This window comes from Schistocerca gregaria, chromosome 8 (assembly GCF_023897955.1).
Source record: "Schistocerca gregaria isolate iqSchGreg1 chromosome 8, iqSchGreg1.2, whole genome shotgun sequence".
In the NCBI taxonomy this organism is placed as follows: domain Eukaryota; kingdom Metazoa; phylum Arthropoda; class Insecta; order Orthoptera; family Acrididae; genus Schistocerca; species Schistocerca gregaria.
In genome coordinates, this window is record NC_064927.1 from 167,645,763 (window position 1) to 167,717,851 (window position 72,089).

The 72,089-nt window shown below is 43.1% G+C and overlaps 1 protein-coding gene across 1 annotated transcript; it reads left to right on the forward strand.

Moving 5' to 3' along the window:
• Positions 1-26,476: 26,476 nt before the first annotated feature.
• Positions 26,477-46,856, forward strand: LOC126284269 (uncharacterized). The gene is made up of 2 exons (XM_049983084.1): positions 26,477-27,337; positions 46,732-46,856. The coding sequence occupies exons 1-2, from the start codon at positions 26,507-26,509 to the stop codon at positions 46,759-46,761; spliced, it is 861 nt and encodes a 286-aa protein (XP_049839041.1). The 5' UTR covers positions 26,477-26,506; the 3' UTR covers positions 46,762-46,856.
• Positions 46,857-72,089: the final 25,233 nt, after the last annotated feature.

Genomic DNA, 72,089 nt, shown 5'->3' on the forward strand with positions numbered 1-72,089 from the left:
AAATTCGTGATCCCATACCAAATACACCATTCAAAGCTCTCATAGTACAACAATGGTTCCGAAAAAATATGAACTGTTCGCAAAGTACAGACAAAATACAATTTCATAAGTGTGAAGTTATCCAACGGTGTAAATACGTAAACATCTGTCACTGATGTAGTATAATAAATGTTTCTCTCAGTTAAATGATCAGATAGCTGTGTAATTTATGTGTTAGAGAAATATGGTACCAATGTGTAAAGTTGTATAAGCAAATATCATATTAGCTATGGCTCCTTGTGCTTACCAAACACTTAGTACACAAAGTAAGCGTGTACCCCATGAGGGTTAATGTAATTATATCCTCAGGTGTTGCAGATTACAGCAATGGAATGAAATGTATCACTGAAAACCTTTGTATCACTGTACTTCAAATATCTTTAAAAATAATTTTATTAAGTACAAAATTAATCACTCAAATACGTGTACTGTAGCACTAAACTGTGCGTCGTGTTGTAAGATAATCTCTGTGGAAGTGTCATAGTTATCGTCCTCCGAAAGCTAAGTTCTGCAGAAGTCAATGTACTTACCTCATGATAAACAAAAGTGAAATGCTATGCGTATAGGTATCGTAGTTATTACGTACCTTATCAAGAAATTACTATAATGTAACGTATTGTTGTGCTACGGAAAAGGCTGTCTCATTGTAGCTATACCACAAAAGTTACTAGTAAAACATGTTTTACTTTCCAGAATAATTCAGAAAAACTGTGCAGATATAGAACAGATACACCGCAAAAGCAACATTGTAAATTGTCACTCATTAGTAGCGTCGTGATATAATCGTGTAGCTGTTACATATACTAACCACTGTATCATCTGGTATCTCACAGAAAGTACTTTAAATCCAGAATGTATTTTCAAGTAATCCAAAATGTTGCATTAAAATCTCATTAGCAGTACTGGTAAATGTTCTAAGTATGTGAGCCTTATGGTCGTTACGTAATTGTGCCACTAACAAGCAAGAATGCACACACACAATAACACTGTGTCGTCTGTTCACTATAACAATGCATTCGTAATTTCTGTTTAAATAAGTTCTCTTGGTTCTTGATTGGATATTTAACTTCAAACATTGTTGCATGTTAATAATTTCTCAAGTCTGACAAAGCATACTAGAAATGTGAAGTGAAATGTTTTATGGCAAAGACAAAGTTAAAAAGCAGATTATCTTTCAATAAACGGTTTTACATGTGAAATATGGTGTAAACCTTTACTCTTCCTAGTACGCAGAGTTTCAACTTCAACAATTATCATGTGGTATACGACGGATTCTGTAAGGTCCATTGTAAACTAGAAAGAATTTGTGACTCAAGTGTTTGTTCTTATGTAACAATGCATGAACTTTAATGAGAACTTTCTGTCCAATATATAATTTCTTTGCATTTGCTTTACCGTGTAATTTTCTCCTTTTGTCTGCAGCAGAATTTATATTTTTAATAGCCAAATCAATTACGTCTTTGAGTCGAAGTTTACGTATATTCGGAAAAGGTACAAGCTCTCTGATTCTGTTCGGTGGTTCTTTATTCTTCCGTACAAGAATAGGTGGTAAAGCAGTGGAGTCATGAGGCATTTCATTCAGCACGTTTTGAAATAAGTGTAAATATCTGTCCCAATGCTCATGCTTTCTGTGACAATAAAGTTTAAGACGGGTTACAATGTGGTGAGTACAATGAAATAAAAACAGATTTGATTTTATGGTTACGAAGCATGCGTGACCAAACAGCAGATCTGAATTGCGGTCCGTTATCTGAAATGACTTTACTAACGTGTCCAACTTCACGTAAGAAATTTTTAACAAAGGCGTTGGATACAGACCGTCCAGTGGCTTTACGTAACAGAGTGAAAGAAACAAATTTGAAGTAAGTTCAACAGCGACTAGAACGTACGAAAATCCATTCGATGTTCTGACAAGGGGTCCGAAGAGACCAACAGCAGCAAATTCTTTTAATTTAGAAGGAATGATAGGAAACAACGGAGCACGATATGAGACAGTAGATGGTTTCGCCTTTTGACAGAGTTTACAAATAGACAAGACTCTTCGAATTTTCTTTTCCATATTGTTAAAATAATAAGTCGTTCGAAGAATATAACATTTTCGTGGACTAAAATGTGCGTAGCTGAAATGAATGTACCAAATGAGCTTATTAACAAAATCGTCTGGTATGCAAAGTACCTATAGTTTGTCATCAACAGCGCAGCGTTTGAAGAGTATGTTGTTTCTAACCAGATAATAATGCCGAATCTGAGTGTGCGGCTTTTCATGCCATTTACTTTTGATGTCTTTCCAAATCGGATCTTTATATTGTTCGTGAGCAATGTCTTTTAAAGATGTGGTGATGAAGTTTTCAAAGGCGACTTTCTGAATGTAAGGAATACTGAAATTTTTCTCGAGGTTGCCTTCTGTGTTACTTTTCTCAAGCCCAGCTGGTGCGAGTGACAGTGCGTCCGCAACAATGTTCTCCTTGCCGCGAATGTAGACTATTGTGAAGCGGAATTCTTGCAGAAACAATGCCCAACGTTTTAACCTGTCATGATTTAATTTTGAAGACATAAGAAATTGTAATGCACGATGATCACTGTATACTTTCACGTGCTTACCAGAAAGAAAGAAACGGAATTTGTTAAATGCCCAAACGATAGCTAAAGCTTCTAATTCAGTAACGGAATAATTTTTTTCAGATTTTTTTAGCACTCGGCTAGCAAAAGCAATGGTTTTCTGAACAGTAGTGTCATTTTCTATGGCTTCTTGAAATAAATGGGCACGAAGGCCGAGTTTAGAGGAATCCGTGCAAAGGCAAAAGTCTTGTGAGAGATCGGGATGAGCTAGTATTGGCGCGTAAAGTAGCGATTCTTTCAAAGAACTGAATTCCAACTGTGCTTGTTCGTCCCAGTTCCAAATAGAATTTTTGCCAGTGAGAGAACAAAGTTTTGGTGTAACTAGAATTTGCATATTCAAAAAACGACGGTAAAAATTTACTAGACCTAGAAAACTGCGGACTTGTCTTATTGTGGATGGAACTGGAATGGCTCTGATTGATCCTAAATTTTCAGGCTCCGGCTGAATGCCTTCAGAAGAAATAATATGTCCCAAAAACTTCACTTTTGTCCTACCGAATTCAGACTTTTCCAAGTGAACTGTAATTCCAGATTGTGCAAAAATATGTAACACGCCATTGAGGATGCGATTATGTTGTTCCCATGAGGCTTCTACTATCAGAATATCGTCCACATATAAGGTGATGTGACGTTTTAAGAAATCAGGTAATATGGAATTTAGCCCGCGAATGAATGCTGCCGAAGAAATGTTAAAGCCAAAAGGAAGTTTCCGAAACTGATAACAAACGCCGAAACAAAGAAAAGCTGTGTATTTTCTACATTCTGGATGAAGTTCGATCTGATAAAAGCTGGATCTGAGATCAATAGAAGGCAACACTTTTACACCATTAAAAGTTTGAAGAAGTTCTTCCAACGTTTGCAGCCTGTCTGTTTCAGGAATGATGATAGTATTGATTTGTCTCGAATCTAAGACAAGCCTGATCAATCCATTTTTATTCTCAACAACATGTAATGGATTGTTGTATGAGCTTACTGCAGGCTCAATAACGCCCTCGTTAAGCATAGATTGTATTTCTGTTCTAACACGGTCCCTATAATGAGCCGGAATTACGTATGGTCTAACACAAAATTTAGTATGCTCACGAACACGAAATTGGTATTTAAATTCCTTGATTGTTCCTGTTTTGTGAGTAAAAACTGTGGAATGTGCTTGTAAAATCTCAAAAAGGTCTTGCCTATCAGTGTCATTACAATTCGCAATTGTTCGAATTTTATTCTGAATTAACTCATTAGTATCAAATATGTCGTCGATATCATCCCTGTCAGTACTTGCAGAGTGATTGTTAGTGTCTAGTTCTGTAGAAAATTCCGAGCTGTTGTCTAACAGAAGGTAAAGCCGATTAATTTCCTCGTCTTGGTTTGAGAGCCAATCTTCAAATTTCAAAGCTATTGACTTACCTTCTTCCTCTAAACTTATTTCAGCATCGTGAAAGTTTAAGATTGCTTTGTATACATTCAAAAAGTCTACTCCCAATATAATTGCCGCCGACAATAATGGAGCAATGAGAAAGTTCATGTGGCTTTGACAAAAGAATTCTAAGTTGGTTTGTTGGTGTACATCTACACTTTTTCCAACGATTGCACCTTGTAATTTAATCTTACGTAACGGAAGTGTGGGGCAATCGTTCGATTTGTCGCATTTGCTAAAGGCTGTTTCACTAATTACTGAAATGCGACTGCCAGAGTCTAGTACTGCAGTAAATTTTACGTCATTTACAGTAATGTGAATCACAGGATATGCAATGTTGTTATGTTTTACGTCGTGTTCCTGGAGTAAGATGCCCCTACTGTCTTCCATTGTTACGTAATTACTAGCTACGGCAGCTGTGTTGTCAGTTTTGTGCCTGCCAGCGGTATGAGTCATTGCCTATAGTGTCTTTGCTGGCACGCGTCGTTATTGGGATCTAGAGACCTAACTTCTACAAATTCACCTTGTCGAGAGGGCCCTGCTCTGTTTGAATCCCGCCAGTTCTGATGCAATTCAGGTCTGTCGTTACGATCATATCGTCTGTCGTCATGTCGGTAGGTTCCATATTTTCTTTCTTGTCGGTCACGTGGTGGAGAATTTCTCCCTGAATCGTAACTGCGCGCTGGACCCTTGCGTCTGAAGGTATTCTGTCTCCCTTGATAATAATTATTTTGGTTTCAATATTGTCTGTTTCTCTGATTGTCTCTGTGATGATCATTACCGCCGAGAGGCGACCTTTCCCTGTAATTATTACTACTCTGCCAACGGTTGACATACGGTTGGTGTCTGTTTTGGTCACGATTTACGTTGTAAGAATAGCCTTGTCGTGTATTATTTCTGTCATCGCGGAATTGTGACAGATGTGACCTGTAATTGTTGTGCTCCTGTTTTCGCATTCCGCGATTGTCAATGTAAGAGTCTCTGAAAAGCTTCAATGTCGTCTTTGCAACATCCTGCCAAAATAATATGCCGTAAATGTTCAGGTAATTTGATTAAGCAAATGCGGATGAGTTCTGAGGGGCTGTATGGGTTTGACAGGTAGTGATTCTTGTGGAACATGTCTTCAAAATATTTCACAAGACTGAAAAATTCAGCTTGTTCGAAATGTTTCATCATTATGATGCCATGTTTTACTCGCTCTTGTGTGGCTTGAGACCAGTATGCTGAGAGGAAGGCATGATAAAATTCTCCTTCACTGTGACAATCGTGAATGACCGATCGCATTCTTACAGCTGGTTCATTCTCCAAGTACCCACACATAAATTCTAATCTGTGTTCTAATGACCAGTTGGGAGGAAAAGAATGAGAGAATTGATGAAGCCACTCTTCTGGATGAATGTCGTTGCCAGAGTTCTTAAATGTTTTGAATTTACGTGTATTCATGAACAGCGTATAGTCAAAATCATCATGTCGGCGAGTCGCATGTCGGTCATTGTTACGTCGTTTATGCGGTTCCATTTCAAAATTCGGTGTACCTTGCCAATTTCTTTCATAATTTCCGAAATGCCCTGTGTTATTATTTTGTGGCTTTTCTGTATTTCTAAGTCCCTCTTCCCGTGTTGGAGCGCGAGTGTCCTCTGAAATACACTCCTGGAAATTGAAATAAGAACACCGTGAATTCATTGTCCCAGGAAGTGGAAACTTTATTGACACATTCCTGGGGTCAGATACATCACATGATCACACTGACAGAACCACAGGCACATAGACACAGGCAACAGAGCATGCACAATGTCGGCACTAGTACAGTGTACATCCACCTTTCGCAACAATGCAGGCTGCTATTCTCCCATGGAGACGATCGTAGAGATGCTGGATGTAGTCCTGTGGAACGGCTTGCCATGCCATTTCCACCTGGCGCCTCAGTTGGACCAGCGTTCGTGCTGGACGTGCAGACCGCGTGAGACGACGCTTCTTCCAGTCCCAAACATGCTCAATGGGGGACAGATCCGGAGATCTTGCTGGTCAGGGTAGTTGACTTACACCTTCTAGAGCACGTTGGGTGGCACGGGATACATGCGGACGTGCATTGTCCTGTTGGAACAGCAAGTTCCCTTGCCGGTCTGGGAATGGTAGAACGATGGGTTCGATGACGGTTTGGATGTACCGTGCACTATTCAGTGTCCCCTGGACCATCACCCCACACCATGATGCCGGGTGTGGGCCCTGTGTGCCTCTGTCGTATGCAGTCCTGATTGTGGCGCTCACCTGCACGGCGCCAAACACGCATACGACCATCATTGGCACCAAGGCAGAAGCGACTCTCATCGCTGAAGACGACACGTCTCCATTCGTCCCTCCATTAACGCCTGTCGCGACACCACTGGAGGCGGGCTGCACGATGTTGGGGCGTGAGCGGAAGACGGCGTAACGGTGTGCGGGACCGTAGCCCAGCTTCATGCAGACGGTTGCGAACGGTCCTCGCCGATACCCCAGGGGCAACAGTGTCCCTAATTTGCTGGGAAGTGGCGGTGCGGTCACCTACGGCACTGCGTAGGATCATACGGTCTTGGCGTGCATCCGTGCGTCGCTGCGGTCCGGTCCCAAGTCGACGGGCACGTGCACCTTCCGCCGACCACTGGCGACAACATCGATGTACTGTGGAGACCTCACGCCTCACGTGTTGAGCAATTCGGCGGTACGTCCACCCGGCCTCCCGCATGCCCACTATAAACCCTCGCTCAAAGTTCGTCAACTGCACATACGGTTCACGTCCACGCTGTCGCGGCATGCTACCAGTGTTAAAGACTGCGATGGAGCTCCGTATACCACGGCGAACTGGCTGACACTGACGGCGGCGGTGCACAAATGCTGCGCAGCTAGCGCCATTCGACGGCCAACACCGCGGTTCCTGGTGTGTCCGCTGTGCCGTGCGTGTGATCATTGCTTGTACAGCCCTCTCGCAGTGTCCGGAGCAAGTATGGTGGGTCTGACACACCGGTGTCAATGTGTTCTTTCTTCCATTTCCAGGAGTGTATGTAATTTTTGTATTACCTGCGTCAACTGATCTTGTACTTCCCGGATTTCTCTTTTGTACTGTGTATTGATTTGATTTTGATTTTGTTTGAATTTTCTAATTTGTTCATACTCTTCTGTGTCAGTGAAGGATACGGGTCTTGTGTCAGTCAGATCATCATCTACATTTGTAGATAAGTTAGTGAAAAAATCCGAAAGTTCGGCTACTTTGTCCGATGGTGTACTTATTTCCTCAGTGTGTTTTTCTGAACCAAATTTCAGAGTGCCCATTTGTGTTGAAATCGAATCTACTGTGTCCTTTAAGTTTTCCTGAGTTCTTGCAAGTTGCGTAACCGAATCGGTGGATGCAACTGAGTCAATTTTAGCTCGCAAGGTGAGGTGATTTTCACGAACAATAGTTTGCAGTTCTTTTATGGCTGCTTCGTGATTCTGTAATGCATTTTCATGCCGCGAAAAAATAGGTTAAAAATGCTCACAAATTGCAATAGTTAATTGCAAGCGGAGCTGCGAAATACTTGGTGCAAATCTACATGCATGCCATAACTGTTTTACTGTACAACAATGAAAGACAACAACTACAAAGGAGATTCTCTCTACAATTACGCGCTAGCAATAAACAAAATCTACATTAATTACACAAACTACAAGAAAAAATCAGAAGATTCCAGTGAGGTATCCTCGGCTAAGGGTCGACATATGAAACGTCCCCTTTGAACAATTTATGCATGACTGTGCTTATACTGACACACAATTTTTTTTTTTCCTTTTTTAGCGCAACGCAATCTGACTTTCAGTAATCCCTACAAGAGGATGGCCCTGACTAAATTAACCTATACGTTTCACAAATCACTTACGTCACAAAAATCTTCGTTACTCGAACTACTGCAATACAGCTAACACCACTACTGCCAGCTAAATAAAAGATTCAAACTACGGCACTAACTACTGATAGGCATAGTTCGCAAATGAAAGATTTTGATAGAGAACAAACAATGTATTTACCTTACTAGTGTTCAAAAGTCATAATATATATAGCACTTCATGCCATCCAGTCTTAAAAATTTCAAAATTCCGCCATCTCTCTCCCCACATCCACCACTGCTGGCGGCTCACCTCCAACTGTGCAACGCTATGCGCCGCTAACAGCCAACTGCCCAACGCTACAATGGCGAGTATTACAACAATGCCAACCAGCCACAGACTGCACACAGCACAGCCAGTGATTTTCATACAGAGGTGGTGTTACAAATAAAAAAACCTAAACAGCCTACTTACATATCCTTCCGGTAAACCCACAGCAAGAAATCATACGTATTCACATCTGTTGATCTTGGTGGCCATGAATTTTGGAAAATCTTGAATTCTGAATCACGTTCTTCATCCCTTACGCAGAAAGAGCACCTTCAAATGGTTCAAATGGTTCTGAGCACTATGTGACTTAACATCTGAGGTCATCAGTCCCCTAGAACTAATTAAACCTAACTAACCTTAGGACATACATGCCCGAGCAGGATTCGAACCCGCGACCGTAGTGGTTGCGTGGTTCCAGAATGAAGCGCCTAGAACCGCTCGGTCACAGCGGCTGACAACCAAAAGGACTTCTCCGTATTCCTTTAATGCGTCTATACTCGTTAGAAGTAGTAGCACATTGGTGTTGTTTTGGTAACACAGCTTTACGAGTAAAGTCCTGTTCACCTTGTCGAGATCCATGTTGACCGTCTGCAACTGTAGTGCGTATTGAGTGTGTGTTTCGACCCTACGTTGCTGAAACAGAAGCGGCACCTAACGGCAAGTCATCGCGCTGTCACCTCTGACAAAGTAAATCCTGCAGCGCACAATCTGAACGTCATTCCTATAAACTTGCGTACCCATTCGGTGAAACGTTTTCCGTCAGCAGCGAAAGTTTTATCGTAACTATGCTGCAGAAATTCGGAGGTGTTACGGTCAGTTCCATCACTAAATGTTTTAGAACAAAGAATTTCTTTGCGTTTCCCATGTTTTTCATTAGACAGTCCATAAGCTACTGGTTGTTATTACACTAACGATGCATACATTTAGTGCATACTCTGAAAACTGCTATGAAGCTCATGTGCGACATATGCGGGTTTCTTCAGTTTCATTTTGCGTATCGAGCGCGGGAGATACGCACTGCCTAAATGGCGATGTCCTCGCTGTAACTAATCTCAGTGATACGTGGTACATACAGGAATTAGGGAAAACGTGGAAGGGAGGAGCCACCAATATACACTACTGGCCATTAAAACTGCTACACCACGAAGATCACGTGCTACAGACGTGAAATTTAACAGACAGGAAGAAGATGCTCTGATATGCAAATGATTAGCTTTTCAGAACATTCACACAAGGTTGGCGCCGGTGGCGACACCTACAACGTGCTGACATGAGGAAAGTTTCCAGCCGATTTCTCATGCACAAACAGCAGTTGGACGGCGTTGCCTGGTGAAACGATGTTGTGATGCCTCGTGTAAGGAGGAGAAATGCGTACCATCACGATTCCGATTTTGATAAAGATCGGATTGTAGCCTATCGCGATTGCGGTTTATTGTATCGCGACATTGCTGCTCACGTTGGTCGATATCCAATGACTGTTGGCAGAATATAGACTCGTTGGGTTCAGGAGGGTAATACGGAACGCCGTGCTTGGTCCCAACGGCCTCGTATCTCTAGCAGTCTACATGACAGGCATCTTATCCGCATGGCTGTAACGGATCGTGCAGCCACGTCTCGATCCCTCAGTCAACAGATGGGGACGTTTGCAAGACAACCACCATCTGCAGGAACAGTTCGACGACGTTTGCAGCATCATGGACTATCAGCTCGGAGACCATGGCTGCCGTTACCCTTAACGCTGCATCACAGACAGGAGCGCCTGCGATGGTGTACTCAACGACGAACCTGGGTGCACGAATGGGAAAACGTTATTTTCTCGAATGAATCCAAGTTCTGTTTACAGCATCATGATGGTCGCATCCGTGTTTGCGACATCGTGGTGAATGCACATTGAAAGCTATACTGGCGTATCACCTGGCGGGATGGTATGGAGTGCCATTGGTTACACGTCTCGCTCACCTTTTGTTGGCATTGATGGCACTTTGAACAGTAGACGTTACACTTCAGATGTGTTACGACCCGTGGCTCTACCCTTCATTCGATCCATGCGAAACCGTACATTTCAGCAGGATAATGCACGACCGCATGTTGCAGCTCCTGTACGGGCCTTTCTGGAAACAGAAAATGTTCGACTGCTGCCCTGGCCAGCACATTCTCCAGATCTCTCACCAAATGAAAACGTCTGGTCAATGGTGGCCGAGCAACTGGCTCGTCGCAATACGCCAGTTACTACTCTTGATTAACTGTGGTATCGTGTTGAAGCTGCATGGGCAGCTGTACCTGTACACTCCACCCAAGCTCTGTTTTAATCAATGCCCAGACGTATCAAGGCCGTTATTACGGCCAGAAGTGGTTATTCTGGGTACTGATTGTTCAGGATCTATGCACCCAAATTGCGTGAAAATGTAATCACATGTGAGTTCTAGCATTATATATTTGTCGAATGAATACCCGTTTATCATTTGCATTTCTTCTTGGTGTAGCAGTTTTAATGGCCAGTAGTGTAACTTTCTTTTCACACAACCTGTTTATTTAACAATATATAACTATAAATTTCGTTTTTTTTTACAAAATGAACAAATTTGTCAAATGAATAAGCTTTTGCTAGAGAAATCAAAACAGCAAACAGTATTACGAAAATTCCAAGTTGACCGGACATGCGTTCCGCCCGTTATAGGGTGAAACAGCGGTGTATACTACCGAGCTGGACGCTGTTTCTCTTATTAAATGCCATTCTGCAACACATGAAAAGTATATAAGCTTCACTGATGACAAGAGTCCTATGTTGAACTAATGGAGTTGCTGACAGCGGCCCGGCCCTTGCGGAAAAAATAAATCCTTAAATTCCCACAATAATTCTTCCATATGTTCTCTTTCTCCTCCTTTCAAATGCTTAGTTTTTTCACGCAATACAGGTATATCGGCAGTTAGTGGTTGATCGCTTCGCGTACCTCTCGAACATCAGTCTTCGTCATCTGGCACATCCAAATTTGTTAGCAAAGCTCTTTCCCTCAAATTCGCTTCTACAGCGCTAAAATTATTCTCGTTCACGGGAACTACTCGCCCGTCGTTACCCTCCTGTACGGGTACAATAACACATACTGTACCCACAGGTAGATCTGACTCCACACTTACCCAGAGCGACTTCCCAGTGCAACTAGACACACAATCATGAGAATTAAGCCTTAATGCTAATGTTTGTGGTTAAATTGGTTTGTTTATTAAGTTGCGACAGCTCTGCATTGACAACAGTTTCCCCTATCGGAAATAACATTCCACCAAGTTCCACAGTTTGCTGTCCAGGGTCAATTTTGGCATGATGATGATGCAAGTAATATGCTCCTAGCCAGAATGAGATTTTCACTCTGCAGCGGAGTGTGCGCTGATATGAAACTTCCTGGCAGATTAAAACTGTGTGCCCGACCGAGACTCGAACTCGGGACCTTTGCCTTTCGCGGGCAAGTGCTCTACCATCTGAGCTACCGAAGCATCCCACAGGCTGTGGATAAGCCATGTCTCAGCAATATCCTTTCTTTCGGGAGTGCTAGTTCTGCAAGGTTCGCAGGAGAGCTTGTGTAAAGTTTGGAAAGTAGGAGACGAGATACTGGCAGAAGTAAAGCTGTGAGTACCGGGCGTGAGTCGTGCTTCCGTAGCTAAGATGGTAGAGCACTTGCCCGCGAAAGGCAAAGGTCCCGAGTCCGAGTCTCGGTCGGGCACACACTTTTAATCTGCCGGGAAGTTTCAATATACTCCTAGGATCATGTCGTAGCCCTCGCTTACCCATGGTACTACCTCCATGCATGCATGAAATCGGACACTCTCTGTTCGAAAGTTAACTGTTACGAGCTCCAAAGGCGTGACCTCCTTATCCCCCACTCCACGCAACCCATAACGTGGTGGTTCTCAAAAATGGTTCTAATGGGTCTGAGCACTATGGTACTTAACTTCTTTGGTCATCATTTCCCTAGAACTTAGAACTACTTACTACTTAAACCTAACTAACCTAAGGACATACACACATCCATGTCCGAGGCAGGATCCTCCCCACTGCCGATTTCCACCCCTTTCCTTTATTCCTTGGTGACTGGGTACATTGCCTCTGCACCTGTCCAATACGATCACACTTAGATCATTTCACACCCACTGTAAACACTGTTTGCCTCTTGCATACCCCTGTTGCCACGTATATTTCCTCACATTGAATTGCCGCTGAACGACCAAATACAAATCTTTCGGAGTCCCTTCACGCACCTTCCGTGGCATATGCGCTGGTAACCCTCTCAAAAATACATCAAGTGCCCTTTGCTTGGCCTCCTGCAACAGAACACTATTCACTTCATCGCTCTGACCCAACTCGTACGTATACTCTTTAATTTCCTTTATCCTGTCCGCGAAGTTCTCCATCCTCTCCCCCTGTCTCTTTGACGTTGTACTTAACCTCTCGCTAAAATAACGAGCGCTATTCTGATTTTTGTATATTTGTAAAAGACCTTTCTTTAACTACTTAAACTGCCCTGCCTTCCTTAAGGCCTCAGAATACCGTACATATGTTTTCGCTTCACCTGTTAATCTAATCTTGGCTATATCTAACAACTGCTCATCAAACCAACCATTCATCACCGCTGAAGTCTCAAAGTCTTCCAGAAACGAACGCACATTCTCAGATGCCTTGCCAGCAACCGGAATAAACAAACTCGTGGCAGCTGGATCTCTCTCCTGCACCCTAGGCTACGACTGATGAGATGCGGTTTCCCGTTTACTTCAAGATATTAATTCATTTCTCAACTGCGTATTGTTTACTGTCAATTGTGCCACTTTTCTAACAAAATCCGCACCACTTCCGGTTCTCACACACCTCGCGTCCCTGACTCTGCCATTGTGTTTCTTACGTCCCCAGTTAGTCCGAAACAAAACATTTAAGTACAAGAATAACCCAACTCCCTACACCTCAGTATCATCATACTCGGTAACATCATACTGAAGTCAGTACAAAAGTTATTAAATGCCACGAAAAAAAAAGTAAATGTTACTGCCGCAAATACACTAACACTTATTCTAACACAAAAAATGCCTAAGCAAAACATGAAAAATAGCCTGCCACGAGCCATACTCAAAAACACAAACAGGCAAGAAAACGTCCAATACTCAAAAGAAAAATGCAAGCGGTAGGCTCGAACGTCGTACTGGATAGATGACGTCCGCTATTCTGACACCGAATGTAGTGGCAACTTCTGCCACCGAATGTAACAGGATGACCAAATGTAGCGGGAAGAGGTAGTAGGCACCGTATTAAGACTCTTCCAAGCTATCCAAGTGCCGTGTTCCCCTCGGTCTGTGTCACTGGGTCCCGTAATACTGAGGACACCACTTCACTGCCTGCGAAACGGCTTGGCGCGGAATGGCTGCCTCAGCCACCCGTGCACGCACTGTGTGTGTTGGCCTTGTATGCCAGTGGAGTTGCAGTATCATCAGGACGCCGGCAGTTGACTCAGTGGTCTGCATCCGTGCCGACTCAGCGCTGCTTAGTGGGAGCCGCAGACGGCCAGCTGCATGCTTCTCACCGGTGTGGCTGACATCGCGGCGACAACAAGTGCCCATGATCCGCAGTCCGAACCTGCAGCTCTCGCCTCGGGATGCCTCCAGCGTGTGTTGGAAGCCAGGACGACTGCCCACGGTAGCGAGCCATGGAATGGCCCACCGCTGTGTGGGTACGGACACCGCGTCGGCCTCAGGGGTCGAACTAGCGACCTGCCTTGGACTGGAACACTGGCGCCCCATCTGCTGCTATGTGTAGCTGGTGGTGTGACATGTCCTGCCGCACTTTAATGAATCTCGTTGGAAACCCACACGCAGCTGTGCGCCTCCGTTTTGCCAAATGAGCCACTTCGTGTCATGTACTCATAACACTCTAGGTTGCGCAGTGTGTCCCTTCTGCCTGTGATTTGTGACATGCGAAACCGCTACGTATACTCTTTCAGCAATTTGATGGCCCTGTGGCCTCTATTCTACTTTGCAACTGTTGGTATGGGTAACTCACTGCAATCCGGCTTGCACCTGGCTGTAGCTCGTGCAAAGAATTGCAAAAAAACTAACTTTCCCTGTCCTAAACGGTGGTGCCGCTACAAGACGGTCAAAACATCCCTCACAGGTCGAAGGGCAGTTCCCTCTAGAACTGTGGATGAGCTGTTTTAGAAACTAAATTTCGGAGTCTCTCTCTCTCTCTCTCTCTCTCTCTCTCTCTCTCTCTCTCTCTCTCTCTCTCTCTCTCTTGCTCTTTTCCAACCTCAAGATAGCGTTGTGAAGAGTTTAGAGAGAGATTAACTGTAAAATGACTGGCATGAAATCTAGAAATACATACAATCATTTTACAGAGTGACAGGAAACTAAGTAAATATTGATCAATATTTTGAACCACTGTGTTGGGAATATGTTAGCTAAGGCCTGCAAAAAACCTTTCTACCTTCTAATTTTCTGTTGAATATATTTTTATTATTATAATATATATTGTGTTATGTAATCTTCCTGTTTTTATTACTAATGAAGGAAGATTGTCAAACAAGTACCTTATTATATTATGTTATGAGTATATTTAACTTAATATACTTAAAAATTGTATATCACCTTGAAATGGATAGCAAGCCCAAAAACTGTTTTAGGATGTCTGCTTTTTCAGTAACTTTTAATTTAGATGGATAGCCTGTGATGGAGTGTGGCTTAACTAAGTTTGCATGTTGTTCTCTCTGTTCTAGCCACAGCCAGAAAACACACCTCAAAACTAAAGGCCAGCACCCCCACCGAGGAAGAAGACTTGTTATGGCAACGAAGCAGGAATACAAACGAAAACAATCGGAAAAATATTTTATAGTAATACAACAAATAAGGAAGTTTAATCTTCAACATTTCTGCTATATTACTTTATTGCAACTATAACGATGCTTCTCTAAAGTTCCTACTGCAGAGCACATTTCCACAACGGTATATTGATTGGGTATGACTGCACTTCCCAGATACATACCGATTAGTCTTTTGTATGATTTAAATAACAGTACTGCACAGTACTTGCAAACGAAAATGTGAAGTACACAATTCCGACTGTCAGCATCCATCAGACAAAAAATGTTCATTATAACTGTCGATTGCCTTTAGTATTCTAATGCTGAGCGAACGAAAAAATGGCTCAATGTAGATAGATTAGATTAGATTACATTAGTACTTGTTCCATAGATCAGGAATATGACACTTCCTAATGACGTGGAACGTGTCAGGTTAATAAAAGTTGTCTATACAAGATATTACATTACACAAAATATACATGACACTTAATATTTACATGTCACTTAATAATTTTTTTGGGTAAGTGAGCAAAGACTTTTGTGCCAGCATAATTTACCCTCTTCTGAACTAAAGTTAGATTTAACCTTGAGTAGTGAAGATCAACCTTTCTCCTAGTGTTGTAGCCATACACACTGCTATTAATTTTGAATTTGTTTGGATTGTTAATAACAAATTTCATATGTGAATATATATATTGTGAGGCTACTGGTTATACGCTTTTGTACAATAAACACTCTTCTACGCAATGATGAGTTACCCCAGAATATGATGCCATACGAAAGCAGAGAATAAAAATAGGCGTGGTAAGCTAATTTACTGAGATTTATATTGCCAAAATTTGCAATGACCCTAACAGTTTCCATTCGCTTTCGTGGTAATGCCGTCATCCTGTATTCTTGGTTGTCCTTTCTTCCTTGTAACAATATTCCAAATTGTTTTGATTTTTTTATCAAAGGTATTAATCTCAGACATGATGCACATTCTTCTGGACTTTTAATAACCTTTCTTAAGGTAGCACAGTAGTGTTTATAATATTTGGCTGTTTCTGGGTCATAACTCTTTCTTGTTGTTAGATACAGTTCCCTTGTTCCCTTTTGTGGTTACAAGATATTTTTATTCCTTTAGTAAGCCAAGGATTTTTGCATGGTTTCTTATAATTAGATTTAACTACGGTATTGGGGAAACAGTTTTCAAATTCTCTTACAAGTGTATCACGAAATAAGTTGTATTTTATATTAGCATCGGGTTCTTTGTACACCTCATCCCAGTTTAACTGCTGAAGATTTTCCCTGAAATTTCTAATTGTTGAGTAATTAATTGAATGCACAACTTTGGAGGGTAGTTTTGAATTACTGAATGGAGCTATGTCATATACTGTAACTAGCTGAACACCATGATCAGAAAGACCCTTCTCAACAGGACAAAAATTTATGTTTTTAAACTTATCTTGGTCTAGAAAAGTGTTATCTATCAATGTGCTACTGTCCTTTACTACCCGAGTAGGAAAAACAATGACAGATGTCTAATTGAAAGAACCGAGCAAGACTTCCAGGTCATTATTCCTATTACACTCTTTCACTGAATCAACATTGAAGTCCCTACAAATAATAATTTGCTTTCCCCTGTCTGACAGATAGCACAACAAGGCATCCAAGTTTTCCAGGAATAAATGAAAGTTTCCTGAAGGGGACCTACATACATGCTTCTATATGTCGCTCTAGACAAAACATTTTTGTATCCAAGCTTTTTACACAGTGATAAATTTTGACATACATGGGTACTCCTCCTCTCACCTTATTCTCTCTACTCATATGTGCAGCTAGTTCATAACCACTGATACTTACCTTTTTGGTGTCAGACAGGCGTAGTATATCTATTACATTATCAGATTCAATGTCATCTAAACAAAGCAGGAGATCATCTACTTTATTCTTCAATCCCGGAATATTTTGGTGAAAAATGGCAACATTATTTTTTACTTTACTTTTGTGAGAATCTACTTTTTTCTTTAATCCACCAACATTTTGGCTAAATATGGTAACATTATTATTTACTTTACTGTTGTGAGAATCTTGTGAGTTTTGGACCTGTTTAGCACCTGCCTGGCTGAACTTCTCATTAGACACTGATATTAGTCTAAAAAAGAGGTATATCCATGAGTACTAGTGTTTCCACCCCTCCCCCCGCTATGGATTTCGCTAACAACCCTGCCAGTTTACCCTTCCCCTTCCTATAGAGGTGTAGGTCATGCCTTGTGAAATCCCCCCTATCAATAGCCTTGAAATGAACCAATCCAATGTCTGACAGTGACCGTGCTACGCAACTGATCCAAATCCATATTTACTCTCCTGACAGAGAGGTTCAATTGGGACTGATCATGCTGCACGAAGCAGGCACCAGACCAACATTGGTGAGGGTCGTTGCAGAGGCTATTTTCAAGTGAACCATGAGTGTATGTCACGTTATTCTGTTTGCTGTTAATTTTGTACACAGTAAATTATTATTTATCATAATCTAACGACAAATACACTTTACGGAATCTACTATTATACCAACCACGATTATGCTTCTGAGGAACACCCTACATTATAAGATATTTTTCAACAAAGCAACGAGAGTTTGTTGTCCTCGTTAATGATTACCTATTCAATGCGTTTCGAAAAAGGAATGCCAGTGATTTTTAAATGTTATGACCATCAGTTCTCAGAGAGGCATCGTAATTATTACACAAGAAAACACAAAGTTAAGCTGCAACTAGCTGGCGGTTACCAACTTACTGTCCCCACTCTTGTCAGGAATCTATTCGGACAGATTTATAAACTAATTCCTTAAATCTGAACGTTTAACGTAATATGCAAAGAACTGGTATTGGTACGAGTACAATGTGTTGCCAGTATTGAGAATAAACTACCAGTCATGTCCATGCTTTATTAGATACATTAAAGGAGCGCTAGAGATATTATTAAGATGCCATCAATTTCCTGGAAATTAGGCATAAATGCGGACAGATATCCATTTGTTTGATATATGGTAAGGGACATAGCTACAGACACCGTCAAAACAAATACGTTAAAAACAAACACCAGGTTACCGCTAATTTCATTGTGAACAAGGGGGCTACTCCCAACCAAACTTCAGGCGCGCGTACCTATAACCATGACTGCTGATATGGCAACAATTCTGCTTAGAAAACATACATTTCCTCAATCAAATACACTACAAGAAGACATTGTAGAATATTCCTACCCAGTGACAGTCCTACCCTAAAGCTAAGTCCAACGTAGGCACGGCCGTGGAGGCTTCCTACGTATCCACCTTCGAACAGATGAACTGTGACAAACTGAAAAGGTAGTGGCAAGAGCGGCTGGATTTCGTTGGAACCCTAGCAGGAATACCCTCTTGATGTTTGTATTTGTTCTGAAGGGTTATAACCGTTAACCATCTGTGCTTCTAGGGCATGGAGTTGAGCAAAACTTTCTCTTTATTTGGCACTTTCAGAGGATAGATACACGGATGGGTCCCTGTCACCTCCGGGATCACGACGATGTAGTCGGAGGGCTAACTGTTAACTTGCCTTGGTGGAACGTGTCAGACGTCGACTGCTGCGTCGGCTGGGCAACCAGCTGTCGAGGGACTTGGCACTGATGCCATGGTCTAGGATCGTGTTCCGACTTGTTCATATGTCTGACGTCGTGCCTTAGGTCGTCTCTCCCGATAAAAACCACAGCGGCGTGGTGATTTTCTCGATTAGGTATTTCCCATGGATATCTCTCGTACTCGTCCACCATGGTCTCTTAAACTCCATTTGTAGCGTTTGGAGTTCTCGGATACTGGTACTATACTTCGTGCCCGTGTCACACTACCGTACACTATGCTGTGTTGAATTGTCTCTTTCTAAAGACTAAGTTTTTTTGACAGTTGGAGGTCTCTTCTGAAGAACAATGCCATCTACACCCGAATCATTGTATCGTTATCTTGATGTGGGTTGTAAAAGTAAGTCATATTTATAACCAGACAGCAAGGTTATTTTGTCTGCACCTTCCAAGGTGTCCGACACTGGATATTGTCAATACTGTGTTCAGCAGTGGGCGTTTCTTGTCAGAGAAAAATGCTTCTGTTTTTGTAGGATTAATCATAAATTTGTACTGCAGTACCTACGTAGTTGGTACAAAAAAAAAAAAAAATGGCTCTGAGCACTATGGGACTCAACTGCTGTGGTCATCAGTCCCCTAGAACTTAGAACTACTTAAACCTAACTAACCTAAGGACATCACACACATCCATGCCCCAGGCAGGATTCGAACCTGCGACCGTAGCAGTCGCACGGTTCCGGACTGCGCGCCTAGAACCGCGAGACCACCGCGGCCGGCAGTTGGTACAGCATACGACATATTAAGTGAAGTTTGTTGCGTCCCTTATCATCGGTATCGTAGTTGTAGAGGGATGTAGCAATTTTATAGTTTTGAACATGGCTGTTATTCAGCAAGTGTCTACTGTTTCCAGCATAGAATTAAGTATAACAGAGCCACCTGTTAGGCTTTACAAAAACTACTATTACGTAAAGGACAGAAGGAATTTAGCGGATGATCAGCAAAAGTGGAATTGTGTACATCAGTACCTCTTTTTTCCAAAAACTGTTCCTTGTACCTGACACTAAAAGAACTTCCAGTTTTTCCTATATAATAAACGTGACACGTATCACAAGTGATTTTATACATTCCTGAATTGTGTATCAGAGAATAGTGGACTCGAGGAGGCAGAGATTTTCAAGCATATTTCTAGAAACGATGGGCTCATCGTCAATGAACAGTTACAACAACGTAACAAATTTTTTTTTAATGATTTCAGTCCACTGCTCGCGGAATTTTGATTCCTCTATGTTTACTATATCTTTTCTGCTTCTGGTTTCGAAGCATTATTTTCTTCAAATATCGTAGATATATGCTGCTGAAGTTACCTTCATTCAGATATTTTCTGGAATGTACAATTGTTTCTAAAACATTTTCTGATTCTGTCCTTTACGTTACAGTAATTCCTGTAAAGCCTAACAGATGGCTCTGTTATACTTAATCTGCTTGACTACTGTGTATTTTCAAAAAGACTTTAAGGTCTCTTTATATATTGTTTTTAAAATTAACTGTCTTTTTTTTTCAAGTATTTCTGCTATAATGTTTCGAATGGGCACGTGTTACTGCCTGCGCCTGATAGGCGTCTTTGCTCGTATTGTTTTCGTAGCAGCAATGTAAGTCACTGGCCCGATCAGTCTGATGTTGCTCTCAGCTGAGAACACGTGGCAAAGGCTACAACGTAATATTTTGCTTTTGACAGGAGCATAGCTATTGATTTTCAGCAATGTAATTTCATGTAAGTAACCTTTGTGCGCTATGAAAACTGTCATCTTGATTAATGTGTTTTTGGTCATACCTCATTTCCTACGTGTTATTTAACAGGATTTAGCAACATTTATTCTGATGAAGACATCCCTAGTAGGTGCCGAAACCTACGCTAATGTACCTACAGTTCATGTGCAACCGGTTGGTTGTTTAATCCCAAGCTGAAGTCTATTAGGAAGTTATTTTACGGCGGTAAATCGTTAATATTAGGTTGATGCGTAAGTTCATGTTCTTTTTATTTTGTATGTTGGTATCCCGGTTGCTATGGGTCTTCGTTTTTTTTTTTGACCGCCTGCGGCAGATACTATACTGCTGTTGTATACAGGGAAGTATTTACGATAGAAAATCGTAGGAAAATCCTGGAAGATATGCGGAAGAGTGGCGATTAACTCTAAACATAAACAAATGCAACGTATTGCGAATTCATAGACAGAAATTACCTTAACTGTATGACTAAGCCATTGCAGAACAGTTGTAAGGTGTCAGGCAAATCCAACACCTTCCATGAAAACCCTGACATGATAAGCAAATCCAGTAGTATGTCACATAGCTCCGAATAAATCGTGACATTAAGTTAACCAAAGTAATACGAGTAACGAGTGAGCAAATGGAATACCACAGACTAACACAAGAATGCCTAAATGCATGTCGTACCTTTCCACCGTGAGGCAGACGCAGTTCCGAGGGGAGAAACGAGGACAGAAGCCGAGAGCAGAACCATGTTAACCTAGAAGGCCCTGCGATAACGGAGGGAGTGGACACCCACGTCGCTAGCCTACCGCTAAGTCTACCACCCGCACGTTTTAGCGTGAGGCTTTTTCGCGTCTCTGTTACGTCAAGGACCACCCCCCAGCCCATGTTAAAAGCTAGAGCCCTCCAGGAAAACAGTATAGATCTTACGATAACACAAAAAGGGCCACTACCACCCGCAAGTTTTAGCGTGAGACTTTTTCGTGTCTCAGGTACGTCAAGGACCACCCCCCAGCCCATGTTAAAAGATAGAGCCCTCCAGAAGAACAGTATAGATCTTACGATAACGCTAAAAGGGCCACTACCACCAGCAAGTTTTAGCGTGAGACTTTTTAGCGTCTCTGTTACGTTGCAAACTTTAAAAACATTGCCCCACCACGAAAAGTATAACGTTTCTCATTGGATAGACAGAATTTTTGTAGGCGGAGCTTAAGGTTAACATTGAGACCCTGATTGGTCAGATGAAACCACAGCCAGATAGTTTTTTTTAAACCAACTTTGGTAAATTGTAGTAAGGAGAAGTTAGGAGGGTGAGTTCCGAGATGGCGAGGTGAGCGGAGCCGCTGCCCTGACGCTGCCTAAACACCGACAAGGTAATGAACGCACGCGATGCCGCATTTTTGAGCGCATAAGGCTTCACTCAGAACTGCAGAAGACTCATCTGTTACACCCCTTTTTGCGTAATACTAGTGTCGATCGTTAATTAAAACTCATGGTGTTCACATTTGCCACTTGAAGTAAAGATCTGAAACGCGATGATTTTTCTATTTTATAGTTATTGAGAAGCCACATCAGCCACTGTAATTTACGACAGGTTAGATTAGTAATTAAAGGTAACTGAGGGTCACTGTAGACCATTTTTATAAATTTTCTCTTTTGTGAAACTTAATTTAAACATAGATTATAGATGGCATATGGCATAGGTCATCCTTCGATCCATTGTAGGACTTGGAAAACCACTCAGGGAATATTCGTTCACATTTTTGTTGAACGCAGTTGGTTTTTACCATCCTGTATTGAAACATTTCCTTTTATCTATATTGCAATTTATAAACGATGTTTTGTGCGTAGAATAAAATTATCAATGGTAGACTTAACTGCTTTTTCTTCGTTATTTTACCAGCTAACTAAAAATAGGAAAGCCTTGAACCCTTTACACTATATTTAGTTAGTATTAAGATTCTTTTACAAGGAGTGCAGTGGAGCTGACGCTGAGATCATTTAGTATTTGGTTATATCATCGCTAGTCTCACTGAACTCTTCTGAATTCTACATGTCATGTGTGGTCTGGCGTCTCCTTACCAGCAACAGGTCCCAGGTTCAAACTAGTTAATTCCCTAAAAAACACGCTCAGAGCGTCGTTGCGCGAAAGTGGTAGGGAGACACGATATAGAACAAACGGACACCACCATGAATGTTTAGACAGTCACGGGAAGCAGTCATCATCATCATCATCATTTAAGACTGATTATGCCTTTCAGCGTTCAGTGTAGAGCATAGTCCCCCTTATAAAATTCCTCCATGATCCCCTATTCAGTGCTAACATTGGTGCCTCTTCTGATGTTAAACCTATTACTTCGAAATCATTCTTAACCGAATCCAGGTACCTTCTCCTTGGTCTGCCCCGACTCCTCCTACCCTCTACTGCTGAACCCATGAGTCTCTTGGGTAACCTTGCTTCTCCCATGCGTGTAACATGACCCCACCATCTAAGCCTGTTCGCCCTGACTGCTAGATGTATAGAGTTCATTCCCAGTTTTTCTTTGATTTCCTCATTGTGGACACCCTCCTGCCATTTTTCCCATCTACTAGTACCTGCAATCATCCTAGCTACTTTCATATCCGTAACCTCAACCTTGTTGATAAGGTAACCTGAATTCACCCAGCTTTCGCTCCCATAGAACAAAGTTGGTCGAAAGATTGAACGATGCACAGATAACTTAGTCTTGGTACTGACTTTCTTCTTGCAGAAGAGACTAGATCGTAGCTGAGCGCTCACTGCATTAGCTTTGCTACACCTCGCTTCCAGTTCTTTCACTATGTTGCCATCCTGTGAGAATATGCACACTAAGTACTTAAAACCGTCCACCTGTTCTAACTTTGTTCCTCCTATTTGGCACTCAGTCCGTTTATATCTCTTTCCCACTGACATTAATTTCGTTTTGGAGATGCTAATCTTCATACCATAGTACTTACATTTCTGATCTATCTCTGAAATATTACTTTGCAAACTTTCAATCGAATCTGCCATCACAACTAAGTCATCTGCATATGCGAGACTGCTTATTTTGTGATCACATATCTTAATCTCACCCAGCCAGTCTATTGTTTTCAACATATGATCCATAAATAATATGTACAACAGTGGAGACAGGTTGCAGCCTTGTCTTACCCCTGAAACTACTCTGAACCATGAACTCAATTTACCGTCAACTCTAACTGCTGCCTGACTATCCATGGAAAGACCTTTAATTGCTTGCAAAAGTTTGCCTCCTATTCCATAATCTCGTATAACAGACAATAACTTCCTCCTAGGAACCCGGTCATATGCCTTTTCTAGATCTATAAAGTATAGATACAATTCCCTGTTCCACTCATTATTTGCCGTAAGCTAAAGATCTGGTTCTGACAACCTCTAAGAGGCCTAAACCCACACTGATTTTCATCCAATTGGTCCTCAACTAATATTCGCACTTTCCTTTCAACAATACCTGAGCAGATTTTACCCACAAAGCGGATTAAAGAGATACCTCTGTAGTTGTTACAATCTTTTCTCTTTCCATGTTTAAGGATTGGTGTGATTACTGCTCTTGTCCAGTCTGATGGAACCTGTCCCGACTCCCAGGCCATTTCAATTATCCTGTGTAACCATTTAAGACCTGACATTCCACTGTATTTGATGAGTTCCGACTTAATTTCATCCACCCCAGCTGCTTTATTGCACTGCAATCTATTGACCATTTTCTCCACTTCCTCAAATGTGATCGTATTTCCACCATCATTCCTATCCCATTCTGCCTCGAAATCTGAAACATTACTGATCGTATTTTCACCTATATTGAGCAACTCTTCAAAATATTCCCTCCATCTGCCCAAGGCATCCACAGGATTCACCAGCAGTTTTCCTGTCCTATCCAAAATACTTGTCATTTCCTTCTTACCTCCCTTTCGAAGATTGCTAATTATACTCCAGAATGGTTTTCCAGCAGCTTGACCCATAGTCTCCAACCTGTTTCCAAAGTCTTCCTAAAATTTCTTCTGGGATGCTGTAATTATCTGTTTGGCTTTGTTTCTTTCTTCAACATAACTTTCTCTGTCTACCTGAGTTCTAGTATGTAGCCATTTACGTTACAGAAGCATAGAATGTAAAATTATCGCTACATTCATCAATAAATATGACTGTAATGCGAAATATTAAGCAACCATAAAGCAGTTTTTACTAGACTCTCGTGGTTGTCAGTACAATTTCGTTAGAAAACTGATAAATGTGATACATAAGATCTTTTTACCAACTATTCAAAAATTACGTGCTCCTACAATAACAGAACAAATATTTACAAGTTATTTTAAAGAAATTACATACAGTCATATTTACACCAATGATGGGCAATAATTAAATATAACTGAGAACAAAAGCATATGAAGGTTAAGTAGCAAAATTCTGTAAAGTAATTATAATTTTCCTAGTCTTAAGTGCGTTATATATGAGAGCTTTGCAACAACTGCTCGAAAGTAACGTGCTTCTTATATAGCATGAACACCTCGAACTAATTTATGAGCATAATATGATGTCATAGGAGCAATGAAATACATGACATGATCTGTCAGCAAAAAATCATCCGTAAAGTAAGTTACAATGCGCCTAGTATATCTATATATATGACTTGTTCTTATATCAAAATCACAAGTGTCACTAATGTATCCAATGTTGAAACTTCCGTTTTAGATACTAGAAAATGGCGTAAGACCGAAATTGTGCAATCGCACAGGAAGTAAACAAAATGGCATCTGAAGGCTTGAAGAAATCATTCAAAAAATTCATCGCAGCTGCGGATCCTATTACATTGAAAATTATAAAATTCTTGGACAGTGTTTAGACAAAGCGTGTATAATGCGGAGACGTGATACCACTAACGCTATTTGTCTGGTGATTTCACTATAGTTTCGTAATTCCATCGTTCTCAATAATTAAGGTCGTTACGAGCAAATCAGGAGTGCATGGGTTTTATGAGACAGCACAAATATGTGAATCTCAGCTGATTGATGAATCTTAGTTATGTGCTTGCAGATACATCTAACTTAGGAACCGGTATTGTGTAAACGGGACACATCAGCTGAAAAAGAAAAGAATCTTAATTACCGTTTTATTACAGAAAGGTTGATTATAACCGCAGGACAGAAGTGTGTTGCTCTTTTACGTAGAATGCCAACATAAAACTAGCCGTAAATTCCAGACTTACACTCATCAGACGACTACTACAGAAATTTGTTTTACGAAGTTGTCAAGTTCGATCGTATCTTATGTAAGCATTCTGAAGTTGGATAAATACAAGAAATAGAAAATATCAAAATCTTAGTCATAGCAAGACCCCCCCAGAGAGATTACCAGCAACAGAAAATCAAGGAGATAATGTGTGTTGCGGAAGAATTCGTGTCAAAATTCCAATATACATTTCAAGGAGAATGAAGTCAAAATCAGAAATTCTAGCTGACAGCATAGCACGACGTCAGGTTGTGAGGTAGCAATGGAGGTAAGTGAACACTCTACAAAACGTGTGATAACAGAGTTATCCATAGCGTAGCCTGAAGTTGCGGACAACATTTATTCAACACTTAATACATGTAACTTTGAAGACAGGTGAAACGTGCTTTGTGATTGGCTTAGTTATTGTAGCTCCCAGTGAACTGTGCGACATCAGCCAAAGCTGGCCTTCGGACGTTTAGTGGGGATCCTTGGATAGTGATACCATTGACTTCACCCTGAAACAGTGTTATGCTATATTTTCAGCGAGCAGCTACGCGCGCTCACATGTCAGACACAAACAGTAAGGCCAAGAAGGTCACTGGCGACAGTTGGCACTGGGAACCGGAGACGACATCCAGACGGGTCACAGCAGCTGCAGCAGCTGTGGTGACGTCAGCCACGAGACTTGCTTACAAGACATTGCGGCAGCGGCCAAACTCAGAAACAAAAACTAGCACAGTGACGTTTCGCCACGAATTAGGGATGATATATTTATGTCACAGTACCAGGCCCCCCGTCTGAGAAGCCGGCAGTGCCAGAAAGCAGTGCGCCATGAAGAGCTCGGCCGTGGCTTGCAGCCTTCTGCTGCTGACAATGGCCGCCGTCTCCAGCGGCCGCAACGCTGGAGATTACTTCCAGGAGCAACAGTTCCAGTATTCTCCTTCTAGACCCGAAGACGCCCTCGTCTTTTTCATAGCCAATATCCCTCCCTTCATTTGTGAGCCCGACAAGGATCACGAATGCGCCTCGATAGGCCCCTTAGAGGCCGGGTTTTGTCTCAGTCTGCCACGAGGGTACTCTCCCTACAAATGCTCGTTCGAAGGAAACGCAACGACAGACAGTAATTTAAAGCTAGTCGAAAAGAGCGCGCCGCTTCTTTTCGATTTCAATGCGAGACATCGCGTAAAGTTTAGGGCGTACAGAATGTGCTGCACTACTGATTCACCACTACCAGACGAATATTTCCGTGTGAGAATACAGCGCCCTCATGAGGACCATCCAATGAAATGTCTTCTCCAGCACGACACTGGAATGCTCTACCTCAGATTTCCAGGATACCCGACCATCTATTGCCAAGTTGCAACTGAAGAAAACAGTTACCAATTTGATAGGCGTTATCATTTTAACCTGCCGGGTATCGCTGATGACCCACTCAAATGCGCGTTCCGCGTGTATTCGGAGTTGCCTCTAGCGGTCACGCAAACAGAGGAACGGATGTGCCGGTCTCTGATTAGCGGACTTCCCACTCGCGAGGATGGCACTCGCCTGCGTGTCGTATGCTCCCGCCATGACACGTCCCATGGGACGGCACACTTTCAGCTCCTGTTGCAGAGTGACGTCACTTACGACTGCAGTTTCCCCGACGCTGCTTCTGGCTATCCGGTAAGTTTTATGCTTTTATTTTCGTTCTCTCTGAGTTCTCACGTCAAACAGCACCTTCATTGGTGACACACTGTGGAAGCACACCGCCATTTTGAAGAAACCGTTTCTGCATCATCCTCTAAACTCTTATCCAGTTTGTGAATCGAATCGGGATGTCATGCTTTCCGTAACCAGTCGCCATACCCATTTGGCTCCTGAAACACTCCTCCTTTGTTGACATCAATACTCATTGGGCATTCTAGGGTTCTTTACTAACTTCTGAAATATTGTGGGAAAAATTGTCCCATCGCGGAGCACCCTCACTGCAGAGGAACGTTGGCAGTAAGGACACGGTAATACTATAGATGCTTATTGGTAACGAGTACTTTCAACTGTTGTTGTTGTTGTGGTCTTCAGTCCAGAGACTGTTTCGATGCAGCCCACCATGCTACTCTATCCTGTGCAAGCTTCTCCATCTCCCAGTATCTACTGCACCCTACATCCTTCTGAATCTGCTGAGTGTATTCACCTCATGGTGTCCCTCTACGATTTTTACCCTCCACGCTGCCCTCCAATGCTAAACTGGTGACCACGTGATGCCTCAGAACGTGACCTACCAATCGATCCCTTCTTATAGTCAAGTTATGCCACAAATTTCTCTTCTCCCCAATACTATTCAGTACCTCCTCATCAGTTACGTGATCTACCTCTCTAATCTTCAGCCTTATTCTGTAGCTCCACATTTCGAAATATTCTGTTCTTTTCTTGCCTAAACTATTTATCGTCCATGTTTCACTTCCATACATCAGTAATTTTGGTCCCCAAATGGCAAAATTCATACACTACTTTAAGTGTCTCATTTCCTAATCTAATTCTCTCAGCGTCACCCGATTTAAGTCGACTACACTTCACCATCTTCGTTTTGCTTTTGTTGATGTTCATCTTATTCCCCCTTACAAGACACTGTCCATACCGTTCAACTGCTGTTCCAAGACCTTTGCTGTCTTTGACAGAATTACAATTTCATCGGCAAACCTAAAGGTTTTTATTTCTTCTCACTAGATTTTAATTTCTACTCCGAATTTTTCTTTTGTTTGTTTTACTGCTTGATTAATATGCAGATTGAAAAACATCGGTGATAAGCTACAACCCTGTCTCATTCCCTTCCCAACCACTGCTTCTCTTTCATGCCCTCGACATTTGGTTTCTGTACAAATTGTAAATAGCCTTTGAATTTGAAAGAGTATTCCAGTCAACATTGTCAAAAGCTTTCTAAGTCTAGAAATACTAGGAACGTAGGGTTGCCTTCCCTTGAGTTATCTTTTAAGGTAAGTCTTAGGGAAAGTGTTGCCTCACGTGTTCCAACATTTCTACGGAATTCAAACTGATCTTCCCCTAAGTCGGCTTCTGCCAACTTTTCCATTCGTATGTATAGAATCAGTGTTAGTATTTTTCAGCCGTGACTTATTAAACTGATAGTCCTGTAATTTTCATACCTGTCAACACCAGATTTCTTTGGGATTAGCAATTATATCGATCTTTAAGTCTGAGGGTATTTCACCTGTCTCATACATCTTGCTCACCAGACGGTAGAGGTTTGCCAGGGCTGGCTCTCTCTAGGCTATCAATAATTCCAATGGAATGTTGTCTACTTCCGGGGCCTTGTTTCGGCTTACATCTTTCAGTGCTCTGTCAAACTCTTCATGCAGTATCATATCTCCCATTTCATCTTCATCTACGTTCTCTTCCCTTTCCATAAATTGTCCTCAAGTACATCGCCGTTGTATAGACCTTCTATATACTCCTTCCACCTTTCTGCTTTCCCTTCTTTGCTTAGAACTGGGTATCCATCTGAGCTCCTGATATTCATGCAAGTGGTTCTCTTTTCTGCAAAGGTATATTTAATTTTCCCGTAGGAAGGATCTAGTTAACCCCTAGTGATATATGCCTGTACATACTTACATTTGTCCTCTAGTCATCCCTGCTTAGCCATTTTGCACTTCCTATCGATCTCATTTTTGAGACGTTTGTACTCCTTTCTGCCTGCTTCATTTACAGCATTTTTATATTTTCGCCTTTCATTAATTAAATTCAATACCTCTTCTGTTACCCATGGATTTCTACTAGTTCTCATTTTTTTACCTATTTGATCCTCTGCTGCCATCACTATTTCATCTCTCATAGCTACCCATTCTTCTTCCACTATATTTCTTTCCCTCGTTCTTGTCAATCGTATCCTAATGCTCTCTCTGAAACGCTGTACAACCTCTGGTTCTTTCAGTTTATCGTGGTCCCATCTCCTTAAATTCCCACCTTTTCGCAATTTCTTCAGTTTTAATCAACAGTTCATAACCAATCGATTGTGATCAGAGTCCACACCTGCCCCTGGAAATGTCTTACAATTTAAAATCTCGTTCCTAAATATCTGTCTTACCACTATGTAACCTGTCTGAAACCTTCCAGTGTCTCCAGGCCTCTTCCACGTATACGACCTTCTTTCATAATTCTTGAACCAGGTGTTAGCTATGATTAAGTTATGGTGTGTGCAAAATTCTACCAGGCTGCTTCCTCTTTCATCCCTTACCCCCAGTCCATATTCACCTACTACTTTTCCTTCCCTTCCTTCCCTACTACTATCGAATTCCAGTCCCCCATCACTATTTTCGTCTCCCTTCACTATCTGAATAATTTCGTTTGCTCATCATACATTTCATCAACCTGTTTTTCATCGGCGGAGCTAGTTGGTATTCAAACTTGTACTATAATGGTAGGCTTGGGCTTCGTGTCTATCTTAGCTGCAATAATGCGTACACTATGCTGTTCGTAGTAGCTTTCCCGCGCTTCTATTCTTTTAATTCATTGTTAAACCTACTCCTGCATTACCCCTATTTGATTTTGTATTTATAACTCTGTATTCACCTGATCAGAAGTTTCGTTCCTCCTGCCACCGAACTTCACTAATTCCCACTATATCTAACTTTAACCTATCCATTTCCCTTTTTAAATTTTCTAACCTACTTGCCCGATTAAGGGATCTGACATTCCATGCTCCGATTGTAGAATTCCGGTTTCCTTTCTCCTGATAATGACGTCCTCCTGAGCAGTCCCCCCGCCCCTTCGGAGATCCGAATGGGGGACTATTTTATTTCCAGAATATTTTACCCAAGATGACGAAATCATCATTTAACCTTAATTTAAGCTAAACGCCGTCGGAAAAAATTACGGCTGTAGTTTCCTCCCGCCTTCAGCCATTCACAGTAGCAACACAGGAAGGCCGTTTTGGTTAGTGTTACAAGGCCAGATTAGTCAATAATCCAGACTATTGCCCCTGCCACAACTGAAAAGGCTGCTGCCCCTCTTCTGGAAGCACACGTTTTCTGGCCTCTCAACAGATACCCCTCCGTCGTGGTTGCATCCACGATCGGCTATGTGTATCGCTCAGGCACGCCCCACGCCTCCCCACCAACCAGAAGGTCTATGATTCATGGGGGGTACTTTCAACTAATGTACATTATTATTCGCTCACATCCAGTTGATACTTTTACTCATATTAGTACCTAGTAATGATTTATTACATTCTTGGTACTTACCACAAACTTTCATCCACATAATTCATAACAGCAGTGCAGTAGAGGCAACAAAAGATGAGCTACACAAGCAAACAGAACACAGATTCGGACAAAGTCAACATAATTATTTGGCTGGAATAACATGCTTGCTTTACCCAAGATTCAAAACTATAGATTTCCAGGATCCCAAAGTTGTGCTATGACAATATCTACTATAAGGCGTTTATCATCAAGTAATCTTGCTGCTACAGTTGGCACCAGCAGATGCGATGCAGATAGTGAATTTTTTCTTCAAGTGGCACATATATTTAGCAGTTATTATTAGACTCTAGTACACATTAGTCAAAAGGAGAATGGTGAAACAGTCACCTAAATGTGTGGTACAATTTTTTAGAGCGTTGGGAGGAGTGACAGTTTTATTACACTTAGTCGTGGAAGCTAGCGAACTGGTGTCTGATAACTGAAGCCACATCCCTTCCAGCATTTCTTTTCAAAGACAGGTAACGCGTTATCAAAGTCTCGTAATAGATTATCAGCGAAATGACTGAATAAAAGATTGTTTTTGAATGACTGCACCGAGGAAGAATGTGAACTTTCGTTGAGATATATTTTACTTACTTTGGGAGCTGTTTTTTGTTGTACACTTCAGTCCAACGACTGGTTTGATGGAGCTGTCTATGCTAGTCTATCATGTGCGAGCCTCCTCATCAGTGAAAGCTACTGCAATCTACATCCTTTTTAACCTAATTACTATATTCATGCCTAGGTCCCAAACCTCCCCCCCCTCTCCCCCCCACCCACCTTTCCCCCCACACTTCTCACAATTACTCTGACAGTTCTTTGATGCCTCAGGATGTGTCATTTCAACCGATCCATTCTTTTACTCAAGTTCTGCCATAAATTTCTTTTCTTCCCGTTTCGATTCAATGACTCCTCATTAGTTCAAAAATGGCTCGGAGGACTATGGGACTTAACTTCTGAGGTCATCAGTCTTCTAGAACTAAGAACTACTTAAACCTAACTAACCTAAGGACATCACACATATCCATGCCCGAGGCAGGATTCGTACCTCCGATAGTAGCGGTCGCGCGTCTCCGGACTGAAGCGCCTAGAACCGCTCGGCCATCCCGGCTGGCCCTCATTAGTTATTCGAACCTTTAATCTCTTTTTGCCTGAACTGCTTAGTGTCCACATTCCACGTATGTACAAAGCTACAAACTATATAAATATCCCAGAAGAACTTAAAAATCCATAGATGTCAGTGAGTTCCTCTTTTTCAAAATTCTTGACTTGGTACGGCAAACCTGCACTTCTTCTCTACTTCGGACATAGTTGTTACGTTGCCCACATACGAAGGTCATTCAATGAATAATGCAACATTTTTTCTGGAAAGCAGGTTGATTTTGTGCAGGATTATTTCCCACTCTTTTGGCTGCAAAACCCTATTTTTCAACATACTATCCCTTCAGTGCGACAGCCTTATACCACCTTACAGGGAGGGCTGTAGGCGTGCATGGTACCACTCTATTGTACTTCGGAGCCAACGTCTTGCTGCATGAATAACCTCCCCCCATCATCCACCTACTGCGAGCTACAGAGTGCAAAATTCATTGGGCCAAACAGATGGAAGGTACTTAGGCGGCGGGGAACCCAATGGCCACACCTTTCAGTACCGCAACTTATGAACTGGCTGTGTATGCACTAGCAACAAATACAGACACTTGTGCAGGAAAGTGTTTAATTGTGATGCGTCGATCACCTCGAATGAGAGAGTCCACAAATTACAAGATTGTTGGTATGCGGGAGATCAGACAATTTGCGCCTCCTTGTTGCGATGATAGACTACTCGCCGAATGACTCACCGTGCTTTTGTTCTCTGTGTCCGTAGACACTCTGCAAAAGCCTATGAGTAGCTGAGATGCTCTGGTTCTCCTCTAAAAGAAACTCATGACAGCTCTCTGCTTAGAACGCTTCTCCGTTATAGACAGTAATCTGATGGTTACCTGTAGCGCCACCTCCGACCGGAACCTCATGAAACTATAGGGGCTGGAGACGGAATATTCCACGATGTCCCACCACAAACTATGCAGTTTTTCAACCGGGACTGGCCGAGAAAAAATTTGTTGGATTACTTCTTACATGCCCCTCGTCACTAAACTCACATACCACTTTTAATGCCATATCTCCTAATCTAATTCCCTCAGCATCACCTGACTTTCTTCGGCTATACTACATGACCTTTGTTTTACTTTTGTTAATGTTCATGCTACAATCTTCTTTCAAGACACTCCATTCAAACCGAGCGAGGTGGCGCAGTGATTAGCACACTGGACTCGCATTCGGGAGGACGACGGTTCAATCCCGTCTCCGGCCATCCTGATTTAGATTTTCCGTGATTTCCCTAAATCGTTTCAGTCAAATGCTGGGATGGTTCCTTTGAAAGGGCACGGCCGATTTCCTTCCCAATCCTTCCCTACCTCGCGCTTGCGCTCCGTCTCTAATGACCTCGTTGTCGACGGGACGTTAAACACTAACCACCACCACCACTCCGTTCAACTGTTCATCCAAGTCCTATGCCGTCTTGACTAAACTATTTGCCATTGCTCAACCTCGAAGTTTTCATTCCTACTCCCTAAACTTTAATTCCCTTATCAATCTTTTTCATACACTGAAGAGCCAAAGAAACTGGTACATCTGCCTAATATCGTGTAGCGCCCCGACGAGCACGCGGAGGTGTCGCAACAGGAAGTGGCATGGACTCGCCTAATGTCTGAAGTAGTGCTGGGTGGAACTGACGCCATCAATCCTGCAGGGCTGTCCATAAATCCGTAAGAGTACGAGGGGTTGAGGATATCTTTTGAACAGCACGTTCCATGACATCTCAGATATGCTCAATAATGTTCACGTCTAGGGAGGTTAGTGGCGAGAGAAAGAGTTTAAACTCAGAAGAGTGTTCCTGGAGCCACTCTTTAGCAATTCTGGACGAGTGGGGTCCCGCATTGTCCTACTGTAATTGCCCGAGTCCGTTGGAATGCACAATGGACATGAATCGATGCAGGTGATTAGACAGGATGTCTAATTGCGCACGCCCCGCAGCGTTACAGAGGCACCAACAGCTTGAACAGTTCCTGCTGATATGCAGGGTCCATGGGTTCATGAGGTTGTCTCCATACACGTCCATCCCCTCGCTGCAACTTGAAACGAGACCCATCCGATCAGGCAACCTGTTTCCAGTCATCAACAGTTGACGGCACCTAGCGAGGCGTAAAGCTTTGTGTCTTGCAGTCATCTATGGTACACAAATCAGCCTTCAGGTCTAAAAGCCCATTTCAATGATGTTTCGTTGAATGATTCGCATGCTGATAGTTGTTGATGGCCCAGCATTAAAATTTGCATCAATCTGTGGAAAGGTTGCACTTCTGTCATGGCGAACGATTCACTTCAGTCGTCTTTGGTCCCGTTGTTGCAGGATCTTTTTCCGGCCGCATCGATGTCGGAGATTTGGTGGTTTACCGGATGGAAATGGTCGTACGGGAAAATCCCCACTTCACCGCTACCTCGGAGATGCTGTGTCCCATCGCTCGTGCGCCGACTATAACGCCATGTTAAATATAACTCTTGATAACCTGCCATTGTAGCAGGGGTAACCGATCTAACAACTGGCTCAGAGCACTATGGGACTCAACTTCTGAGGTCATCAGTCCCCTAGAACATAACTACTTAAACCTAACTAACCTAAGGACATCACGCATATCCATGCCCGAGGCAGGATTCGAACCTGCGACCGTAGCGGTCGCGCGGTTCGAGACTGTAGCGCCTAGAACCGCTCGGCCACCACGGCCGGCCTAACAACTGGGCCAGACACTTGTCTTATATAGGCGTTGCCGACTTCAGTGCCGTACTCTGCCTGTTTACATACCTCTGTATTTGAATGTACATGCCTAGACCAGTTTCTTTGGCGTTTCAGTGTATATACATAACATGCGGACGCTGCAGACATATTCCGTGCGTCGTGCACCATCTTGTGCCTCGAAACAGAGGTAGGTCTTCTACCGTGGAACACGTGACATTTCATAATGAATGGAGTTTCTTTAGCGTTTCTACAATGTTCCCTCTATTGAGAATGGAAATATGTGTGAATTTTCAGTAGCTTATATTTCCAAGTGTTTTAACTTTTAAATGGGTTTTGATAATATTTGTTTTTGGACTCACTTTCTGATTAATAGTGTGTAGCAGAGTAATAATGCAATTCATAGACTGTTAAATACAACAATAACTTATAGACTGTTAAATACAACAATAACTTATAGACTGTTAAATACAACAATAACTTATAGACTATTAAATACAATAGTGACAAGATTTTCTCGATTATAACACTTTCAGATTTAAATAGGGTTTTTATTTGTAGGTACATGGCCATGTTATATTTGGAACAGTGCTTCACATTTGGGAAAACCTTAATTTTTCCGAGTAAGTTTGGTAATTTATGAAATAGACTGCATCCCACATGAAGCGAACACCATCAAAAATGGAATACGAAAATATACTTAAGTTCTATTACAGCCCTGACTAGAAGTAAAATTCAAGAAGTGTTCCATGGCACAACACTCTTCTGCACTCAGTCAAGTAAACTTCCCACACCACGCACCAATACTCTAAATAGGACTGACAAGTGTTATACGAGTAGTCTGTTCAGGAGATACGTTGACTCTTTTGAGCGTTCTGCCGGTACAACGCCATCTTTGGTTCACCTTCCCCATAAGTTATACTAAACGAATTTGTCAATGTAATTTCTTCGTTAGTGTAACACTAGAAATTGAATTGAACTGACAAACTTTGAGACTTATCGTGTAAACTACATTTAATAGATTTTTCTAGTACTCGCTTGGATTAACTCAGACTTTTCGTCATGACTCAACTGCCAGTATTTGCATCATGCGGTTACCTTAACCAAATCATTATGTAATTAGTGTTGATATTATAATAAGGTAAAGACAGCCCTATCTGAAAATAATCTAAGAGGGTTGCTCAGATTGTCTCCTAAATATACTCCTGGAAATGGAAAAAAGAACACATTGACACCGGTGTGTCAGACCCACCATACTTGCTCCGGACACTGCGAGAGGGCTGTACAAGCAATGATCACAAGCACGGCACAGCAGACACACCAGGAACCGCGGTGTTGGCCGTCGAATGGCGCTATCTTCGCAGCATTTGTGCACCGCCGCCGTCAGTGTCAGCCAGTTTGCCGTGGCATACTTAGCTCCATCGCAGTCTTTAACACTGGTAGCATGCCGCGACAGCGTGGACGTGAACCGTATGTGCAGTTGACGGACTCTGAGCGAGGGCGTACATCCAAACCGTCATCGAACCCATCGTTCTACCATTCCTAGACCGGCAAGGGAACTTGCTGTTCCAACAGGACAATGCACGTCCGCATGTATCCCGTGCCACCCAACGTGCTCTAGAAGGTGTAAGTCAACTACCCTGGCCCTGGCCAGCAAGATCTCCGGATCTGTCCCCCATTGAGCATGTTTGGGACTGGATGAAGCGTCGTCTCACGCGGTCTGCACGTCCAGCACGAACGCTGGTCCAACTGAGGCGCCAGGTGGAAATGGCATGGCAAGCAGTTCCACAGGACTACATCCAGCATCTCTACGATCGTCTCCATGGGAGAATAGCAGCCTGCATTGCTGCGAAAGGTGGATATACACTGTACTAGTGCCGACATTGTGCATGCTCTGTTGCCTGTGTCTATGTGCCTGTAGTTCTGTCAGTGTGATCATGTGATGTATCTAGAATGAGATTTTCACTCTGCAGCGGAGTGTGCGCTGATATGAAACTTCCTGGCAGATTAAAACTGTGTGCCCGACCGAGACTCGAACTCGGGACCTTTGCCTTTCGCGGGCAAGTGCTCTACCATCTGTACTGGCAGAAGTAAAGCTGTGAGTACTGGGCGTGAGTTGTGCTTCGGTAGCTCAGATGGTAGAGCACTTTCCCGCGAAAGGCTAAGGTCCCGAGTTCGAGTCTCGGTCGGGCACACAGTTTTAAGCTGCCAGGAAGTTTCATGTGATGTATCTGACCCCAGGAATGTGTCAATAAAGTTTCCCCTTCCTGGAACAATGAATTCACGGTGTTCTTATTTCAGTATCCAGGAGTGTAGTTTGTACAAATTAAAAACAACGAACGATGTCTCGTTCGGATCTCTTTCCAAGGGAATGTCGCTTGCCGTTTTGAGGTGTAAACAACAGCAACATTTGCGTATGTACGGAGCTTGGTGAAAAGTGGGATCGCCCGTTTTGCTGTTCGTCCCTAGGCACAAAAGAGTGATGTGCTATGAATTCGTACGAGAATCAAATCTATCAACACGTCTGTGCTCACGGTAGCGATGGTACGCAGGTGTTACCGGGTACCTCGAGGTCCTCAACAGGGCGTCGTACGTTAAGGTAGGCCCGTTTGTTACAACTAACGCTCTGTGGTTTCGCCCATCGGTTTGTACATCGTGAACGCTGGCAGTTGTTCTGAGTCACGACAGTGACCACGAAATAAGAATTTCGTGCATCTCACCATTTACTGCAGAGGCCACATTGAGACACACTTAAAACGGCGTAAAAATACTCTTATGGAAACTGTGCACGAGAAGCGAAAAATCCTGGATTGCTTCTATACCTGGTCCTAATTTTCATGAATCGTCTTCGACTTATAGGAATGCATTCACAGCAGTAAGCGACCAGATCCACGCAATTCTCATTTCGTACCAACACATATTTCAGTATTTGTTCACAGTGCTTAGGAAAACAAAGTAAAGCTGAATAGGGTTCAGAGAAGAGATATGAAACACGTTTTCCTCAGAAATGAATCTACTGTGTTCGCCATTCATGGCTTGTGGACTACGGCTATTTTGAAAAAGTGTTTTTTGGAAGTGATTATGTGACTGTGTAATTTCGGACAGATATGAATATTATAACAGAAAGATATCAAAAAAGATTACTATATTACCATTTTTTCCAGACCGTCTTATAAAACTACAACAAAAAGAATATAACTTACTACAAGAGCTTAAATTACGAAACCTTAGGTTAAAGTGACAGTGCTATGAAGCTAAAATGCAGTCTGGAGTAAAGTCATTGTGCATAATCTGATTTTAGAATAAGTACTATCCTTCAGCTCTTTGAGTTTTCAAAATACCAATTTTTTACTAAGATAGATATAACGCCACGTTGAGAGCATGCCATCATTGTGGAAGTTTTACTACGATTAATTTCATTCGTCGCAAATTCCCTTCATTATAATCACCGATTTCGTCGTTGGCCATTATCAGATGAAGAAAATAAGCTTCCCAAGTACCACAAGAAGGCACTCGCGTTACTGTTCAATGAAAAAAGAAATAAAAGAAATAAAAGAAATAGAGTGATTTTAGTTCTACTATTTATTTTAATAAGAGAAAATCAGTATGCATTACTTGTCATTATTTTATTTTCCTTTCATTCTTATTACATTTATAGTCGTAAAATTTCAATGAATACAGGACAGTTTTTGATGAAAACTTACGTGATTTTTTACATTTGTTATTTCGTGGTGTATAATTCATTATATCAGACATGATGAAGCGTGCGACCTATCTTGTTTGTGCGTGATTACACAGGGTGTTTCACAGTTCTTGTTGCAGGCTCCAAGGGGTTATAGAGCGATTTAGTAGACAAAGTTTTGAAACAGAGCCCATGACGGGAAATTCACTTTTTGGATGTAAAGCATGTTTGAACATCGTATCGCCTCCAAATCTGCCGCTTCACGGGGTGCCCACTGCGAGACAACGAGCTCTGACCACAGGAGTCTGTGCCATTGTGCAGTGTTCCGAGTAATCGTAGTCGGGTTCTCTTCTACGTGACGGAGGACTTCCTCATCAAAGACGGGAGAGTGATGAGTCCGCGGATCACAACAGTCTGCCGTTCTAGTTGCGGAGTCACCGGTTTCTAGTAGTCACTGCTTTACTCGGACAGAAATAATATGTGACGTCTTAAATGCAACAGGTACTGACGACGGCACTCTCTTATTAGTTATTGGTCTTACAGAGATGAGGAAGATCAGAAAGTAATCAGATCTTCAAACTGATTTTATATCCAAACGCAATATTTGCTTGTGAAAAATTTATCTGCAAAGTTCTGTCTACACCCCGAGGAAGCCTGTAATAGGCTTTGCGAAATATCCTATATAAAGGTGGTAGCACCACCCACAGTACTTTCAGATCGTGTTGTGTGCGTGATGTACAGAAAAACTTACAACAGGATACATTTTCTGTTGAGTGGCGGGATAAATTGGTAGTTCTGCACATTATGCCTGCATTACTCATGGAAGCTATACAAATGTGAATTGTAGTCCATTACATTTGTTGTGATGCGGTCATTAAACGCAGTTCTTTTATGTTTTCTATAACAGATCTGAGGATGTTTAACTTGGAAACCGGTAACAGTAGAGCGCGGAGTCAAAAAGAATCATTCGCATAGGCACATCTATATTTCTGAAACTACACTCATGGTCATAAATTAAGGATAATGCTGATACATGGTGAAACAACGCGCTGATGGGCGGTTTGCGGGTTTAAATCACCTCGCGGTACGAACATCCGGTGCATTTGACCTGTGGTCGTCGCATGATGGCGCCGGCAGCAGTCCACATACGCAGAGGTGTGTTGGTGCATGTCAGAGTACAGTGCAGCGAGTAACTGTGCAGACGTTTTCAGACGTGCTGATGGTGACTGTGTGTTGGAAATGCCTCGGATTTCATGGCGTTATGAGGGGTAGAATACTAGGGCAACTGGAGGCTGGTGAAACACAGCAGGTCGTAGCACGGGCCCCCTGTGTGCCACAAAGTGTGATCGCAAGATTATGGCAACGATTGCAGCAGACAGGAAACGTGTTCAGGCGCTACAGTACGGGACGTCCACAGTGTACAACACCACAAGAGGACCGATACCTCACAATCAGTACCTGCAGACCGCCACAACGTAGTGCAGGTAGCCTTGCTCGGGACCTTCCCGCTGCCACTGGAACAGTTGTCTCCATACACACAGTCTACAGACGACTGAACAGACATGGTTTATTCACCTGGAGACCTGCAAGGTGCATTCCACTGACGCCTGGTCACAAGAGCCCATAAAGCCTGGTGTCAAGAACACAGTACATGGTCATTGGAACAGTGGTCCCAGGTTATGTTCACGGACGAGTCCAGGTACAGTCTGAACAGTGATTCTCGCCGGGTTTTCATCTGGCGTGAACCAGGAACCAGATACCAACCCCTTAATATCCTTGAAAGGGACCAATATGGAGGTCCTGGTTTGATGGTGTGGGGTGGGATTAGAATTAGTACACGTGCACCCCTGCATGTCTTTGACAGAGGAACTGAAACAGTTTAGGTATATCGGGACGTCATTTTTCACCAGTAAGTCCGCCTTTTCAAGGGTTCAGTGGCTCCCACCTTCCATCTGATGGATGATAACGAACGGCCGCACCGACCTGCCATCGTGGAGGAGTACCTTGAAACAGAAGATATCAGGCGAATGGAGTGGCCTGCCTGTTCTCCAGACCTAACCCCATCGAGCACGTCTCGGATGCTCTCGGTCGACGTATCGCTGCACGTCTTCAAATCCCTAGGACACTTCAGGAGCTCCGACATGCACTGGTGCAAGCATGGGAGGCTATACCCCAGCAGGTGCTGGACCACCTGATCCAGAGTACGCCAACCCGTTGTGCGGCCTGTGTACATGTGCATGGTGATCATATCCCATAATGATGTCAGGATACATGCGCAGGAAACAGTGGTGTTTTGTAGCACATGTGTTTCGGGATGCTTTTCTCAATTTGTCACCAATACCGTGGACTTACAGATATTTCTATTCTATTAGCGCCAGTTGTGTTGTGCCCCGTTGTGTGGCACCACATCCTGCAATTATCCTTTATTTTTGAGCATGAGTGTAATAAACATATACAATGAGCGGGAAACTCAGAAAGTTTTTTTTTCATACCTTTCCATAGGTGTTGCATATGCCCCCCCCCCCCCCCTCCTCACCCTTGAGATGCATAGCATATGTCAATGCGGTATTCAAATTGTTTCCACACTGCAGCGAACATGTCTTGGGTTACAACTTCCACAGCTGCTGTCGTGCGATGTCTCAGTTCATTCATTGTTGTTGGTAACGGAGGAGTTAAACAGAGTATTTTATAAACCTCATCAAGAAATAATCACATACAGTGAGTTTTGGCGACTTTGGAGGCCAGTAATATTATCCTCAATATTGCCAAGAACGAAATTACAGAACTCCACAGGTTGTTGTTGTCAACAATTTTTTTCTAGGTTTGTGTCCGCATCGTATAAAACTATCGATGTTTCGGTCACTGTTGCAAGTGACCTTGCCGGCCTTTGTGGCTGAGCGACACAATTTTTACTAGAACTGAAGTGGGCACACACTGTTACTACCTAGCGGGAACACGTAAAATCCGAGAGTTTGCTCTTTCCAACAGTATGTTGTTGACGCACATCTCAAATAACAATTTTTCTTAAATCCGACGTTTCTTTTTGATACACCCTGTAATGAAGTGCATACACTATCAGTGACTGAAACCAATCGTAGAAAAACATTATTAACACAACTACAGAAAATACTAAAACTAAGTCTAGAGTGAAATATTTTTGAAGCTAAGAACACTTACTATAAACAACAAACGTTTAAAACAGGTTTCATCCTTCAGTTATTTAGGCATCTGACACAGTAAAGAAAATCTAGATGCAAAACAGGTTTTAACTGCAGTAATATGTCTGCACCATTCACGACGTGTTAAAACACTGGAGTAGACAGGTTGCAAGACTAAAATCACACAAACCTGTTGAACATGCGGCACTTCTTGACGATAGCGAGGCTCTCTCCTCGCTGACAGGACGTGCTCTTTGCCTGCGTTTGAGCTTACATAGTAGTACACGCGAGTAACTTAGGTTGTGTACCAATGGACGACAGCACTATACAGTTCGAATGTGTTGATTTCACACACTTGTATGATCCCAACAACGAGTTAAGCGAATCGTTATTTTATAGACTCATCACCCGCTCATTATCAGACTAAAAGCAACGCCTTGATGATGTAACCATCTTTCTATGTCCCTCGCGTCTTTACCATTTGGTTGCAGTCGTCCACTGATGACAATTTCATCGGATATGCGGCAACTCATAGCCAACTACAAGCCATCATGGCTTAAGCCAACATCTCCATTGAAATGGAAATCTGGATCACATAGAATGTCCAGGAATACTGTCGTGAGTCACTTGACATTATAAAAGTGACATGTAATTCTCAGTAATGAGTACTTCGTCAAAAGTGTCATACTGGCAGGGAGAGTTGCTCTACGGATCCAAAGAGTACTTTGTAATTATAGATTAAAGGTGTCACTGGAGTACTTTGTAATTATAGATTAAAGGTGTCACTGGATCTATGGTACCTTATTATTGTTGACACAATGGCAAAATAAGAACGAGTAAGTGGAAACATGAAGGCAAGTGACGAACGGTCACTGTGGATTACAGCTTTGTACAAAACAAAATGTTTAGAAAGAATGAACACATTCTGCAGACAATCATCTAACATTCTTTTATAAATAACTTTCCGAGCATTCATGTAATCTTAAACCATTATTAATATATTTATTAGGGTAGTCGTAAACATGAAGACAGTATTACATCAACATAATGGCTGAAAATCCCATGTTGTCAAAACCTTAAAAATATTCTCCATACGATCTATGGTCATAGCAGAATACAACAAACATAAAATGTCAGGAATGTGAACACACCGTATTGACGACCAAGTAACAAATTTACGTAACCAACATACAAAGCATTATGCGTCTCACGTACTTCATGGTTTACGTTAAATACAATCAACCCTAAGTCAATTACGATCTTAAGTAACCTAAATTAAACTTCAAGGCCTGAGGAGAATGAAACTGAGTAGCCATGTACTAAAAGTGAGCCCAACATATGAAGGCACAGGTGTTGCAATCATTCTATGGTGACATTAGCACATAAGTTTAAGTACAAGAGTTGTCACATATCTGAATAAGATTTCACAATCCAATTTCTCAGTAGGTTATAAATGTTGAGTACTACATTTACTGTTGTTTTTGTGATGACTTTGTTTCTTATTTTGATTTTTCGTTGTATACAGACACCTGAAGATGGTCTCTTGATGACTGAAACTTGTTGTGCAACAAATTGATTAATGCACTGTGTGGAACAATGATTTGTCGAGATTTTGGATTTCATTCTCTGTGTCATGTTTATCTATGCACATTTTATAAAAAAATGTAAAGCAACAATCCAAATCGCAATTTATTTTCGGCCTATGGAGGTAACTTGTTTTGGTTATGATAACCATCATCAGATGAAGATTCCATATGACAGGATGATTTGAGTCGCTTTGTAATGGATACTTCATGGTTTATGCAGCATCCACCCATAATCTCAAGTGCTTTCTCTCTTTAATTTCTTTTGGTATTTTTTGTAGTAATTTTTCGGTCTAAAATACTTTTGTGTGTCTTCTCCATATCTAAATCTCTGTTACTGCACTTCTAATTTTTCCTTTTGTGTTTCACCAGAGTCCATACTTCACAATCACACTTAAAATGCTCTAACAACATTACGCAATGAATTTCTTTGCTGTTCCTGTATGAAAGTGGGTTTCCGTTGATAAGTGACTTTCATTTCTAAGGCTAGCTTAAGCAATGCAATCTAATTTTAAACTAGATTATTCTCTTGTGATCATCTGTTATTTTCCATATCTACTTCTGTAGTCCGTGAGGCACCTTAAGGTGTGTGGCGGAGGGCATTTCTCATAGCACTGTATTGCCTCTAGCCACTCTCCCATTTCCCCCCCCCCCCCCCCCCCCCCGCCCCACCTTGTTATTTGTTGAGCATCTCTGTAATGTTCTTGCGCCGACTGATCTATCTAGTGCGTAAAAACCCCTCTCTTCGTTGGATCTTCTTTATCGCTTTTGTTAACGTTACTTGGTTAGGATCCCGGATTAATTAGCAACATTCAACATTCAGTCGAACGAGTACTTTGTAAGGTATTTCTTTCGTGGATGAGATAGATTTCCTTAAGATTCTTGCAAATGAATTCCACCATAGGTCGCTCCAAATGTTAACTTCTAGGTATTTTACAGTACTTTCTGTTTCTATCGATTTGTTGCTGATAGTGTAATCGAACATTAAAGGTTTTTTTCCATCTCTTCATCCACAGTACGTTACATTTATTTACGTTCAAGGTCAACTGCGAGTGTTGTACCGTCGATTATTTCTCTGCTACTCCTGCAGTTCGCACAGATTCCTGCTATTGCTACATTCTTATAGACAACCGTGTAATCTGCGAAGAGCGACGTGGAGCCTGAGATATCATCCGCCAGATTCTTTACACTCTTCCTCGAAGCAGTGCCCATGCACGAAAATTCATTTGCACTTCTTACATCGTTTGCTTTACTCGTTTGTTCGATTTATCTATTAGCATATTTTAGACTATTGTCATTATGGTCAGTTTGTAGTTGTCCAAGACATTAGATACAGCTTTTAACAAAAATTACAGGGTGTTTCAAAAATGACCGGTATATTTGAAACTGCAATACAAACTAAACGACCAGCGATAGAAATACACCGTTTGTTGCAATATGCTTGGCACAACAGTACATTTTCAGGCAGACAAACTTTCGAAATTACAGTAGTTACAATTGTCAACAACAGATGGCGCTGCGGTCTGGGAAACTCTATAGTACGATATTTTCCACATATCCACCATGCGTAGCAATAACATGGCGTAGTCTCTGAATGAAATTACCCGGAACCTTTGACAACGTGTCTGTCGGAATGGCTTCACATGCAGATGAGATGTACTGCTTCAGCTGTTCAGTTGTTTCTGGATTCTGGCGGTACACCTGGTCTTTCAAGTGTCCCCACAGAAAGAAGTCACAGGGGTTCATGTCTGGCGAATAGGGAGGCCAATCCACGGCGCCTCCTGTATGTTTCGGATAGCCCAAAGCAATCACACGATCATCGAAATATTCATTCAGGAAATTAAAGACGTCGGCCGTGCGATGTGGCCGGACACCATCTTGCATAAACCACGAGGTGTTCGCAGTGTCGTCTAAGGCAGTTTGTACGGCCACAAATACACGAGGAATGTCCAGATAGCGTGATGCAGTAATCGTTTCGGATCTGAAAAATGGGCCAATGATTCCTTTGGAAGAAATGGCGGCTCAGACCAGTACTTTTTGAAGATGCAGGGACGATGGGACTGCAACATGGGGCTTTTCGGTTCCCCATATGCGCCAGTTCTGTTTATTGACGAAAATCCTTTATTGTATCGCTTTTCGGTCCTTTGGTTACATTAAATATCCATTGAAAACTTCGTCTTGTTGCAACAACACTGTGTTCTAAGCGGTGGAATTCCAACACCAGAAAAATCCTCTGTTCTAAGGAATAAACCATGTTGTCCACAACACACTTGCACGTTGTGAACAGCACACGCTTACAGCAGAAAGACGACGTACAGAATGGCGCACCCACAGACTGCGTTGTCTTCTATATCTTTCACATCACTTACAGCGCCATCTGTTGTTGAAAATTGTAACTACTGTAATTTGGAAAGTTTGTCCGCCTGAAAATGTACTGTTGTCCCAAGCATATTGCAACAAACGGTGTATTTCTATCGCTACTCGTTTAGTTTTTATTGCCGTTTCAAATATACCGGTCATTTTTGAAACACCCTGTATGTTCGTTTACGGGATTTGCTAAAAGTATAACATATTAGCAAATCGAAAACAATATATTTCTCACCACTGATTTTGATACATTTGGTAGCGCTTTTCTTTGTTTGTATCGTAATCTCTAGCAATTGAGACAACGAAGACATTAGACACAGAGCTCAGATAAGGAATGGGAGAAGGGCGAAACTGAGCTAGACGGCAGGAGAATAATCAAGGAAATCGCCTCTCTATTAGCGTGCCTTCATTCACGGAAACAGGTGAAACGGAATTCTAGGTGGTCCGACGGAGATATGATTCGTGCTCCTCCATAGTAAGCGTTCATTGCCTTAACTAACTCACCTACCGTGTACTCACTCGCCATACCACTTACGGACTTAATACCGAGGACTTTTATTTAAGCAAAGTTTACAGAACATTAAAAAAATATTGAGTAATTTTTAAATCGCAAAGATGAGACTATGATAAGGCAACAGCAGCTTTCAGAGAAACTGGGGAGATAGGATAACGTATGAGGTAAGGAAAAGGTGAATACATGAGCATGTATATAACTTTTGACAAAATACAAAAATTTTCAATAATAGTTAAACATTACTTAAGATGGTTGGTTAACCAACCAACCAACCTTTTAAAATAACAGTATAATGAAGAAAATATGGACTATTACAAATAAATTTAAACAAGAATATAACGTATGTCACATGAGCCCACAACCTTAATTGTATTATCGTTAATAAAAAGTTTAAATCTAATATTCGAATAATGTATTTTTATTATTATAAGTTATATTATTATATCCTTATTTTCCATTATTAATAAAGAGAAATTAATTATACCGATTTATTTATACAATTTATACCTTAAGGTAACGGATTGATTACACAACAAAGCGTATTACATAATAACTAAATTAAAAATAATCCAGCTACAATTTCGATGACTTTTGCACCACCTAAGCCGTCAGATTGAAGATTCAATAAGTTTTGATCCGTGTGACCTACCTGTGCTCTGTTCCTTTGTAAGTTTGTTGTTTCTTTGTTCCAGTCGCAACCACAAAACACGCCACAAGGCTGAAAGCCAAGTCGCTCATGGAGGCAGAGGACAACAAAGCAGGAACACTTACGAAATTAAAATATTTTGTACTATTATAATAAATAAGAGTAATTGATCTTCAGAATTTGTGTCACGTAACTTTATTCCCCCTTTAAAGTTCCTTCTGCAGGATTGGTTCCATAGTTGTACACTAATCAATACGCTTTCTAGAAATATATGATTTAGGTAAGTTTATTACAACTACCGATTGCCTTCAGTGTTCGATTGCTGAGCGAAGGAAAGGAGAATGATTCGGAGTTAACGTCCTGTCGATGACAAGATCGTTAGAGACGGAGTACAGGCAACCTTTGGGGAATTGTAAGGACAGACGTCGGCCGCGCCGTTTCTCAGGAAACAATCTGACAAGTGCATTAAATAGTTATGAGAAATCACGGAAAACCTGAATCTGCATATCCGTGTGGACTTATGAATCACTGTCCTCCAGATGACGAGTGCAGTACGAGATAGCATCACTCACTGAGTAGTTACTCTGGACCTCACCTAACGCTTCCTCTCTTATCAGTTTCGCAATATCCTGTCATGATGAATCTCCCTACTGTCATCTCCATAGTTCCTTTTCATCTTCCCCACTTAGTTTCCTGGAATATCCTAGTTCTGTCATCGTATCCTCTACTGATTTGCTATCTGTTTCCATCACTGTGTTCAGGAATGGTGTTTGTGTCAGAAAGTATTTTTCCTTTGCACCAAATAAAAGAGAAATATTTGAAATATGATGAAGGTATGCTGCGTATGAAGAAAGATTTGCCCTGGGACAGCCACGCTACGATTGTGGTGGCACAATGTGGTTAGTAATACGGCACACATCTATACAATGGAAATTTCTACTAGACTTAATTAGCTTCGCACAAATACCTATGCCTCCGCGCTTCTTGATCTTTTGAAGTATCAGAACTAGTGGCTACTAAACAGCATTGTTTGCAGGCTCTTTGATCATAAACATACCATATGGGCATCCTCGAGAAAAGTGGTAATAAATACTAATTCGGAGGTAGTAAAATAGATCTCCAGGTTCGATTTAATTCATCTACCTGAAACATATCAGATCATGAAATAAAATTAATATGGTAATGAGAAAGATTTCTACAGTAATTGCAGACTCTAGTAATCTCGGATAAAATTATTGATCCATAAATCAACCTGTACCTCCTAATACATAGAGACGTGAAACACAAGTGAGTGGAAAGAACAGTATGACGTAGCTTCCTCAAGCGTTGTTTATTTCCTTGAAATAAAAAATAAATAAAGCAATAAAAAACAGAGGTAGCTTATTGCTCTTTATGCTTATTGTCTTCTGTATTTTTGTGACATATATATTCTGTGATATAAGAATATCTTACAGGTTGATGGTAAATAAAACATCTTTTTATATTCTATGTTTCAGAGTCCTTTCTTACTTTTCTCTTCCTCTCTATTCTCTCAGGGCGACCGACATTTATCAGTTTTCTATATTATTTCGTTTCCTCCTCCCTCGTTAACATCCAGAACTGTGCGTTTTGCTTGAGAATCATTATGAGCACTTTGATGAAATGCCTTCATAGTCGCCTATATTTTACACTCCCACACATTAAATTCTGCGGTGCTTCAACATGTATGCATTGAGAGAGAGAAAGATGCTTAATCATACACTAAATTGTGATTACACTTTTATACCTTTCCATGGTCCAATAGTAATGGAACTTGCATGCCGTTACTTGAAATATGAATTCGTCGCATAAATTTCAAGTCAATATATTTTATAACTGATGACGGTCGAAGTAGAGGGGACATAAAATGTAGACTGGCAATGGCAAGGAAAGCGTTTCTGAAGAAGAGAAATTTGTTAACATCGAGTATAGATTTAAGTGTCAGGAAGTCATTTCTGAAAGTATTTGTATGGAGTGTAGCCATGTATGGAAGTGAAACGTGGACGATAAATAATTTGGATAAGAAGAGAATAGAAGATTTCGAAATGTGGTGCTACAGAAGAATGCTGAAGATTAGATGGGTAGATTACATAACTAATGAGGAGGTATTGAATAGAATTCGGGAGAAGAGGAGCTTGTGGCACAACTTGACTAGAAGAGGGGATCGGTTGGTAGGACATGTTCTGAGACATCGAGGGATCACCAATTTAGTATTGGAGGGCAGCGTGGAGGGTAAAGATAGTAGAGGGAGATCAAGAGATGAATACAGTAAACAGATTCAGAAGGATGTAGGTTGCAGTAGTTACTGGGAGATGAAGAAGCTTGCACAGGAAAGAGTAGCATGGAGAGCTGCATCAAACCAGTCTCAGTACTGAAGACCACAACAACAACATCTTTTATAAATATAGACAATTCTTTAAAGTAGAACGAGAAACCACTACAAGTTGCAAATTTTTACTTTCTTTCCATCCGATGATTAGTTTCAGGCCCATCATCATAACAAAGTCGAAAATGGCATTTCCGAAGATGTCAAAAACGCGCAATGAATGTTTACGCTGCATACAGTTACCTGTATCAACTGTAAATATTCATTGCACGTTTTTGACATCTTGGGATATTCGACTTTGTTACTATGATTTGATAATGGGTTGCGGCTCTAAACTAGTCATAGAAAGAATAAAGAATAAAAATTTGCAACTTGGACAGAATTTTCATTTTACTGATCAACAGAAGTTACTGATCCAAGCTACTCCAGCATGCTGGAAGTTCGTAAATTACTTAAGGCACAAGCGTACAAATAGTTAAAAGCAAATAAGAGTAGGTATGTTACTCGAGTCTATGTAGAGTAAATGGAAAGTGTGAACGAATCTTGAATTTTGTGGCTAATAATGATTGTCTGAGAATGTGAAACGTTGCGCATTAGTGAAGTAAGTCACATACACAGAGTTAAATGAAAACTGCAGAAAAAGATGATAATTTTACCGGGCATCACTGAATAAATACTTGGTAGAAGATCAATTTACCATTTGAAATACACTCCTGGAAATGGAAAAAAGAACACATTGACACCGGTGTATCAGACCCACTTTACTTGCTCCGGACACTGCGAGAGGGCTGTACAAGCAATGATCACACGCACGGCACAGCGGACACACCACGAACCGCGGTGTTGGCCGTCGAATGGCGCTAGCTGCGCATCATTTGTGCACCGCCGCCGTCAGTGTCAGCCAGTTTGCCGTGGCATACGGAGCTCCATCGCAGTCTTTAACACTGGTAGCATGCCGCGACAGCGTGGACGTGAACCGTATGTGCAGTTGACGGACTTTGAACGAGGGCGTATAGTGGGCATGCGGGAGGCGGGGTGGACGTACCGCCGAATTGCTCAACACGTGGGGCGTGAGGTCTCCACAGTACATCGATGTTGTCGCCAGTGGTCGGCGGAAGGTGCACGTGCCCGTCGACCTGGGACCGGACCGCAGCGACGCACGGATGCACGCCAAGACCGTAGGATCCTACGCAGTGCCGTAGGGGACCGCACCGCCACTTCCCAGGAAATTAGGGACACTGTTGCTCCTAGGGTATCGGCGAGGACCATTCGCAACCGTCTCCATGAAGCTGGGCTACGGTCCCGCACACCGTTACGCCGTCTTCCGCTCACGCCCCAACATAGTGCAGCCCGCCTCCAGTGGTGTCGCGACAGGCGTGAATGGAGGGACGAATGGAGACGTGTCGTCTTCAGCGATGAGAGTCGCTTCTGCCTTGGTGCCAATGATGGTCATATGCGTGTTTGGCGCCGTGCAGGTGAGCGCCACAATCAGGACTGCATACGACCGAGGCACACAGGGCCAACACCCGGCATCATGGTGTGGGGAGCGATCTCCTACACTGGCCGTACACCTCTGGTGATGGTCGAGGGGACACTGAATAGTGCACGGTACATCCAAACCGTCATCGAACCCATCGTTCTACCATTCCTAGACCGGCAAGGGAACTTGCTGTTCCAACAGGACAATGCACGTCCGCATGTATCCCGTGCCACCCAACGTGCTCTAGAAGGTGTAAGTCAACTACCCTGGCCAGCAAGATCTCCGGATCTGTCCCCCATTGAGCATGTTTGGGACTGGATGAAGCGTCGTCTCACACAGTCTGCACGTCCAGCACGAACGCTGGTCCAACTGAGGCGCCAGGTGGAAATGGCATGGCAAGCCGTTCCACAGGACTACATCCAGCATCTCTACGATCGTCTCCATGGGAGAATAGCAGCCTGCATTGCTGCGATAGGTGGATATACACTGTACTAGTGCCGACATTGTGCGTGCTCTGTTGCCTGTGTCTATGTGCCTGTGGTTCTGTCAGTGTGATCATGTTGTTGTTGTTGTTGTTGGGATGTTTAAGGGGGACTAAACAGCTAAGGTCATCAGTCCCCCATTCCAAAAAACAGGCGAAACAAAATTTATGGAACAGGTAAAACCCCAAGGGGGGAGGAGACGCCCCTCCCCCCAGTCAGTGAAAGAACACCAATGTGTCAGTGAACACTAGAGACAAGAAGAGTACAGACGAACACTGGACAGAAAGAAACAGAAGAAAATAAGAGGGTCGGAGACTGGTTGACTGACCATGGGTACAAAAATTGGGAAAGAGTCAACCATCCGAATACACACATTAAAATCTGCAACCAATGAGACACTCGAGGACAAGATACACAGAAAGGGAAAGGGACAGGTCCCCCCTAAATGGAACCATAAAAAGGACTACCACGGATAAAATTTAAAACGTCGTCAGCCATGGAGGCATCGTCGCATAAAACCAAAGGCAACGTGCCCGGGAGATTAAAAGTCTGCCGGAGGATGCGCAGGCGGGGACACTCCACAAAATGTGGGCGACCGTCAACCGGGACCCACACTGACACAGGGGGGGATCCTCCTGACGCAAAAGATGTCCGTGCGTCAGGTAGGTATGGCCGATGCCGAGCCGACACAGGATGACAGAGTCCCTGCGAGAAGCCCGCAGGGAGGACTGCCACACTCCTTGACAGCCCGCAGTTTATTCGGAGAAGTCAGGCTACGCCACTCGTCACGCCACATCTGCAGCACCTTACGGCGCAACGCCAGCTGCAAATCACGAGCTGGGAGGCCGATCGCCAAAGTGGGGGCGTCGACCGCCCCTTTGGCCAGCCTGTCGACACGTTCATTCCCCGGGATGCCAACGTGACCTGGCGTCCAAACAAAGACCACCGAACGACCAGAGCGGGTAATGGCAAAAACAGAATAAAGGATACCAGAGGAGAAGAGGTATAGCAGCGGTCGATAGCCTGGAGGCTGCTCAGGGAGTCACTGCAGATGACGATGGACGTACCTGAGCAGGAACGCATATGCTCAAGAGCGCGCAATATGGCCACCAGTTCTGCAGTAAAAATACTGCAGCCAGCCGGCAAGGAGCGCTGTTCAACATGGGCAGCGTGAGCAAAAGCGTAGGCAGGACGACCATCCACCAGGGAACCATCAGTGTAGACAGGCTCACAGCCTGAAAATGAGGCGACGAGCGCAAGAAAACGGTGACGGAGGGCCACATGCGGAACCGAGTCCTTGGGTTCCCGTGCCAAGTCCAGGCGGACGGACGGACGGGTCATACACCAGGGAGGCGTGGGTGCACAGGCCCGGAAGGGCGGCAGAAGAGGGAACGACCCCAGTTCCGACAGCAGGGACTGGACACGGACAGCAATGGAAAGCCCAGACCTAGGTCGCCGGTCGGGCAGAGGGAGGACCCTGGCAGGGAAAAGCAGGCGATGGTTGGGATGGCCCGGTGAGCAATGCACGTTGACAGCATAGTCGGCGAGCAGTCGGTGGCGGCGAATCCGCAGCGGGGGAACCCCGGCCTCCACCAGCAGACTATCCAAGGGGCTCGTACGGAAAGCACCAGTTGCAAGCCGAACCCCACAGTGGTGTATGGGGTCCAACAACGTCAACACTGAGGGCAATGCAGACCCATAGGCCAGGCTCCCATAATCAAGCCTGGACTGCACAATGGCTCTGTACAATCGTAACAGCGTGCTGCGATCTGCACCCCAAGACGCATGGCTCAGGCAGCGGAGGGCGTTGAGGTGCTGCCAGCACTTTTGCTTCAGCTGAGTAATATGAGGAACCCATGTGAGCCGGGCATCAAAGACGAGTCCTAAGAAGCGGCTAGTGTCCACCACTTCAAGTAGGTGACCGTCGAGGTAAAGTTCCGGATGAGGGTGACCGTCCGACGCCTGCAGAAGTGCATAACTCGAGTCTTGGCCGCAGAGAACTGAAATCCATGAGTCAGAGCCCATGATGCCGCCTTGCGAACGGCTGCTTGCAGCCTGCGTTCGGCGACTCCCGTAGTCGTTGAGCTAAATGAGATGCAGAAGTCGTCGGCATACAAAGAAGGAGACACCGACGACCCCACAGCTGCAGCCAGACCATTAATGGCCACTAGAAATAAGGAAAAGCTCAATACCGAGCCCTGCGGGACCCCATTTTCCTGTATATAAGATGAACTAGAGGCGGCACCGACTTACACCCGGAAAGAGCGGCGCAATAAAAAGTTTTGAAGAAAAGCTGGAAGCAACGTAGCAAGGATGTGATGCCTCCATGTTGTGTCATATGCCTTCGGCAAATCAAAAAATACAGCAACGAGATGCTGACGGCGGGAAAAGGCCGTACGGATAGCAGATTCCAGCCGCACCAAATTGTCCGCAGCAGACCGGCCCTGACGGAAGCCACCCTGGGATGGAGCGAGGAGACCGCGCGACTCAAGGACCCAACACAAACGCCGCCTCACCATACGTTCTAGCAATTTGCACAAAACGTTGGTTAGTGTAATGGGACGATAGCCGTCCACCGCCAGAGGGTCCGCACCGGGCTTCAAGATGGGAACGATAACACCCTCTCGCCATTGCGACGGGAACACGCCCTCGCTCCAAATGCGGTTAAAGATGGTGAGGATGTGTCTCTGGCAGTCCCTGGAGAGATGCTTCAGCATCTGCGCGTGGATGCAGTCCGGTCCTGGCGCTGTATCAGGACAATTGGCGAGGGCAGCGAGGAATTCCCTCTCGCTGAAAGGAGCATTGTATTTTTCAGAACGACGTGTGTGGAACGATAACGGCGTCCGCTCGGCGCGCTCCTTTAGAGAGCGAAAGGCAGGAGGGTAAGTTGCAGTCGCAGAGCTCGTAGCAAAGTGCGTGGCAAGGTGGTCAGCAATGGTGGCGGCGTCCGTGCAGACAACGCCGTCCAGGGAGATTCCAGGGACACCCATAAGGGTCTGGTATCCATAAATCCGCCGGATGCGGGACCACACGAGCGACGGGGAGACACGGGAGCCCAAGGATGAAATGTACCTCTCCCAGCATTCCTGCTTACGCCGTGCAATAAGACGACGGGCCAAGGCACGGAGCTTCTTAAAGGCGATGAGGGTCTCCAGAGACGGGTGCCGCTTATGACGCTGGAGAGCCCGCCTACGGTCGCGAATAGCCTCAGCAATCTCCGGCGACCACCAGGGGACAGACTTACTCCGAGGGAGTCCAGAAGAGCGAGGGATGGCAGTCTCAGCCGCAGAAATAATTGACGAGGTCAAGACACGGACCACCTCGTCAATGTCACCCTGTGGGAGAGAAGCAATGGTGGCAGCGGAAGTAAAAGCCGGCCAGTCAGCCCTGTTGAGAGCCCAGCGGGGCAGGCGCCCAGAAGAATGACACTGGGGCAGTGACAAATAGATGGGAAAATGGTCACTACCACACAGATCAGGATGAACTCTCCAGTGAAGGGATGGGACAAGTCCGGGGCTGCAAAGAGAGAGATCGATGGCCGAGAACGAGCCATGGGCCACACTGAAATGCGTGGGAGCACCGGTGTTCAAGAGGCTAAGGTCGAGCTGAGCCAACACATGCTCCACAGCGCGATCACGGTCATCGGAGACAGTCCCACCCCATAGAGGGTTGTGGGCATTGAAATCGCCCAGAAGCAGCAATGGCGGCGGGAGTTGAGCCAGCAGCGCAGCCAAGACATGTCGGGGGAGTTGCCCATACGGAGGAACATAAACAGAGCAAACAGTAATAGGCGGCGAGAGCTCAATCCTGACAGCGACTGCCTCTAAAGGCGTCAGAAGGGGTACTGGTGAGCTACAGACAGAGTGGTGAACAAAGAGGCAAACTCCACCTGAAGCTCGTTGACAGTCAGCGCGGTTCTTATAGTATCCCCGATAACCGCGAAGGGCAGGGGTCCGCATTGCTGGAAACCAAGTTTCCTGAAGAGCAATGCACAGAACAGGGGAAACACTCAAAAGCATCCGGAGCTCAGGCAGGTGGCGGAAATAACCGCCGCAATTCCACTGGTGAATGGAAGCAGGAAGGGACTGGGAGGGCGTTAAGTCCACTAAGAGGCAGACGGCGCCGCAGAGTCAACGGCCGCCACCGAGCGAGAGTCAGCTGTGTCCATAGGAGAGGTCCCCGAGGGTTCCGTGAGGGCGAGATCCGCGGCAGAGGCGAGGATCTCCACTGCATCCCCAGAGCCAGAGCTATTGACAGCAGGCAGTACTGAAACTGCCGGAGCGTCCTTCTTCTTGGACACGTTCCGGTCCTTCTTCTCGCGCCTGTCCTTTGGCTTAGAGGGCTGGGAGAGTTTCTCTGAAGGAGCGTCGGTGGCTGACGACGACGCAGAAGCCCTACGACCAGCAGGTGGATGAACCTTCAGCCACTGGCTGACATCCGGCGGGGTATCAGAAGAAACGGAAGAAGGGAGGGCCCCGAGGGACCCCTTCCGCGAGAGAGGAGCCGGCAGAGACGACGCCGGCGGAGACGACGCCGGCAGAGAAGGGGGAGGGGGAGGGGGAGGGGGAGGGGGAGGGATCGAGCCCCCTGGTTTTGGAGCAGATGTCACTCCTGAAGCATGTGCGGGGGGAGTGACAGAAGGGGGTTTGCCCCCAACTGCTAAGGGGGCAACAGAGGAAGGCTTGCCCCCAGACACAAGGGGGGCAGACAGAGATGGACGGCCCCGAGGGCCAACTGAAGGCGGCACAGAGGAGGCGACAACTGCCGCCCGCGAGGGCGACGATAACGTAGCTGCAGCATAAGAAGTTTGAAGAGGGACAGGATGCAACCTTTCAAATTTCAGTTTTGTCTCGCGATAAGTAAGCCGGTCCAGGGTCTTAAATTCCATAATCTTCCGCTCCTTATGAAGAACGGGGCAGTCCGGCGAGCATGGAGAGTGGTGTTCCCCACAGTTGACACAGACAGGCGGAGGCGCACATGGAGAATCGGGATGAGAGGGGCGTCCGCAATCTCGACATGTGGCACTGGATGGGCAATGGGAGGACATATGCCCAAACTTCCAGCACTGGAAGCACCGCATCGGGGGAGGGACGTATGGCTTGACGTCACAACGGTAAACCATTACCTTGACCTTCTCAGGCAATACAGCACCCTCGAAGGCCAAGATAAAGGCACCGGTGGCCACCCTGTTGGTCTTGGGTCCTCTGTGCACACGACGGACAAAATGCACACCACGTCGTTGCAAGTCAGCTCTCAGCTCGTCATCGGACTGTAACAAGAGGTCGCGATGGTAAATAATCCCCTGGACCATATTTAAGCTACTGTGGGGAGTGACGGTAACAGGGACGTCTCCCAGCTTATCACACAAGAGCAACGCCCGTGACTGGGCTGGGGAGGCCGTCTTGAGGAGGATGGACCCATTCCTCATTTTAGACAAACCCGCCACTTCCCCAAACTTATCCTTCAGGTGTTCCACAAAAACATAGGCTTTGTCGAAAGAAAGGAGTCACTATCAGTCCTGCTGCAGACAAGGTATTGTGGTACATAAGGCTCCTGCTTGGCACTAGATCTGCGTCCCTCCCATGGCGCAGCCAACGAGGGGAACGACTGAGGATCATATTGTGCAGCATCGAATTCAATTTTGCCTCGCTTAGAGACGCTGGTGGCAGTGCGACCACCAGCTTGGTGAGATTTATTGCGCTTCATTGCGCCACATCCGCCCAGATGCCACCTACTCCGAACGAGGGCTCTCCCCAAGGGCGCCACCCAGCCAAAGCAGCGGGTACCTGGCCGATATCCCATTGCCCGGAGTCCCCGTGCCCCAGACAAGATGGGCACATACTCCTTGGCATGCATGGGGAGGAAACAGCTCTGGCATCTGTAGTGCGATCCCTGCGTGGTCAGGGGGCTACCACCAAGAGGGTACATGACGACCCCACCACAACGGACTGGCTACCGTGCTGGATTTTAGGTGTTGAAAGGGTCCACAGTTGCCGTGGGCGCTAAGAAGGGGATTGCGCACAAGACGAGGAGGCAACCCAGAAGACATGGGGTGTAAATCCCTCCACACGACAATAGATAGCATGCAATATGGAGGTGCACGATGGACCAATAGAAAAACACCACGTAAGGCGTCCTTTCCCAAATGGCACGCACTAACAACGGAAATTTTGAAAATGGCAGGTCAAACCCAAGTGGGGACCATCACATAAGGCCGAAACTTTGAAGACTCCTTTTAGTCGCCTCTTACGACAGGCAGGAATACCGCGGGCCTATTCGTACCCCCGAACCCGCAGGGGGGAGTGTGATCATGTGATGTATCTGACCCCAGGAATGTGTCAATAAAGTTTCCCCTTCCTGGAACTATGAATTCACGGTGTTCTTATTTCAATTTCCAGGAGTGTATTTAGGTAAGTATCATAAATTCCATTCAAGAGAAATGAGTATCAGTTAACTGTTCATGTATTTCCTTAATTATGTTGGAATAGATATGCGTACAACTGAACACCACTGGATTCAGCCAACCAGAGGGGCGCACGGTCCCGTGTTTTCGAGTCAGGGGGTGTACTGCACGGGGTGCAGTCGGGTCGTCGGGACTAAGTAAGAGTACGTATAAGTAGCGCCGTCTGTACTATATCGCTACTGATTCATGGCGGAAATTAGAGGTGATATATTATCAAATATTCTTGAAAAGTACACCAGAGAGTTTCACATTCCATTAGTGTAGGGGCTTGTGTGTTGGTTACCCTTAAAAATATACCTTACTTATTTTCCCGGCTTTCAGCTATTTCAGATTATGATGCAGTCTACGGAAACATCCGATGTCATCGGCATGAGTAGCATTGCGTGCCACCTAGAATAGATATCGAAATGTTTTGAGAAAAAGGAACTGAGTGAAACCTTCCTTGCAGCATTACAGTCAAGTGTGGCAATGCTTTCAGCATCGTAGTCTGCATCTGCAGCTACAAAATTGCAAAAAAAAAAAAAAAAAAAAAAAAAAATCGTGTTAGGTTTATGGCAGCATCGTGAAGTTAAACTGTCCTTCACAAAAGTATTTTCCATCTTTACTTGTGAATCCAGTACGTCCGGTTTCGGATTTGGACAATTCCACATTGGACGCTTTTTATGCATCTGTCCATTGAAGCAACATCCTGGGAACAGTTAATAATAATGTGGCGACATGGAACACGATCCTGCTAGTGAAAAGGAATATTTCTCTAATTATTGATGCTATGAAGTTCATTTAAACAGAACCCATTCTCAAGATACGAAAACAAGATTTTAAAAAAAAATTCGCTACATGTGTTTCAGAATCATAGTAAAGCCTATGGGAATGACTAGTTTTTCGTTGACAGTCGTGTGCCGAGTCAGCACACCGTTCACAGACGAACACACAAATACCAACTGCAGGCAAATTTACCGACACAGTCCGACGGAGGTGTATGTAAGAATAAAATTAAGTCTTTCTCACCGTACCTGTCTATGACAAAACAGTCTATAAGCGCACGTGTTACTTAAATATATACATACAACGGCAGGTGGTGCTGCATTAGAGCCAGTAGTTAGTCTAGCGATTTAGCACAGCTCACCGCCGACAAGAGTCGTATTTAACATAAGTGGGAGTCTGTCTCATCGGCACAGAAGTGTCTAGAAAGAGTACAATTACGTAAATATCACTCGAAGGAGAATTTCAAGATAAACCATCAATGGAACCCTTACAATGCCCCACTTCATTTACTAGAATTTTACCATTAGGTAACATGCAGGTCTTACTGATACAAACATTCAACAGAGTGCTGTAAGATGCACACACTGGCATGGACAGTGCAAAAGCAATGTAGTCTTTCAACATGCCTCTCAACCAATTGCTTGACAACAGTCATCCGAAAAAATTCAGACGTTAGGCACTAAATGTCGTACGTTAACTTTATCTCTCCAGCATCCTAAATGATACTGCCAAAGTTTACAATAGTACTGTATTCCAAAGTGTAGCTAAGTAATAGCATTCTCAATAGCATGAAGGCCATGGCTTTTTTGATTATATTGCTCAGCATTGTTAAAGTGACCTAGGCTGAAACAGTATACCTGGAAAAAACACTATAAACTACAATCAGAAATGGTACCAAAATTCGTGAGCTAAGCCTAATTCACTCTGCAAGCTGATCAAACAAATTTTGTTGTCACAGTTGTCCAGAACAAAGCCAAAATACAAAAAATGTCTGCTTTGTTCGGGAAATTACATATATACAATCTCTACTATCTGACTGACTTTATGTGAACACTGCAACCGTTTCCTATTTCCATACCTTTCATTTTAACTTGATCACTGGAAAAAAATTGTGTTAAGAATCCTGCATTTCTTCTCCTCTCACTGTAATCAATGATCCTGAATATTTCGAGTTTCCTCTTTGTGCTATGTATGGCAGCGCGACACTGTGAAGGGAGTAATACAAATTACACATGCAGCAATATTAGACAAAATATTAAATTATACAATTTACATGAAGCTCTTGTTGCAATTAAAACTGTATGTGTTTACTACTAAACATTACATCTCACTCAACGTTAGACAGACGTAGTAATTCTTCATGATAGCTATTATTTAAATACGTTACAGAAGACGTCCAGACCCCTACAAAAATAGTCTTCTTTACTGTGCACACGCATTTATTCTGAAACATCTATTGGCAATCGCACCATTACTAAACTCAACAATTTAAATTTTACACATTGCGATGTGAGGCAAAGACACTTCTATGTTCTACTGTTTTTTTTACTAATCTCTGTTTTGGCGTTACTGGCTTCAACAGGTTATACCAGGTGGTCTTGATGTCCATATGATAACGCTGTCTGAGTTACTGTTACTACAGTACAAATTTGCTCCTGTGATGTTGGTGGAGCTATTGTAGGTTTTAAACCGTGCTGGATCAGTTGCTTTTGAGGTTGATTTCAAAATGACGTTAATTGAATGCTGTATCGACAGTTGAGCCACCAGTATCTCTGGTGACAGCAACTATGTCAGCGACATCATATGGACATCAAGAGCACCTGATATAACCTGACGATGGCAATCACCACGAAATGGGCCTATAGTAATGAAAATGGAACACTGCAGCGTCTTGATATGAAGCATAATATATAATGTTCCTATGTGACATACATAATGCAGAGGGACCAGATGAGTGCGGAGTTAGATATTGCTTTTAAAAATGCCTTACAATACTTTCGCATAAAACCAGACTAATTAGACTGAAACACACTACAGTTCTATATGATGTAACTTTTATTGCATGAGTACGTGGTTCTGGGCAACCTAGAGCTGCATCATGGTTTGTTAAGTCATGGGTGTAGTACGTGTGGTCAAGTTAATCACAAAAGATCAAAGCAGGCAGTACGCAACGTTTGGAAGCAGGACTACAGTGAGGGGAAGACCGGTAAATAATGAACTACAGTCAAGTATGCATGTTGCATATTCATATACAGAAATTTGTAAACAGGGAGAATACGGCGCTGCTGTCGGCAACACCTATATAAGACAACAAATATCTGATGTGTGGTGTATTTGTTAGATCGGCTACTGCTGGTGCAATGGCAGGTTATCAAGATTTAAGTGAGTTTGAACATGGCGTTATAGTTGGCTCACGAGCGATGGGACACAGCATTTCCGAGGTAGCAACGAACTGGGGATTTTCCTGTACTACCATTTAACCAGTGTACCGTGAATATCAGGAATCTGGTAAAACATCAAATGTCCGACATCTCTGCTGTCAGAATAAGATCCTGCAAGAACGGAATCAAGGGCGACTGAAGAGAATCGTTGAACGTGACAAAAGTGCAACCCTTCCGCAAATTGCTTCAGATAACAATGCTGGGCCAACAACAAGTGTCAGCGTGCGAAGAATTCAACGGAACATTAGTGATAAGGGGCCTTCGGAGCCGAAGGCCCCCTCGTGTACCATTCATGACTCCACGATGCAAATTTTACGCCTTGCTTGGGGCCGTCAACACCGACATTGGACCGGAAACGTTTTGCCTGGTAGGACGAGTCTCGTTTCAAATTGTATCGAGCGGATGGATGTACACGGGTATGGAGACAATATCACGAACCCACGGACCATGCATGTCAGCAGGGGACTGTTCAAGCTGATGGAGGTTGTGTAATTGTGTGAGGTATGTGCAGTTGGAGTGATAGGGGACCCCTGATACGTCTAGATACGACTCTGAGAGGTCACATGTTCGTAAGCATCTTGTCTGATCACCTACTTCCATTCATGTCCATTACGCATTTAGACGTACTTGGGCAATTCCAACAGAACAATACGACACCCCATACGTCCAGGATTGCTATAGAAAGGCTCCAGGAAACGCTTTCTCTGGCCTCTAAACGCCCTAGATATGAACATTATTGAGTATATCTGCCTTGGAACGTGCTGTCCAGAAGAGATCTCCATCCCCTGGTACTCATACGGATTTATGGGCAGCCCTGCATGATTTACGGTGTCATTTCCCTCCAGCACTACTTCAGACATTAGTCGTGCCACATCGTGTTGTGGCACTTCCGCGTGCTTGCGGGGGCCGTACGCGATATTAGGCAGGTGTACCATTTTCTTTGGTACATTTCACCTTAATGAAGAGCAAACACAATAAATTTCCTTACGCCACTTCACTGAAGCAAATCATTACAGGATTATACTTGATGGTGAGTGAAAACATTAGTCTCTATCTTATCATATCGCTATCATGCAGAATGCTATGCAACTAAAGAAATTATACAGGGTGTCCGAAAAGACTTTCCCTGATTACATAAATTGATAACTCAGGCTAGAAGTCAGATACAAATATGAAACTTGTGTCGAATTGTTTACAACTATCAAAAGCTTTTTTTCTGTTTTCGGTTCGGAGTGCGTAAGTAGTGGATGAGGTGCAGTGCCCAAGAAGTCATGTTAACCAATCAGGAGAAGGCACAGTGTGTCCTGTGGTACCATGAGATACGATCACCAACCACAGTGCAGAGACACTTCTAGACAACATTTGGAAGGAATCCACCTGATGTCAAGAGCATTAAAGCCTGGTATGAGCAAGAACACAGGATCGGTTGCTGACCTGCCGAGGTCTGGTCGACCAAGAACCTCAGCAGACAGGGTGGAAGCTGTAAGGCAGTCTTTTCTGCAAAGTCCGAAGAAATCGGTGCGTATGGCCTCACGTGAATTACAGATGCCGAAAAGCTCTCTCCATGACATTTTACACAAACGTTTATTGTTTCGTGCATACAAGGTGCGAATCGTTCAGGCCTTGTTGCCCAATGACAGTACACGTCGATATGACTTTGCGGTCGAAATGCTATCACGTATTGAAGATGATGATGGTTATCTCAGACGAATTGCCTTTTCCGATGGATCGACCTTTTTTCCATGGAGTAGTGAATCGCCATAATGGGCGCATTTGGGGTTCACAACCCCCTGGCGAGGTCATGGAGTGCACCAGAGGCAGACCAAAGGTGAATGTTTTGTGCGTGCTATTGCACCATCGAATTATCGGGCCATTCTTCTTCGGTGAGGCTACCATCACGGCTGCAGTGTATCTGGACATGTTGCAACTGTATGCTGTTCCTCAGCTGCTTCAGTATCTCCCCGATGTCTTGTTTCAGCAAGACGGTGCACCGCGTCATTGGGGTTTGGAAGTCCGTGCCTATCTCGATATGAACTTTCCTGGCGATGGATTGGTCGTGATGGGCCAACGGTTTGGCCTCCACGCTCTCCTGACATAACCCCATTAGACTTCTTTTTATGGGGTTATGCCAAGGACGAGGTCTGCCGAACAAGTGTACCAGATCTTGAAACCCTGCAACAACGGATAACCACAGTCGTTGAATCGACCCCTCCAGTGATGTTGGCTAATGTGTGGACGGAAACTGAATATCACGTAGATGTGCTATGTGCTACCAAGGGTGCTCATGTGGAAGTTTACTGACGTATGAAAAATACTTTGATAGTTTGTAAACAATTAGACACCAGTTTCGTATTTGTATCTTACTTCTAGCCTGAGTTATCAATTTATGTAATCAGGGAAAGACTTTGCGGACACCCTGTACATACAACACTGGAAAAAATTCCCCTTGTCACTACAGCCATGACAAGAAAGAAATGAAACTGCCTGCCAGCCTTCCATCTTCAATAGCTCATAACCTGTTCAGTCCTTTTCAGGTTAATTTCACACACTCACACGCCTAGTTTTAGTATTATTCGAAGTACTCCTTTCTAAAAATATTTTTTGAAAACATCTCGTTCATTTGCATTTGTTATTACACCTCCTAACAATGTACATCATAACACAAATTTCCCAATATTCATGATCATTGACTCTGAATAAACAAATAAACCGTCAGTAACCATATGAAATGGTCATACATTACAGCGTAAAAGAGCACTGTCATTTCATTCCTTAACAGTTAAACCATAACACAAGGAAAACTACTAATCAATAATGTAGGCATGCCAAAAACGACGCAACCTCACTATACACAGCCATACTCTGCTACCATTTGTGGCAGAGCTTAAGTTGGGATAGATAAGTGCAATTGGGACTAATTTACTTCTCTGACTCTTCTGAGTAACCGAAGCCAAAAGTGGTACTATGATTACTGGTTTAGTTTCGAGAGTTTTACTAAATTTTAACAAAGTGTGGTAGATATTGATGTAAACTATGACACTTCCTACTGAAACTGATTAATATTGCTGGATCGAATCCTCTCTCTTTAATGTCTAAAATATTTCTGTTTGATAGTGGGTTCAATGTACAGGCCCAAATACTTAATAGTTTAACAACTAACAAAGTACACAACGTGATAGCCCTAACTAAAAACCTTGAAGTATCATGCTCCTTTGATAGATTTGTCTTAACACTGAACTCTTCCACTTTGGTTAAATAGATTCCTTAAATCGACTTGTGGCTGGCTTACCTCTTGCAACAGAATGAGATGAGGAAGGAGACTACACATACACGCATTCATATTCACTCTTACAAAAAAGGCCAGATGGAAATATGCAGGGTGGCGCACGAAATGTGTTACCATTTTGTTTTTGAATATAAACTTTATTGTCAATACAATCTGAAAGGAACATATACTACAATGAAGAGCCGTCCATGGAGATTTGTTCTAAGTCAGCACATGCTCAATACGTCCACCATTTCGTATCCTAACTTCCTTCAAACGAACACTGAAGTTAGTGATTACCCTACGGCACATGTCTTCTGTAATTTCACTGCAAGCTTGAAGAATAAGTCTTCTGAGCTCCATTAAATTGCACAGCTTCTTGCTACTGCCTTACCCTTCAACACGCAGTGGTTCATGCAAGATGGAGCAGGGCCACATACTGCAAACATTGTATTGGAGATTTTACACGAGCATTTCGACATGTGCATCAATTCACTCAGGTTTCCACGTCGCTTCAAGGACGGACAAAATTGCCCCCCCCCCCCCCCCCCCCAATAGTCCAGAGCACAATCCTTGTGACATTTTTCTTTGGGGTACCTAAAGGAAAAAAATTTCCCGAAACGTCCACGTGATTTAATGGAGCTCAGAAGACTTTTGCTTCAAGCTGGCAGTGAAACTACGGAAGATCTGTGCCGTAGGGTAATCACTAACTTCAGTGTTCGTTTGAAGAATGTTAGGAAACGAAATGGTGGACATATTGAGCATGTGCTGAGTTAGAACAAATCTCCATGGACAGCTCTTCATTGTATTATATGTTCCTTTCAGATTGTATTGACAATAAAGTTTATATTCAAAAACAAAATGGTAACACATTTCGTGCGCCACCCTGTATATGCATACAGAAATTATGGGAAATATGCCAGAACGCATATTGTAACTTTCAGGACTGAGAATCTAACTGTTTGCTATTGTAAATATTGATATAAACAGGTAGATAATTATATTTGATGGAGTTATTGTGCTAAGGATAAGTAAACGGAAATTCTCTACTGACGTGTATTACCTGGTCGGTGTTGCGTAAGATATTCAGATCTAACGATATGAATGGCCGAAACCTAGCCAGAGTTAAGTTACCGTGGTGCAGGAGACACTTACAGAATTAAATTACAACTGCATATCTATGTGAAATTCAGAATCACAGTTGATATCACTTGAATATAATCGCTCGTTGTGCTACTCACTAAGTTCTAAATTTGATCTCGTTAGATTATCATGGTACAGAATGATAATTTTTTAAATGATACAGAGACTTTAACGTATATATATTCCGATTATGATGTACGACTGCAAATATTAACAATGAGAGAGAATTATGTTACTCTTAATGTAACTGATATGCTGTAGAATAGTGATCATTGTTTGTGAAGGACATGCTAAGGGATCTACTCTGCATTTGTTGACTTTAACTTAATAGTTTAGCAAAATAGTGTTTTTCACACGATGTAACAACGAAGCTGTTAACCAAATGGTTAATATGACTCATCTGGAGATGCATGGCAGTGGAGAGAGTTGTTTGCTGATGGCGCAATGCTGCTGTATCTTGTAGATTTCTGGACCACATCAAAACGTTGGTTGCGGCGATTGCTGATTTGTCACAAAATTAATCACCAAAATTGTAATAAAATTTTCGCTGTTGTTCCAACACTGAATTAGCACACTGTAAGAATTTGGAAATAACATTTTGGTGCAGGATGCAGGACTGGAATGTATATGGTTAGAAAACTTTACAAATACAGGTTTAATTTTAACAGTGGACGACTGTATAATAGCGCATTCAGTTGGAAGGTAGTCGATTTATTAATTCTAGAAGCAAATTAAGTGACTGGAATCTTGCATCCTCTCACTATTAGGTCTGACATTTAACGATAATTCACGGTTAAATGCACAGAATCATATTCGACAGTCTCCACTTACAATCAGTTCATAGAACTGTAAAATTCACAATTCCTTTTCTACATAAGGCAATACCAAAAAACACTTTGATTCGCTGCACTTGCAAATTTTACATATGTGACATATTTCCTACCAAGGCAAAGCTTTCAAAAAGACACAGACGTTACATATTATTATATTATAGTATTACAACTGCTTGGCCGTGAGTGTGACCCTCCTGAATCGATCGTTTCCATATTCGCAGGACGCTCCTTCGATTCCATCCAATGAGAACACCTATATCGTGAAACGGTAAACCAGAGTCTGGCTAGGCCATGTCTCTGCATATTTTGGATTACAACACATGCTATAATCGTTTCTTGTTCTTAAATGAAGCGTAACGAGGTCGTCTAATAATCAGCGTTTAAATGTGGTATCTGAGTGAAAAACCACTGGCAGGGCCGGGCACAATTTCTGCACGCGTGGGCAGTGTGCACGCTTACCAGACGTGTTAACAGGGAAACGGATGCATCACCGCCCACTTAGCGTGTGTCTCTGAACACAGATGTCGGCGCTTCGCTTTACCCACTAGCTGGGATACACTGTATCTGGGACACTCTCGTACTCTTTTCACAGTGGGCAATGTAATCACTGGAAGGTATCGTCTTATGTCATCACCCAGTCAACAAACGTCACGGTTCTAAAACAAAACACTAAAACAAATGGCGCATAAATATGCCGGATTGATTTTACGCTCACCTTAGGTACTTAAATAGCCTTCATGGCAATGGTACCAAACATGCCACACGGTAGTTAGAGGATAATTTTTAAGCATGTAAGTGTGCCTTGAACAACTGGTTTAATATCAAATTTTTCAGATAACAACGTTCGATTATGTAATATAGAGCAGGATGAGGCACAGTTAGTAAATAACAATCGTAAATTAGAAAAAGAAAGAAATCCAAAACATATTTGTCATATGGTAGCACAAAGAACGATATTATTTGCAGAAAAGACTTGGTTAAAAAATGAAATAAAATCGCTTTGTACTAAGAAATTCATCCTTAATAGGATGTTACATAATGCACATCTGGAGTTATCAACGTTTATTAACAACCCAACAGCAATAATCAACATAATGCAAAAAAAAAAGAACTGAACACTCACTAACAAAAATAACCATGAAGAAAAAGCATGACAAAGTGCAACACACCCATCATCACATATTTCACCCAAAATTAATAAATCTCACAGATAGAGAATTAACAGAGAAAGAAACACAGCTCTTAGGGCTCAGACACAAATCAGTACAAAAATAGATAACCACTACATAGAAAACCTGATTTTGGAAACAGAAAACATCCTGATAGAGGAAGAGAAAAATGAACACTATAAATATTGGGCTAATGCGAGGACTAGTGAAGAAATAAATAAATAACACAATCATAATGGCAAAGAAAGAGCGAAACAGAAAACCTCAGTCAGAAAAAAAACACCACCAAGAAATTAAAAGAAAAACAACAAGCTAACAACATCATAGTCACAAGAGCTGATAAAGGGAACAGCACAGTACTGATCATTAAAGAACAGTATATAGAAAAATCAAAGGTTTCATCTCTTCAAACAATATTATAAAACTAAAATCTGATGCAACAGCACCCTTCCAGACATACATAAAAAACAACTTCAAAGACATCATACACATACTGACGGATAAACAAAAACAACACATCACACAGAGAAACCCAAATGCACCAACACTCAGAAGTGAACGCAAGGTCCACAAACCCCACATTCCATTGATGCCTGTCATCAATTTCATGAATGCACCAGCCAACCATGTGAGAAAACACATGAACAAAATCATATGCAACATTATGAAATGAAAAACAGCAGAACAGTGAAAAACGCAAATGAACTCATAACACAAATATAAATCTTACACATCCCACAAAAAGCATCACTCATCTCTTTTGAAACAGAAAACATGTACACCTCAATACCCACTGCAAACACAATAAAACTAATTGAAGAAAACGTAATGACATACAACAAACTACCGCAGACAATATTAATGAAATAACAAACTCTCGAAGTAATCATATCCCAAAATTCTGGGGATGACGAGCAGGAACTTTAAGGAACGCAATAATTGGAAATGTGAAAATAGCCATTCTACCTTTTCCAGACACGTGACAAAACAATTGATATGAATCAAGCAACATAGAATGTGACATGAAAGTTATCAGAGTGAATAATCACAACAGAAAGCTCCTGACGTTGCAAGAAAAATTTCACATACAATGAAAAGAAGGCATTCAGCTACCAAATCCATACAAGCAATAACTCTCTAATCGTGCTAGCTACCAAAGCAATAGCAAACCGAAATGTTACCAGCAAAAATAATTAATGAATCTCCTTCCCCTTTTCTTTCTCCCCCCCCCCCCCTACACACAAAAACTCAGATTTATTATAAAAAAAGAAAAATTAAGACAAAACACACATACACATAAACTCATATTTTAAAACAAAAAAAGAAAGGAAAAAGTACACACACACACACACACAAACTCATATTTCAATAAAAAAATAAAGACAAAAAAAAAAAACACACACACACACACACACACACACACACACACACACACACATAAACTCATTTTTTTAATAAAAAGAAACGAAGTACACACAGTACACACATCAAAATACACGCGCAAGCACACACACACACACACACACACACACATACTCACAATAAATAAAAAACATCAAACTGCAACACAACACAAACAAACGACAGACAAACGCACAACAACAGTTGGCAACACTACACACAGACACACACACACACACACACACACACACACACATATATATATATATATATATATATATATATATATATATATATATATATATATATTGATCACAAAATGAAAGTGCGACTGATATGTGCGATGTGACAAACGTGCGTGAAAGAACACCAGAAGCAGGCCAAACTGGAGTATGGAAACTAAGGAATACATCTCCAGGAGCACACAAATTAGTTAACAGCGCTGGAAATCGTAAGTAACACCATTGGATAAGCTCACATTACGGAACTTGTGCTACAAATGTCGTATCTAACCTAAAAAAATAAGAGGAAAATACGACAAAATGTGATGCAGCAGCATACGTGTATTGTATGTATAAAAGGAAATATGTATTTCAGGCCACCGATGATGTTTCCCAAAGAAAAGAAGCGAAACGCGTATGACAATAAACAAATTGCTTTCATTTAGTTGCATAGACGGTATATACCTCCACGATTATTTATTGTTGGTGATGAGTAACTATAAAGTTGATGTCGGGCACAAAAGCAATGCACATTGATAAACGAAGGTACTTGCGAAGATTTACGTAAGTAATACCTAATCGAAAGTTGATTTACTCATTTTCATTACGGAGAAAACCTTCAACCCTTCAAAGTTTCAGGGGCAGGTACCACACGCTGTACATAACACGTTACTTTGTGGTGGGTGATGGATGTTCTGGCGGTGGGAAGTTGATTTAAATGAGATGTTCAAATGTGTGTCCATGTTCCTGAATGCACAATGCAATGCACCTTCTAAAGGATCTGCGGAGAGATGTAACATCGCCGGTGTCACGGAGCAACATGCCTCCTCGATGTGCCATTTTAGATCATCTGAGGATGTGGGTTCAATAACATAAGCACGATCATTTAGATATACCCACAAAAAGAAATCTAATGGTGTCAAATCGGACGACATTCCGGGTCATGAATGAGGACCATGGTACCCTAACCACTTTCTTGCAAACCTGTTGTCCAGTTCCTCCAGAACAGCTCGCACAGAATGGGCTAGGTGACCATCGTGCTGCATCCACATATGGACTCTTTGACTCTCGTGTAAACACACACATATTCAAGGAGACCACCCAAACTGTCGACTATAAACACGCGATATAACTCACCTGTCAGTCTACCTTGGAAGTAGTGTGGACCGATGATTTCATTCCTAAGGATTCCATATCATGCATTAATAGACCACCTACGTTGACGGTCGATAGGTCGTACCCACCGAGGATTTTCTGCGGCCCAGTAGTGCACGCTATGGCGATTCACTGCACCATAATTTGTGTACGTGGACTCATCAGAGAACATAACACCTTGTAAAGACTCCAGCGTGAAATTATGGTTCAAATGGCTCTGAGCATTATGGGACTCTACTTCTGAGGTCATTAGTTCCATAGAACTTAGAACTACTTAAACCTAACTAACCTAAGGACATCCCACACATCCATGCCCGATGCAGGATTCGAACCTGCGACCGTAGCGGTCTCGCGGTTCCAGACTGCAGCGCCTAGAACCGCACGGCCACTTCGGCCGGCGTGAAATTATGGATGGCCGCTTCACAGAACGTAACTCTCGAACGGAAATCGTTCCTGTGCAGCTCCAGAGTCAGTGACACGCGGTACGGGTGAAACCTGTGGCTGTGTACTATTCGCCACAAAGATGAGACTGACACCAGCGACTGCAGCAACGGCTCGTAAGCTGACATGAGTATAGTGGTGTAGTGCAGTTAAAACAAGAACCTTCGTCTCCTCACTTCTTTCAGTTCTTCCTCTGTTACTGCGGCGCATTACCAAGCTGCCTGTTACCCGAAGTCGTCGTTCGGCACTTAAGAATGTAATGGACGCCGGAGCTCTCCGCCTCGGATATCTCACGGCATACGCCATGGCTGCTTCAGTGGCATCGTGTCGGCACTCGCCGAGCATCAGCAACATGTCAACGTACGCGTTGTTCGTGTATGCCATCTTCACCCGATGTCAGTAACTGTGGCATATTGAGCCCCGTTTGTTTGTGTGGCTCGAACTGTCGGGTACACGGCCGTGTGCGGTGACAGTCGGCAGTCCAACAGCGCATCGAGGAAGCTCCGTGACACCGGAGACGTTACAACTCAGCCGCACCACATTTAGAAGGCGCATTGCCCGACAGTGCTTTACTTCAGTTATCTGACGAGAAGCAGCGTTACCACTGCGGAGTACACGGAAGGGGTCACGCGCAGGCAACCTGTGAGCTGTGACGTCACCGTGAACCCTCTCGCCACGCTGCACTGCTGGCATACGTGTTTCACTCACTCGCAGGTATGAATGTCATCGAGATTTTCCATATTTTATTGTATTTACTGTTATTAATATTAAGCTTTACATCAGTTGCATCGCTTCTTCTGCGGTCGGTAAAATGCTTGTGTAAAGCCTCCGAAAGATGTGAACCTCTTTCACCAACTCAGAGAGCACTGCTTTTTTTTCTGAGAGAACAATGTGACAAAGGCTTAGGCCTAATAGACCTGTAAGTTACGTTACAAGGTTTTTTCAGTTTTTGTCTTTGATCAATTTCAGTTAGCCTAGTGCCTTTGCGTTTTTTCCACTTGTTGATAGCTTTTGTTCTGATGAAAGTGCGTGTCCTACGAAACACATTGCAGCAAAGCCCCAAAAAATACTTTTTTTAAGAAAGGATACGTAAAGTCTTTGGATATCTTCAGGTGGTCAGTCCTTTCATAATCACTTGCTGTTGACTAAAAAGGGGCCCTGATCCCTTACCGCACATGTTTTAATCCCAGTAACTCACGCTACATCGAGACGGACGATCTTATAAATCTGCATTCTTTCCCATAAGGTATTTTATTTCTGTTTTGATGATTTCTAATTGTTGGCGTAAGCACGCACTTTGGCATTCACAGCTCTGTTTGTTTTTCATGGTAAACTTTTTGTCTAGTTGAAATTTCTTCATTAGTTAGTAATTATATTTGCTTTGTAGTGGAACCACAGCTTAGGACAGGGAAAGTTAGTTTTGTCTGATATTCTGTGCACAAGTTGCAGCCAGGTGCGGGTCGGATTGCAGTAAGTTACACTGACCAGCGGTTGCGAAGTGGAATGGAGCCCACAAGAGCCATCAAACAGCTGAAAAGCGTGAACGCAGCGGTTCGCATGTCGCAAGCTACAGGAAGAAGGGGCCAGCTGGCGCAACCGAGGTGTGAGGCGTTCGTGACTCGGAGCGATGCGTTGACGAAACAGAGCCGCGAAGCCGGGTATAAATAGGTGTTGTTTTCTAACGAAGTGTGACAGCTCTCCTGGACGGCGTGGCGTGTCGCACTATCAGCGACACACGGCAACAGATGGGGCGACAGCGTCCCAGTCCACGGCGGGTTGTTCGTTCGACCCTCTGAGGCGG

What these genes read in the sequence shown, in the direction of transcription:
- LOC126284269 (XM_049983084.1), top strand. Translation starts at nt 26,507, where the DNA reads ATGAAGAGCTCGGCCGTGGCTTGCAGCCTTCTGCTGCTGACAATGGCC. An exon ending in ACGCTGCTTCTGGCTATCCG is followed by an intron (nt 27,338 to 46,731) that starts GTAAGTTTTATG and finishes TCTTTGTTCCAG; the next exon opens with TCGCAACCACAAAACACGCC.